This window comes from Nannobrachium achirus (assembly GCF_963921795.1).
Source record: "Nannobrachium achirus genome assembly, chromosome: 4".
In the NCBI taxonomy this organism is placed as follows: Eukaryota; Metazoa; Chordata; class Actinopteri; order Myctophiformes; family Myctophidae; genus Nannobrachium; species Nannobrachium achirus.
This window is the reverse complement of record NC_137813.1, coordinates 48,007,903-48,073,689: the sequence shown is the minus strand read 5'-3', so window position 1 is coordinate 48,073,689 and position 65,787 is coordinate 48,007,903. Positions and strand designations below refer to the sequence as shown.

At 43.9% G+C, this 65,787-nt stretch overlaps 2 protein-coding genes across 2 annotated transcripts; both read left to right on the top strand.

Moving 5' to 3' along the window:
- The first annotated feature begins 5,493 nt into the window (after positions 1-5,493).
- Positions 5,494-33,070, top strand: LOC308284423 (cdc42 effector protein 4-like). The gene is made up of 2 exons (XM_080725030.1): positions 5,494-5,759; positions 29,620-33,070. The coding sequence occupies exon 2, from the start codon at positions 29,759-29,761 to the stop codon at positions 30,818-30,820; it is 1,062 nt and encodes a 353-aa protein (XP_080581156.1). The 5' UTR covers positions 5,494-5,759; positions 29,620-29,758; the 3' UTR covers positions 30,821-33,070.
- A 10,336-nt stretch (positions 33,071-43,406) lies between these two features.
- Positions 43,407-44,072, top strand: LOC308283499 (small ribosomal subunit protein mS34-like; the record flags this gene model as incomplete). The annotated part of the gene is made up of 1 exon (XM_080723940.1): positions 43,407-44,072. One exon carries the CDS (start codon positions 43,407-43,409, stop codon positions 44,070-44,072), a length of 666 nt encoding a protein of 221 aa, XP_080580066.1.
- Positions 44,073-65,787: the final 21,715 nt, after the last annotated feature.

The following is a 65,787-nucleotide window of genomic DNA, read 5'->3' as shown; positions in this document are numbered from 1 at the left end:
CTTCGCTCGTGAAATAGAAATGTCGGCTCTCCACGTGTGAGACCCGGGTTCGAATCCCGAATAAATACATCCTACGGATTGCAGCTTTAAACGTTATTTACAGTATTTCACGCCAGGACTAAAGCACAATCCTTTGTTCACATAATAACACGGCGTCCTCACAGCTGCACCAAGCATTATCTTGTATGTGTCTGATAAAGAAGTGCATGAAATGGGGGCAGTTATTAAACAGGTGACAAACACTAAATCAAGAGATATATTACCAAATGCAAGGTGGCCTTTTTTGGTAATATGCGACGATATAGGCATGTTATCAGTTTACAACTGTAGACTGCACTGCCACTTGTACGGTTACAGCATCAATGTTGACTCACCAATGACCTCGTTGTGTGTTTCCCGTCAGACCAGAGGCGTCAATTGGGTATGGCAAGGTATGGCAGCTGCCATACCTTACAGGGGGGAAAATGTACTTCTTAAAATAAATTCATCATGCCTGTTTCTAAGGTATGGAAGCATGAATGCTGTCTTGCACGCACGCGCCTTCGTGCGTGTGCAAGATACCAGTCATGTTGCCATACCTTAGCTTTTGCTGAACTGACGCCACTGCGTCAGACACTATTGTCTAATAGCATGCTGGATTCCTGGTTTCAGCAAATATTAAAGAATGTGAAGGAAATAAACTACCAAGAATCCGTTGTAACACGGTACATTTATCAATCCAAAATAGGAACATTGAGATGGTGTATCTTGAAAGTTGGTCTGTTCATGCGAATAGAGAACAGGCCCTCGGTAAGGATGCATGGGTTAAAGTTGACCAAGTGGAGACTTTGTATATATCACCAATATGAGTTGTGTGTGGAATGCTTCACCAAGGACCCATGTGTGCCATTTCATGTATACTGTAAACCACTGGTTCTCAACATCGAGCCGAGGGCCACCAGGGACGTTTTGCAGGTCTGTAACTCTGGGAGTGTACAAAATGTAACCAAGTGGACCCGCAAGGGTCCTCTGAGTTAAATTAACTGAGTTCAGACATTTGATGTCTGTCTCGATGAAGGTCAAACGACCAAAACGTCAACTTAATAAAGAGCAATGTTTTTTTTTTGCAAGTTCCAGACAGTGTGCGGGACCTCTTTCTTTGATTTTATTATCAGAGATCCCATTCTGAAAATGTGCACTTTTTGTCCTATACGCACCTGTCACCAACCCTTTGAGGTGTGCATCGGCCTTCTTATAAGAATCTAAATGAACGCTGTTCCATTTTGTACACTCAGAGTTACAGAACTGTAAGGGTCCATTGGGACCCCTGGTGGTCCCCACAGAGCAGACATTGAGAAACGGTGCTGTAAACCACTATATGCTATACAGTAAAAATGGTCATGTTATACAGCACAACATGGCACTGATATAACGCCACTGAGCCCACTTGGAGTTGCCTGCTTCATGCAGTACATACATGTACTATTCTCATCTCCAGTTGTTTTACAACACTCTTCTTCAACATGCTTGTGTGTTGCGCCAGACATGCAAATGCCAATACTTTTGCGTAAAAAAATGATCTGATTTGAATACATTACTTTGTGAAAGTTGAAGGACAGGACACAGCTGTGTGGGACCTAGGCCTATAATGGATAGATCCACACTGCCAATCTACTAGGTCCAGAGAAATCACCTGTCCTATTTCCACTGTAGATATCACTGTTCACATCCTGACCTGAAGCAAACATTAAGAAACTGGCACTACTTCAAAATAAATTATTTTATTTTCTAATGGGTTTTCTTCATGCTTCAACACCAGAACACTTTTTTAAGGATATTAAAGGAACATTTCCGCTGATAATGTCTTAAGCAGGCACATTTTGGAGTATCCACAGCCCTTCTCTGGGACACGGAGCGAGAAGATTGAAATGGTACGGTCCGACAGTGAGAAACAAAGTGAGAAAGATCACAGATATATGAAGATATGATTTTGATTGATATTTAATTGATCATGAAAAAAAGAAAAAACCACATCACATGTAACGTGCACCAGACCCACCATAATCAAAACGATAACTCAAAAAAGGTTACAGCTTGTTTCCATTGCCGCCTTTAGTATGAGGTGTGTATGATGATGTCATAGTAGTGTGGTGCATTTGGATGCATGAAATGTATTCTGTGTAGTTCTGTGAACATGTCTCTGAGTGAATGTGTGGGTGTACCTGCCACTCAAAGTGTATGTGGGGAGGAGATACCTCAGATACATCATCAGTTCTAGAAAACCAACCACGGTATATACATAATATATATCTTCAAAAATACTATAGTATTATAGTAGTATACTATAGTATTTTCACAAAAAAAACATCACATCATTGGTTCCCTATACATTGTAAATTGTATATAGAAGCAGCTTCTAGTGCTGCTGAACCAGCTCGTTAAGGTGGACTTAAAAGTGACATTCAAAAGAGAAGTGTTCCTTATTCTTTGTAAGTAGTAAACAATGGCAAATAATTCTTAGGATATAGCTTATTTGTGATCTTAGAGCACAGAAATGCCCTGTTTCTTAATAATAATAATAACTAGAGAGATTAAAATGGTATGCAGAAGCACATAGTAAAATCCTCAGTGAGACAAAATGTAACCAAATGGACCCAGCAAAGATCCATTTTGGTTATTGTGTAGACTCTTAACATTATGTAACATTAAAAAAAAAATAGAAAACACTGAGGATTTAACTTTTCTCCTTTTGTAGGGAAGAAGTCAAGCCGATCCTGAGCAATCACTTAAAAATGTGGAGGAGGGTAGGAGAATAATCCTGGCTAATCTCCTTATTCCAGGCCGGAAAACATTGCTCTCAAGGTGACGGAAAGTGGGATGGAAGGAGACGGACAGAGTTCTAATTGTCATGCTGCTGTTGGGAGAATGAGAATGGGTGCAGGCAGTTTAGTTGCAGAAACTTTGCCAGACAGATAATGCAGTGTTGGAACAAGATTGCCATTTATTGTCTAAACAAAAAAGGCAGTGAAGTTGAGATTCTCATTAAAATCCTACTCACAAACACACAGCTCTCTCTCTCTCTCTCATCAGCCAGCTGGAGAGACTGCTGGGAACACGGCCAAAGGCATAGAATTGACTTTGGAATATGCAATATAGTAAAAACTATATATATAGGCTACAGTCCTTTGAGTTTCTAATTGCATTACGAGAGGACTGAGATTGCTTTTTATTGCATGCGGCTCGGGAAGAAAGGAGACAGATTGTTGCAGCAGTTGTTGTCATTTACAAAACCCCTTGTGAGACATAAACAATGTTCACTATTTATTATTTCCTACAATATATGGTAAGTACCATGCTTGATGAAAATAATGCTTGCAAGTGAAGTGCAATTCACTCCATCAATTAAATAGCCTACTGTGAGAGGCTACACTTGCCACAGAACGACTTGTGATATATACTATATAACTTTACTTCACCTCCACAGAGCTTGGGGAGAGGGACATAAAAAACAAAAGATTAGGTGTGTATTCTGGCCATGTTACTTTGCCCTTTGATAATGGTCAACCATTCACACATTCCATTCTCCTGAGATCAGCGAGGCCGCACGACTTTGAGGTGAAGAAGTACCTATAGTCTGGTGCCATTTTTTCCACTAGATAGTTATATTTTGTCCAAACATAACTATTTAGATTAATATAGGCTGTGGGTTCAAATCAGGGGCGAGGCCAGAACAGAGAAATAGGGTGGGCCTGGCAACTCCAGGGTGGGCCCAGCTTGGGAGGACTATTGTGCCCGACATTTTTTTTCTGTAAATTATAATGTTTTTTTGGGGTTAAAACGGGTGTGGGTGGCAGCAGCAATGAACAATAATTAATAGGCTAATACAATACATCGAGTTCCCAGCTGCACTTCATCCCAACAACACATTTCCAAATATAAACTAACACTCCCCCTCCAAACACACAGTAGCCAACTGCTGCTAGATGCATCATCCGAGCGACAGTTGTAAAGTAGCCTACTGTTCATTTATTCATAATAAGCTAGACGATGATCACACAAATGGCCAAAATCGATGGGTGGGCCAGCTTTCTACATGGGTGGGCCTGGGAACACCCAGGCCCATTGTACATAAAAACGCCCCTGGTTCAAACAAATGGTTGAATATGCCCATAACTAGGTCCTCGGAATATAACAAAATATAATTGTGTGCATTGTTGTTGAGCTTCATATATAGACCTATATGACTTGTCTTATAGCCTAATAATGTTGTACTGCTGTTATTAATTCTACACAGAACTTTTTGACAACTGACTGACTGTTAAAGCTGATTGTAATTGGGACCCCATACTGAGAGTAGAGGGGCCTCGGCAGTGGTGCACTTAAGTACAATTTTGAGTTATTTTTACTTTACTTGAGTATTTCCAATTTCGAATACTTTTACTTTTACTCCACTACATCTCGGATCCAAATATTGTACTTTTACTCCACTACATTTATTTGAAAACTTTTGTTACTATAGTTACTTTGTAGATTTTAAATATTATTACAAAACATACATTGACCACTTCACTATCGGCTATTTGAAAATAGCAGATCTACAAGCTCACAATGCATTGCGATGAGACACGTTGTGAGCTTGCAGATCTGATATTTTCAAATCATTTTTATACATTTTGAAAACATGAAATCGAAGATTTGTCCTTCACGAGTACTTTTACTTTTGGCACTTTGACATCATCATCATACACAGAAGTTATGCGGGACGCCTACTGAGTGGTAAAAAAAATACTTTCTGGCCTTGACAGACCATACATCCAAACAGAAAAGTCCTATCTGATTGCATTAATGTTTAATGCAATCAATATTAAACAGCGTTAAACTCACTTTACCACTCACTTTGCAACTCGATTTGCCATTCGCTTTATGCATGCACCGCTTACCCTTAAGTAAATTCTGAATACCAAACTTCTACTTACTTAACAAAGTATTTCTGCATTGTTGTATAATTGATACTTTTACTTAAAGGCCCGCCGACATGCCCCGATATTCTAATAGTATGATACAGTAGGTCACGTGGTCTCTCTGAAAACGGTCTGAAATAGTCTGAAACTCATGTCACAGCGTAATCTGCCCCTCGCCCCCTAACAACAGCTGACCAGTACAGTAAGTAGTCTAAGTATAGTCAATTAATTTGATTGGCTTATAATTGCGCATTCCCACAATGACATTGTAACTAATATTTTAAGATGACTTTTTAAAATGACAGTAGCCCTTTAGGTGACAGTACCCCTTTAACTAACAAATGTGAGTACTTTTTACACCATAATATAAACTGACTTGACCGTTAAAGCTGATTGTAATTGGGAGCCCATACTGAAAGAGTCGAGGGGCCCTCAGTCAGTGTGTGTGAGTCTAGCCTTTATCTATGCCTTTAAGAGGCCGTGGAGGGGGCGTGTTCAAAGGCGCGATTGAAGTGGCGAGGCAGTTCAGTTGAACTGAGTTATTGTGAGTGAACAGCAGCATCGCCACGGAGGAGAGGATGCGGAGAGACACACTGCAACTGTAGCCGTTCTGTGAAAGCGCATCTTTTATTCGCGAGTGCAGAACCGAGGCCACCTTTTTGTGATTGGAACTTATGTTATTCATCCGTCCATCAATACGTCCGCGCCTCCGCGCTTTGATGAACGCATCCTCATTGTTGTGAACCTGGGGAAGCCACACTACTCCTTGCCCCTTTAAAGTGGAACACCTCCCCCCGGCTTCTGTGAATGGGATACACGGTGAGTTATTATAACACTGGTTTCATAGTGGATTACTTCACACTATCGCTAATCAAGCACGTTGTCCTCAACCAACTTCTGCCTCAAACGTTCTCCTTGAAATTCTGCCTCTGTTGGAGTGATTTTGGACGCCCATGCATGATGCGATGCACGCACGGCAGCTGACGCTTTTGTGATGATCTGTGCTACTTATTGTTCCTCTGTCTCTGGCACTGACCCACCCAGGTCTGCATGCACGGGGCATTATAATGGAGAAATGGCATAATCAAATCTTTCGATAATAACGTGGCTATAGCATTGAACGGGGTGCTAGGAATTTTGCATTGATACTCAATTACTGTATATTATATTATGGGAATTAATAGAATGCTGGCCTGTCTGCATTCTGCAAAAAGCTATTAGCCAAAAGTCGCACCTCACCTTCAGTGTTGGTTGGCAGGCAGCAGAGCTTACTGTGTGTGAGGTTTGTAGCTGGTCTTATTCCAGCTAAACTTGTGCTCAATGTGTGCTAATCTGTATACAATTTCTTGTAACAATTCTTCTAGCTGTGTAAAACTGTCAAGTTAAACTCCAGTCATTTTGGTAAGGTACATTCCACTCCGGATGTGGTCTGCTCACTGTGACGTTAGTTTATGTTTATGGGATGTGAGGCCACTTAAAATTCTCTCTAACTTTCTCAATAATCTCTTCTCTCCCTCTCTCCCTCTCTCTCTCTCTCTCTCTCTCTCTCTCTCTCTCTCTCTCTCTCTCTCTCTCTCTCTCTCTCTGCTCTCACTGTCTTTCTAAATAGTGATGTGTTTAGTTTAGAGAGACAGTGATAATCACTCCTCAACACTGGTTATAGAACACATTTTCTCTATTTTAACACAAACTCCTCTGGGCAAGTGTCCACTGGTGCTTGTGTGCTGACTGGCCCCTGCATGACTGTGTGTCCCGTTTGTCCAGTTCATTAACCCCCAGTTCCCAGAGCCTGTTGGCTTGGCAACACTGTTCATTTTGCTTGGCATCGGTGTCACCATGGCATCTGAGGATGAGCTCATTGACTGACTGAGGCATTATGGGCACCGGGTTTGTCTGTGGGCCCCCCCACCAGGCCAGTCCCCTGCTACTCTTGATAGGAGCTCATCAGGCAGTTGTTGACAGAACCGGATATTGGAATCTGTTATCAGTGGTCTGTCTTTTTCTGAAGAGAGTGAATTACCTGTCTTTGTATTCAGGTGTCTAAAATGCGACCTGTGACCTGTGTCTTATCTGTGAGTGACACTCACAGAGCTTTACGAGATGTCAAGCCGTCATACCTAAGAGGTTTGAGCTGACCTGCTGTCAGCCAATTGATTTTAGGAAGATTTAGGGCGGCCTAGTGTGTCTCTTTGCTAAAAGTCTTTCTAAAACACAGATGACACAGTTTAAAGGCCCATTCCCACTGGACCAGATAACAAAAAATCTCTTTCTCCAGATATTTTTCCATTCAAAGTGGATGGTAGATACAGATAAAAAAAAATATCTACCACAGATATTTGCCACAGATACTTTTATCTGTGGCAAATATTTTTTTTATCTGTATCTACCATCCACTTTGAATGGAAAAATATCTGGAGAAAGAGATTTTTTTGGGAATGGGCCTTAACTCTGACAGTGTACAAATGGAACCAAGTGGACCCTAATGGGTCCATTTGTACACTGTCAGAGTTAAGGGGAGACCTTGAAATGTCAAAGTTTGAGAAACACTGGTTTAACCAGTCTACACGGGTTATATTCGCTTCACCTTCACTTCACCTGTCTTCTTAGATTACAAACTATCTAATGGGCTGCCTGCAAGAGATATTTCTTGTCCGCCTGAAGGTAAAGACATCTTTGTTTCCCCCCTCTGTTTCTCTGCATTTGAAATTGTGCCAAGTACTCTTGTGTGCAGCAGCAACCTACTTGGAGGTCAGTCGAGGGCCAGAAAGTGAATGTTTTTGGTTGCAGTTGGGCTTTTATTTTAGGGATAATCAGTGTCTTTCCATCCCTCTTGCCACTTTAGTGTGCTATTTGTGGTTGTTGTGTGTGTACGGTCATTCATCCATGTTTGAACATGTCCATGAGTTGTATGCTCACATAGGACACAGTGTGTGTTCCTTCCAGCCCCTCACATTCCAGGAAATTCCGATATCTATAAACTGTTATTATTTTTTTCCACCGTGGAATGTGTCTGAGGACAGTGACAGTGAATGCTAGATGACATGTTCACTGGAAGAATGTGCATAATAAACATATTTACTGCTCAAAGCCTGCAAATAGTAGTGTAAAAATCCCTTCCCGTGGCAATTTGCTAGTCATGTGAAAAAAGCACTCTCTCTCTGTGAGCTTAGCTGGTTAGTTTACGTATTAGTGGCCAACCTTTGAGCTGCTGCTCATTAGTTCAATACCGCAAAACTTTATATAACCCCCTGTGTTGTCCCAACATTGAATTCCAAGGGTGTCTCGTATGTCAGTGTGTGTGAATGCTGTGTTTGTTCCTGGGCTCTTTGTGTGCTGGCATTGTTTTCGAGTCTAAACCAACGTGCTGCATTGCACCCTGTCCCGAGCATGCTGGGATTTGTACCACGGGCTGCAGGAAATGTTTATTCAGCAGCATTGCCCTCCCATTTTCCCTGTCACTTGGTTTCCGAATATGCAGATGGAGCTGATATCGGCCCAGCTCTGGGCAGTGAAAGAACCACGCAATTTAGAACATTTTAGCAACACAAAGTTAAATGGTCTGAAATGACAGTCTGATCTACGCCTCCTTTTATAGAATCTGGAAAAGTACTGCAAGTCCCCTTTTTGCACTCCCAAGTATCCTGTTGTGTTTACTTTGGATTAAGCTGACAATTGCATGCCTGAATGAAGTAGACACAGATATCGTCACTGTCAGGCAGAAACCTTGTATCTCCAAGTTTCAAGTTTGTTACGTTTTTTCACCAAGTAAAGCCCTGCTTCATCATACAAGGCTGTCGCACAAAAGTAGTGAAAACAGCCGATCTGCAAGCACACAACGCCTCGCGGTGAGAGGCGTTGTGTGCTTGTAGATCGGCAGTTTTCACTAGTCTAAATCATTTTAAAAACGATAAATACAAAACAAACAGTTTTGGACATACAAGGTTTTCACCCGACAACGACGATATGTTAGATAGGCTTCATTTCAACGTGAGTTTGTTGGACTTCAGCTGCTAGCCTGCTACTGTACTATGCAGTAAAATCAAGACTTAACAAAGACTGTTAATTTAACTCTTAAAGTGTAACACGTGTAAATTTGTACACTTTTACAGTTAAATTAACACTCTGGACTCGTTTTTATTTGACAAACAAGTCCTGGACTGTTTGGTGGTTGTCCAGAGTGATGGGCCTGTCGTCTCCTCTCTATCCTTTCAGCGTGTGTTGATGCCTCTGCTTCTTCTCATGTGTTCCAGGACTATAATTATGGCACTCTCCAGCGCTTTAAAGCAAGTTTCTGTGGATCGTATAATTTACCACATTCTTTCCGTTGAGGAACGCGGGGACAGGTTTCCTCCAGAGCATTTTTTTTAAAGCGCAAACTCAATCTATTGCTGTGGTGGTTTGAGTTCCTAGAAGACACCTGGACACACTTCTCTAAACAGACTGCCCAGGGTGTGAGCATCAGCAGGCGCACCTGGGCTTGGGGCCATGACGAACTCGCACGGGGATTTTACCATCTCGACAGTGACTCAACGATGGGCTACCTGTGTGTGGGTGCGGGGGGCTCACTTCGTGTTCACATTTTGGAGATGTTGTAGATCAGGGGTCTTCAACATTTTCAGGCCAAGGAGGACCACTTAGTTGAGAGAGAGATGAAGCAGGGACCCCCACAACCTGTTCATAGATTCCATATAGTTTCATTGTTTGACAGAACAATCTTTTGGATTCATGTCAATTTGTGTTTTCAGATTTTTAACCACTTGAACCGTCAATTCTTAATAAACTTGACCCTTTCACTCTGTACTTAGTCTGCTCTTTTTCCCCTCTACTCCAAAGCTCTTTGCCAAAAATAGCCGATCTACAAGCTCACAACACTTCGCAGCGTGAGGCGCTGTAAGCTTGTAGATCTGCTATTTTTGGCTAAAGTTCCCAGAATATGGACGGCATTGGACGCTAGGGTTCAAGTGGTTAATTTAAAAAGGAGAAAAAAAAGGTTTCTATCACAAAGATTTGGAGGACCCCCTGTAGTAACTCTGGGGACACCCTAGGGGTCCCGGCACCCCTGTTGAAGACCCTGTTGTAGATTATAGTCTGCAAGTTCCAACTGTTGAATGAAATAAACTTGGAATATCAGTATCAGAACCATTTCAGATGGTGCATCCCTGTTTGATTACTAAACTTCATATTCAATTAATAATTTAGTCCCTGCACTGATCCACAGCAGATGTACCTGATGTTGAAAACACAGTCGGCGCAGTGGCCCGTCTCTGTGCATTATTAAAACTGTGCTGTTGATGGAGATATGAGCTGTTTGTTTGGTTAGCCCATGTAATGCAGTATGATGGGGAGTTGTTTATGTTGTGAATGGCCAGGAAGGGCAGGCGGGGTAGATTCCAGAGAGATGGGTGCAGTGGCGTCAGTTCAGTAAAAGCTAGGGTATGGCAAAGATGGGTGTCCTCGTGGAAAACAGGCATTACATTTTGGATAACACGGTTCTATTGTGAAAATAGCAGATCTACTGCGAGGCGTTGTGAGCATGTAGATCAGCTATTTTCACAATGTCTGAAAAAAAAACGACTTTTGTCAATCACAAGTGTGGAGAATATAATTATATAATACCTTGTTAAAGTGACCATTATGTTAAATGTTGCATTTGTAGTTATTTTACTGTAATTTAACAACATAATACCCAGCGCAGATAGACAAAGAGACATTCATGGATTTATATTTAAAAGTAACTTTTATTTTCCCCCCTGGACCCAGGGTATGGCAGCTGCATACCCCTGCCATACCCAATTGACGCCCCTGGATGGGTGGGTTCAGCAGTTCACGCCTGCCCCTGCCCTTCCTGTGGTCATGCTGTCCCCAACACGCAGACACACTTCTTACACACAGCACGCCCAGGTCAATTACGTTTATGGCGGCTGCATGCATGTACACGCACGTTCATGACGCGCATGCAAGCAATACGCTAAATTGCCCAAATTGGGTGGCCGGCGTCTCATGTGAGGGGCGATTAGGCACATTCTTGTAGCACTGGGTGCCTGCATGCATGGCCGAAGAGAGAGCTTGGATCGTTTTCTCTGAACATTTCGGACCAATTAGCTCAGCTAGTGACCTGGAGGTGGCCTCTCGACCTTGCGCGTCCGAGCAGAAATGTCTGAAAACACTGGATTTCACCTGATCTGACCCTCTGTAGATGTCCAAGTGTAATACTAAGTAGCTGCTCTGGTATTATGTTTCTCAGCGTTGACCTCGACTGTGCTAATTTAGCTGTTGGTGTGCTAAACCCCTCTATATATACCAGGGTAGTGCGGCGTGCCTCCTTGTGACCTCTCCTGTTTACATTTAGATCCCGACGTCTTCCATAGTGTTGGGGCTGTGTGGTAGAAGTTTCCATTTGAATGTCGCTGCGGAGTCACACGGACTGGCATTTAGACAGTACGTTTGTAGAATTCGTTGTGATAAAGAATAAAGATCGTGTCACATAGGGGCCTTTTCCATCAAAAGAACCTTGGTTCCAGAACCAGTGCCGGTTCAACTTTCTTGGAACCTTGGTTCGTTCTTGCGAACCGGCTTGCGTTTCCACCAGATTGAACCATGATTGAACCAGAGGAACCAAGGATTCTGTGGTTTCCGTTCAGAACCAACTTTTACAGTTCTGAACCAACTCTGGTTCTTGGTGGAAAAGCACACCTCTGGTTCATCCCATAGGCGGGAGAAAGAACCAGAACCGGTTCTTTTCCGGCGGAAAAGGCCCCTATAGTGTCGAGCAGAATGGAGAAAGTTTGTTTCTGATAGGCATTATTCTTCAGTAGATATGTGATTGTTTTATGATCTCCACACACAGAATGCTTGACCTGGCATACACCTGGTATGTTTGATTAGAACGGCACACAGTTCAGTGAGAACAGTACAGCAGCCAGGTCATTGATCGGTGTCCCAAAGGTCATTGGCTGCTATTCTGGCTCAACTGGCAGTACTGAATATTGTTCCGTCCACTCCCCTTTTTTACTTTACAATGTTTTCCCTCTTTTATTAACGGCCTGATTTTACTATTAAAGGTACGTTAAGTGATATTTTTTGGTGAAAACAAAAAGTATTTTTGTTAAATGGCGAAGGCACTATATTCTGATAGTAATCATTGTTACTTTGCTATAGTGTTTGTTCAGTAACAGGGGTCTCTTAAGCTCTCTCATAAGCAGAAAATACTTTTTCAGGTGGGTTGCACATTTTCAGCCAGTCAGGAGGAGGGTACCCATTTATCAGCTTACAATGTATAGTGTTAATTGTGTCATCACTTCCAAATTAATTTGTGTATCCTGTCTGCGTTCTCTCTCCTGATTGGATGAAATTGGTATCCTGAGCCGAAAGTGTGTTTTCTGTTTACTAAAGAGATGGGGAGACAAGGAGACTCTTGTTACTGAACTAACACTATATAGTATATACCAATGAGTACTATCAGAATATAGAGCTATTTAACACATATTTTTCTCGGATCCCCTCCCCCCTTTGCCACTTGCAGGCGAGGAAACCACTGTACATCTGATTTTTTGTTGTGTAAGACCAAACTGTTATAACCACATGATGGTGTTAAATCTTTCCCTCCCTGTACAATAAAATGGAAAAGATGAAAGACACAGAAAAGATGTTGTTGTGTCCAGGGGCAGTGGAGGCTGTAAACATGAGAGGGAGAGAGAGTCATGTTGTCTCCTCTGGTATGAAAGGTCAGCTGTACGCATCTAGCTGACTAGCTTCAGGCCTGTTCTCTGACTGATCTCATCTCATTGGCTGTCGGTGTCTTTTGAAAGCTCCTCTCTGTGTTCAGTGTGCCCTAGTCTACAGAGGAGCCGGCTAATGGAAGTGCATGCGATAGCTGGGCTGTTGTTGTTTATTACGGTGGCGGCGGTACAGACTAATCATTTGATAATGTAGTTTGAAATGCTGTCCCCCCATGGATAATTACTGTAGATTGACTTACCCACGTCTCGAGTTATAACTCAGTAGAGCAGAAGTTAATTTTCCAGCGTCACTCAGGCCTGACCATACATAAACCTGAATGAATGACTTGAATGAATGAGTTTGTTCTCTCAGTTCGAGCTCCTTACCATTATCTACTTAACCTTCTATACCTGACCTGAGGTGTCGCTGCTTGTTGTACTTTTGATTGAATACTTTATTAACATGATTATTAACAGTATATGTAGGTAGTACAGTCAAAGTAACAAAAACTATGTTTTGCAAAGGACACAACAAAGTCAGAAAACTTGTGGAAATGGACGTGTCTTATTTGGGGAGTTCCTTATAAACAAAGTAATCCTTTGATTGCATGACCTCGTAAGAACTTTCATTGCATAACCTACGATTCAAAAGTTATAGGCCAAAACATGAATAGGGCTGTTATAGCGCCACAATGAGGCAGAATTGAAAAATGACATTTCTTCCCAGGGCCAAATGGGAATGTGTGTGTGTGTGTTTCACGACAATCAGACACTGCCTTCATGATTTGAGGCATTTTGTCCAAAACCGACCACTCCTGCAAAGCCAATCAATCGGGACGGAACATGAAAAACAAGACAGATCCGTCCTGATCACATGACTATAGAAAATCATGTGCATGATCTTTGGACAAAAAGTATGAGTAATATATTTTGCAAAAATTGGCCTCCTAGTGGCGTTATATCAGGCTTATGGGAAAAATGTGGGCGCAGAGGTTCTGCTCTGGCATTCGCACGGACAAACACACACACACAGATGGACAGGAGCGTTTTTATTATGTCGCACGTACAGCTCGCCCTCCCGTCCTGTGTATGAACGAAAGCGTGAACATAACAGTTTAAGGAAATGCATGAATCATTCACTATTCATTCTTGTGATTCGTTCTTATGAACGGATCACTCATGAATGACGCGTCACTATTTGCAAGGTTGTAGTTCTGCTATTTTATTTTCGTCAAATTTTCGCTTATGACTTGCCCAGAATAGGGACACACAAGGCTTCATTCATGTTTAAAGCTACAGCCCTTAAGCTAAGTCTACTGTCTCCTGTCCCAACTGGGAGCGATAACTGCAACGTCTGGACGTTAAGTAACTTAACTGGCAAAGAAGTCATGGTTAATTGAGTTTCATTCGTGAGTAAATGACTGACTATAGTCAGATTTTAAACAGACTATTTTCAGCTCTGGACTTCTCGAATCTATCCGCTTTAACCTTTAACGTGGCCTTCACATGAAAAGGTTTGAGAACCACTGACATAGTAGTCTCTCAAGAACAGACTAACTGAGCTCCAGTTAAGTGAAAAGGACCTTTTCTTTGTCGATGGCTAGCCAGATTGCTGACATAGAAACAAAGGGTTTAAAAAAAAAAAAAAACCTTAGAAGGATTCAAAAGACACTTATAGAATCGTGTCAAAATTCAAATTTTCACGATTTTTCTAAAATAGCAGATCTACAAGCTCGCAGCGCGGCACTCGGTGCCGCGCTGTGAGCTTGTATATCTGCTATTTTTCAATAGTTAAAGCATAAAATACTGATACACAAAATGTGTACCCGTTCTAAATGGGTTAAAATGCATTAGTATGCACTATGCAATGATAACATAACTGGGACAATGATGATGATTATAAATTATAAATGTTATTTAGTTTCAAGTCTCTGCGACTAGATGTGCATGCCATGCACTGAAATAAATGGAATTCATTCAACGGCTTCCTCGTAAATCAAACCAAACCTTGCAGGGTATATATATGCTTTGGGAAACGGTCAGCACAGTAATGTGGTTTAATAAATCTAAACATGCCAGAAGGTCTCCTTTTTTTGTTAAGGTATTTAATTTAGCAGAGGTGCTCCAAATACCTACTTTGCTTTGATCACGAGGCTCTCCATTCAAGCTCAAGCCGTGTTCCCAGCGGGTGAGGTGTGACACACCTATAGCATGGCAGCAGATGACCTCACACTGACTCGCCATGTATGAGCACAGACAGCAGCGACACTGTTAATGTGGCGTTCACAGCAGGATGGCTACGCAATACACACACACACACACACCGGGATGAGGTGTGAGAAGGGGGCGGGGTCAACAAGTTCAGTTTACACACCGTCGGTTTGTCAGGATGAGGGTATTTTTCCCATCGTATCATTAACCACATGAACCCTAGCGTGCCTATTCTGGGCCGAACAATCTGCAAAGATAGCAAGTTCACAAGCTGAAGAGATTTGGGGGAAGGGGGCAGACCAAACATTAAGCCCTTGGGGACCCCCGTCAGCTAGGTCAGTGGTTTTCAAACTTTTTTTTCCTTTTTTTCTCGGGTCACCCCTGCAAATAACCTTTTCATCCAAGGCACCCCTGAATGATACTTTATAGAAACTTCATATTTATGTCATTACAGTATGGCGTGTAAATATGTAAATCTTTCCCCCTAAGATAAAGTAAGTCACAAGGAAAACTCCATTTCCATTAGGACTTTCTACTTGACGTTTTACCCCAGCATCCCTATTGTGAGAGGAAAACATTCGCCAAAAATAGCCGATCTACAAGCTTGCAGATCTGCTATTTTTGTGGAAGAGATTTGATGTAGACTGAAAAAATCAAACCTCGTTCGAAGTGGAGCGGTGAATCTGAACAGCTATACCCTGTGTGTGTGTGTGTGTGTGTGTGTGTGTGTGTGTTGCGTGCGCGTGTGAGTGAGTGGTGAGTGTGCCTGGCCTGCACAAACAGCGCCCCTCCTTTAACTAGTGTGTTGTGTGTGGCCACTCAAGGTATTGCCAGGCTACGGACGGACACGGCCAGCCAGCCACCCACATACCCACGGACATACCTGTCTATTGGGAGCGCTTTCACCGCTCCAAAAAGGACGCACCAAGTGCAGTGCAACAGGTTTTACAAAGTCAAATATTATCCTACAAGTATTCCGAGGCACCCTGGGACCCAAGAAAAACCCTGAGCTAGGTATAAAGGGTAATTCTATCTTGTCAGAGAACTGTGGAGTGCCCCTGGAATCAGATCAGAATCTGACGAATCTTTTTATATTCTAAATTAGCCATTTTAGCAGAGGCGTAATCCAAGTATTGTTTGACGTATCAGTATGCTATATTTGTAAGTGCTTTATTATGCTAAATTTCCCTACTCGTTGCCGTATATTTATCTCAGAGCGCAGTGTTTGCATCCGCTCTGTTGTTCCCTGTCTGTGTGATTGAGAGATAATGTGATTTCCACTGCTTGTCCTTGGGCTGTTCTTCTCTAAATGAGATGTTCAGCCCTGCTAAGTGACTTGGATGGCAGATAGCTATCTACCAGAGGCCATTTGTCTGCTTAATTACTGTGCACGTGTGACTGTGTGTTTGTCTGTGTGATCTCTGAACAACAGTGTGTGTGTGTCTTGTACCATCAGCGTAACATGTTTATAAATAGATTTTCCAGCAAAGAACAAGGTAATTCCCAACCCTTTTCTTTTGTAATGTTGTCATCGCCACGACCCACGTCCTAAATCCTATAACCTTACAAGGTTATAGAGAACCTCGGGGGACCAGAGACGTGTGTATCAAAGCAACATCCCGCTTCCAGCAGTGGAAGCTTGTGATTGGCTGAACCGGAGGTAGGGAGCGCTCTGTTGTGTTTGCCTGTACCGCGCGGAGGTGCCGAGAGCTTGTGTATAGGTTATAGGTAATATAATAGGCCTACATGATGCGATGTTTCATAACATATAACACAATAAATAACCATAACACATTATAAACATTCTATATTTATAAGGTCAAGTATTCTACTTAATAATTGGGACTGACAAGAACCATCATCATAGTTATAATAGACCTACATTTACAGTAGTTTAGGCATTTTTGTTTGATAAGGTTGTGGGCAGAACAATTTGTCGTTGTTTATTTGACTATTTTTGAGCGGTGGTTACACCGTCTCCTATACGTGGCAGTGTGTGTATGCGTGTGTGTGTGTGTGTGTGCGTGTGTGTGTGTGCGTGTGTGTCTGTATGTAGCCTGCAGGCCTGCAGTACCTTTTATGACCACACATGTTAAGGGAGGGGCACTGTTGTTCAGGCCAGGCCAGACCAGGCACACACACACACACGCACGCACACACACACACACACACACACACACACACACACACACACACACACACACACACACACACACACACACACACACACACACACACACACACACACACACAGGGGGGAAGGGGGGGGGGGGGCGGGGTAAACCACCGCTCAGTTCACACGGGTGTGATTTTACTTTAATTATAATTAAAGACACTTCATAGTGAATTAGTGATTATAATAAATAGCCTATGTCACAATTGTTGTTATAGCTAGATCAGATTGTGTTTATAATATAACGCCGGCGCGCCTCCGTCATCTCCGCCGAAAACAAGCGCTCCGCCCTTGTTCCATTGTTGGAACCGGGATGTTGTTTTGTTACACGCACCAGAGACGAAGGGAGATGCCAGAAAAGTGGCCGCCATCTTGGTTTTTAGAGGCTTTGCAGGGAACATTTGGGTCTTAAGTGGCCCTCCCCTCCCCCGTCTCTCTCTCTCTCTCTCCCTTCTTCCTCCCTCAGGTCATTCTTCATTTAGGTCAGCGGCTCCAAATAGGACAGACTCTGCCACTGCAGTGGACCACTGTCGCCGGGACAAAGGACCAGACAGCAGAGCAATTGATCATCAAGGAAGTAGCCTTAATGGCAGTGCTCAATTAGGGGAATGGTCCATTCGTCATCCTCGAGGTGTGTGTGTGCGCGTGAGATCATTAACTGGCCATGTGTAAGCATTAAGCATGGCGAGGAGGAAGTGGAAAAAGGTGTGCCAATTAAAAGGGTCATTATTTCCTTTTTGGATGTTAATTGGGGTTGTTCGTCTTTGTCATAATAATCATAGTCTTCTGAAGTTGGGTTTTAGATATCGTCGTTGTCGCGTAGAAACCTTGTATCTCCCAAGTTTCAAATTTGTACGTTCTTTCACAAAGTAAAGCCCTGCTTCACCATACAAGGCCATCGCACAAAAGTAGTGGTGCGAGGCGTTGTGTGCTTGTAGATCATCTGTTTTCACTAGTTTAAATCATTTTTAAAATGATAAATGCAAAACCAACCGTTTTGGACATGTAAGGTTTTCACCTGACACCGACGATATCGAGTTGTGAAAACGCGAACCGGCATGCCGTTTAATTTTCAACGTACGACTCTCATCCCAGCGTTTGTTTCCTTTGGGACGGCTGTTCGTCTGAGGAATTCCCTTCTGAGTTAACGAAATTCCTCTCCAGTAGTGAAGGCATTTAGGTCCTGGTCTAGCGGTTATTGTGGGATGTCTTTCCACTTGGTGGAAGTAAAAGAAGCCAATGCAGATTTTCGCTCCCTTCCTGGGAGTGTTTTCTCTGGGGTTTGCCTCCCAAGGTTTTGGGTGTGTATCTGCTCCCCATAAAGTTTGCCCATAAACATATAGCAGTTGAGTCAGATTTAGTCTAGGGCTATATATATTGATAATGGCGTAACGTGATCTAAAAACAGAACTAACATTATGTTCCCAGGGCATGAAATACATTTGGGAAAACAGGCTGGAATGCTGTTCTCCTAACCAGATGTCAGGGGTGTGTAGCAGTATTAGCCATGATGTGTGGAATGGCTCCAAGTCTGTGGTATGGCACTGTGTGTGTGTGTGTGTGTGTGTGTGTGTGTGTGTGTATGTATATGCATGTGCACATACTCCGTTTGCACTAAGGTTGAGAAATACCACATCTATTTTCAAAGATGGTCAGTTGTGACGCCTGACACCCTGCATGAATCATTCAGTACTAAAACTGCGTCTTCGGTTGTGAGAGCTTCTCCACTTTCTCCCGTCTTTTGACCCCCATCCATCCACCCGTCCTTAGGCTTGTCACAATTATTACATAGTTTCCATGTTGGAAAAATGTGAAGAATAGCAGAAATAGCAGCTATTTCCGCTATTTTCAAGAAAAGTATGACATTATGAAATATGTCAGTAATCTGCCCTTTGCAGTTTGATTATGAAGCTTAAATGGCAGACAGAAATTAAGCTTGTATTCATATGTTCCAGTTTTCAATGCCAAAAACAAATGTGTAATCGTGACAGCTCTACTTTCTGTCTGACTGTCTGTCTGTCTGTCCCTCCCAGCGTGCTGCGTTGCAGGCAGGCTGACATGGATGTTGTTGTGAGAGCCCTGTTTATAAAGTCATCCCCCCGTGGTGACCCTGTGGTTCCCACGCTAACTGCTGCCTTCTCAGGCCCGCTGTCCGCTTTCTGCATGCATTGCACACATGCAGACACACACGGCACACACACACTGCTATAAATATGTCCACGTTTTGCATTGCACACATGCAGACAGATACAGCACACACACACACACACTGATGCTATAAATATAAGTGTTATGGTGTTTGATAAAAGCATAATGCCTAATTTATTTATAACGATGTGCCAATGATGACATCTTGACAAGCAGATCTAACAAGCTCACGATGCTAGTAGAATAGAGCAGCACATTTTGGTACAGGACACCGATGGGCCCATCACAATTATTACACAATAATCGCCTAGTTGCAATTATTAGATTGCTTAATCGTCATAATCGCTTGTTGAAAAATGTTCATGCTTTTTCAAATATTTTCAAAAGCTAGCGGAAATGGCTGCTTTGCAAGCTTACAACGGTTCGCAACACGTACGCTTGTAGATGTAGACTTAGATTTCCGCTAGTTTTAGTTTGTTTTGAAAGAATTATTACGTTATTAAATGTCATTATGTAATTTCTTTGTATATTTTGGTTATTTGTCATATCTGCTCTGTGTAAGTTTTGTTTACAAAGCCTAAAAGTCAAACGGAAATGTAATGTTTATTCATAATGTTCCAATGTTGACTGCCAAAAACACAATTAAATCGTCAATCACAATTATTTGTGTGACAATTAATCGCCAAGTAAAATGTCATGACCGTGACGACCCTAGATGCAGTCGCACGACTAAGCAGTGGTGTAAAGTAACTAAGTACATTTACTTAAGTACTGTACTTAAGTACAATGTTGTGGTATTTGTACTTGAGTATTATCAATTTCCAATACTTCTACTCCACTACATCTCAGATGCAAATATTGTACTTTTACTCCACTACATTTATTTGAAAACTTTAGTTACTAGTTACTTTGCAGGTATAAATTATACGATTATAAAACATACATAAACCAGCCCTATTTTATACCTAGGATATTTGAAAATAGCCGATCTACAAGCTCACAACGCGCTGCGATGAGACACGTTGTGATCTTGTAGATCTGGTATTTTCAAACATATTGTACTTTAACTTTTGGTACTTTAAGTACTTTTTGATGCCAATACTTTCCTACTTTTATTCAAGTACATTTTGAATACTGGACTTTTACTTGCAACAGAGTACATCTACGCTGCAGTATTGATACTTTTACTTACGTAAAGAATGTGTGTACTTTTTCCACCACTGCGACTACTAAGTACTACCATGTACAGTAAATCAGGCTGAAAGGAGCTGTGGTTGCAGCAGTTTCCTGGTTCTGGTTTGTTGCTGAACTAAAAGAACAAAGCAGTCTGGTCTGTTGCAAAATGTCTGCATCCTTGTACCACAGCTGAGTCCCACTAAGCTTTTATTTTGTCATGTTAAAACCCATTTAGAACGGGTACACAGTATTGTGTATCATTATTTTATGCTTTAACTTTTGAAAAATAGCAGATATACAAGCTCACAGCGCGGCACCGAGTGCTGCGCTGCGAGCTTGTAGATCTGCTATTTTTGAAAAATCTTGAAAATTAGAATTTTGACCCGATTCTATAAGTGTCTTTTGAATCCTCCAGGTTTTTTGAAAAACCTGTGTTTCTATGTCAGCAATCTGTCTTAGCCATTGTCAAAGAAAAGGTCCTTTTCACTTAACTGGAGCTCAGTTAGTCTGTTCTTGAGAGACTACTATGTCATTGGTTCTCAAACATTTTCATGTGAAGGACCCCCAAAATGATATTTATTTGGCCCAAGTTCCAGGGACCCCCCAGTAGCAAAATTTGAGTTACAAACGTTGGCTTCGAAAATAAATATATTCAAAGATTTGCACATTTTCACAACTTTTTCAAAAATAGCAGATCTACAAACTCTGTGAGCTTGTATATCTGCTATTTCTCACTGGTTAAAGCATTCAATAATTCTAGACCAAAATGGGTTAAATTCTTGTACTTTTCTTTTTATACCAGTGATTGTTTCCTGGCGCTCTGGGGTTGGAATGAAGGAGGCGGGATATGATCCTCTCCCCCTCTTAAATGCGACGTTCTCTTTTCTTTCTTTTTTCCCTTTATTTTTCTTTGTGCCACCCAGAATCAACACATTTTTTTGTCTACGGCTGTGATTTTCTTTTTTTCTGCCTCGTTATTTCCAATAAAAACCTAGGAGCGGATCCTGTAGCCTACAACAATAAACATGTCACTGTGGTACAAACATCCTGGCCTGTAAGGGAAAGGGAGGTCATGGAAATGTTTTCACACTAGACACAGAGCAAAGCAACATTCTCTGTGTTCATTTAACCCGTGTATGTCCACATTTCTGACACTAATAAGAGCTCTAAATGATCACAGAGGATTTTTGTTTTGTACTATGACCCGAGGCGAAATCAACCAGCATTTGTAGATTCATTTTTACTTCCTTCGGTTGGAACTGCCAGGCCAGGGGGCCTCGAGGAAGAACAAAGAGGAGATGTATGGATGTAGTGAAAGGACATGATGTTAGTTGGTGTGAGAGAATAGGATGCAGAGGACAGGGTGAGATGGATGCAGAGCAGGGGTCTTCAACATTTTCAGGCCAAGGACCCCTTAGTTGAGAGAGACATGAAGCAGGGACCCCCACAACCTTCTCATATACCGGTAGTTTCATTGTTTGACAGCGTATCGGTGTATTTTGGATTCATGTCAATTTGTGTTTTCAGATATTTAACCACTTGAACCGTCAATACTTAATAAACTTGATCTTTAACTCTGTACTTAGTCTGCTCTTTTCCCCCTCTCCACCAAACCTCTTTGCCGAAAATAGCCGATCTACAAGCACGCCTCGCGCTGCGAGGCGTTGTGAGCTTGTAGATCTGCTATTTTTGGCTCAAGTTCTCAGAATATGGACGCTAGGGTTCAAGTGGTTAATATAAAAAAAATATAGAGAATACGTTTCTATCACACAAAGATTTTGAGGACCCCCTCTAGTAACTCTGAGGACCCCCTGTTGAAGACCCCTGATGCAGAGGACAGGGTGAGACGGAGGCAGATGATTCGCTGTGGTGACCTGAAGAGAACGGCCCGAAAGAAAATAGATTTGATATTCTTTTACTATATTGGATGCAAAGACTTCAAGACCACAACGTTAATGACATGAAGGTAACGATAGACGTAATGATGTCTGCACGTTAGCGTTTCAGTTGAAACAATGATCCTTGCAATAAACTGTAGGAGCAAACAGTGTATGAAATCTATATAATTACTTGCGCAAGCAGAGCGCGCAAGTACTGTAATCTGCTGGGTATGTATGTATGTATGTATGTCGGTCAGTGTCTCCTCTTGTTGAAGGTCGTAGCCCAATCACGGACCAGCATCTCTTTTTGCAACGTCATCATTAACAGCCAATGAGGGAGCATTCCTGGTGATGCCACTGGTGATGTCAGCAGAGTTTGGTATATCCACAACTTTCCAACATCCCATCGCGCATTGCGCAGAAGGCGAGCAGCATTTCCGGCGTCGCAGCCGAGTGTGATCTACAAACTCACAACGGTTGCATCTGCGACGCGACGTGAGCTTGTATGTCTGCTGTTAACCGGAAGTGTCAGGTAGGCCATCATGTATGGCCTACTTGTGCACAAGACGCATGTTGGCACCTCGACAGACAAGAGTGCATTTCTAGTTTTACCTCTTATGTTTGTCCTGCACCTGAATATCAGAGTGAATATGCATGTGCTACGATTCCTACCTACACCATAGGCTTTTATTTTAAAGTGGGTAAAAAAAATGGGCATAATTTTCAAAAAATGCTTGAAAAATACGAAATGGTGAAAATGGCTGCTCTACAAGCTCACAGCGCATCCCACCACTACATATTTATTGTGAGGTTATTTTCCGCAAGGTTATATCCCGCTATTTCCGCCATTTCTGTTTTCGCAATAGAGGACGGAGGCCTGTTTTGGGGTCCTGGGCATGGAAATGTTTCCTGAAGAGAATTATCCTACCCACAACATAGTAGCACAATTAGACACATTTTTTCAAATGAATGATGGAAAAGTGAGTGCGAGGATGGATAAAACAGAAAACGTTTCTCCGGCTGCTCTGGAAAGTGAGTGTGTACAGGGGCGTCACATGGGGGGGGAGTGGGACTGATTTACTAGGGCCCAAGGGCCTTAATTATTTTATACTTTAGCTATTGAAAAATAGCAGATATACAAGCTCACAGATATACAGCTCTCAGCGAAAATGTGTGCAAATCTTTGAATATATATGTATTCTTTAAGCGGACATTTGTAACTAAAATTTTGCTTCTGGGGGGGGGGGCTGGAACGAAATATTTTGAGATGGTGGTCCGTGGACAAATACATATCATTTTGGGTGTCCTTCACATGAAAAAGTTTGAGCACCACTGAGCACTGACATAGAAACATAGGTTTTTCAAAGACTTTTACGTGATTTTTCAAAAATAGCAGATCTGTGCCGTGCTGCGAGCTTGTACATCTGCTATTTTTCAATAGTTAAAGCACAAAATAATGCCTAATAACGCGTTCCCAGTCTAAATGGGTTAAACCCACCCATGCACCCCCCTATGAAGAACCTTCATGGGGGGCCCGCAGTGAATCCTTGTACCCAGGGCCCAGAATTTGGTACGACACCCCTGTGTGTGTGTGTGTGTGTGTGTGTGTGTGTACGTGTGTGTTGCATGATGAGACGACTGCTTGCCTGAAGCCTGATGCCTTCTGCAGCCTCCGGGCAGGAAACGCTGTCTGACTGCTGCTCGCTAGCGGCAGTTTGTTGCCACGGCAACCAAGACGAGGTAAGAGCACTGACAGGAAGTGTAGTAGAGGCTCAGCTGGGGTGTGTGTGTGTGTTGGGGGGAGGCGGTAGACAGAAGAGTGACTTTATAAATATCTTATGAGGTCTTGCCTGGGAGCAATGTGAAGTACAGGTCGAGTGGTGCACGTGCGTAAACAAAGGACTTGGACCGGGGTGTGTGTGGCAAAGGGCGCGATAAGCATTTCTCTCAAGCTGTGTGTGTGTATGTGTGTGTCTTTTTTTTCCCCCCTGTCGGTTCAGTGCTGCACTTAATTCGCAATGAGGCTGTGCTCACCGGACTGAAAGTCCTCAGTTCCAATTTAACTCTGAGTTTGTGCAAATTTAACCAAATGGTTATATGTATGTTTACTGTACACTCTTGAGTTACAAATAGATAAATGGGTTTTATTGTCTTTTTAATGTTCTCTTTTACATGTTTTTAACGAACGACATTGCCTTCTTGTGTACCTCATACATCACTACACTGGAATTGTATCTGCATATTTACATTGCATTTTGTGTGTGTGCGCGCACACACACACACACACACACACACACACACACAAAATGTGTGCTCGTGTGTGCGTGTGCAGGCTGGTCCAATATGCCAGCTCAACAAGACGGGAAACACAAGTTAAAATGTACTCATTCAAAAAAACAGGACTGTGCAGAATACAACAGTGCGCATTGATAATGTGCCAATATCTAAAGTGCCCATAAGCTGCGCAAATATAATTCAATTTACAGGGGTTAAATCACATGTGCAAACATGTAACAGAAGTCCCCTCTGTGTGTGTGTGTGTGTGTGTGTGTGTGTGTGTGTGTGTGTGTGTGTGTGTGTGTGTGTGTGTGTGTGTGTGTGTGTGTGTGTGTGTGTGTGTGTGTGTGTGTGTGTGTGTGTGTGTGTGTGTGTGTGTGTGTGTGTGTGTGTGTGTGTGTGTGTGTGTGTGTGTGTGTGTGTTGCAGTGCACACAGTGCTTCTAGCCCCGAGGTTGTGCTAGCAGCAGCATCTAGCTAGCAGCCCTGGATAGAGGTGTTAGCAGTTGTGGGAAAAAGCACTAATCTGTAAAAGTATCAATAATGCAGTATAGAAATACTCTGTTACAAGTGAAAGTCTGGAAAAGTACAAAAGTGTTGGCATCAAAATGCACTTAAAGTACAAAATGTTTGAAAATAGCAGAGCTACAAGTGATGCGACGCATTGTGAGCTTGTAGATGGGCTGTTTTCAAATAGCCTAGGTATAAAATAGGGCTAAACTGGATTAATGTATGTTTTATAATATAATCATCATATCTGCAAAGTAACTAGTAAATAAAGTGTTCAAATAATTGTAGTGGAGTAAAAGGACAATATTTTGATCTGAGATGTAGTAGAAGTAAAAGTACTGGAAACTGGAAATGCTCAAATACAAGTACAGATACCTCAAAATTGTACGTAAGTCCAGTACTTAAAGGACGACTTCACCACTTTTCAACCTATCTTCATATAATCGATCCTCACTCCTCGCTAATGTTCATGATAAAATAACACATTCTTGGTCTGTATCTCATAGGAGGGCTTTAGGCAGTTCAGAAACCTGTCTACCCGTGACATCATCGATGGGGAATCCAAGCTAATAGAAACTGCAGGCTTTCTATTCCTGAAAAGTTACAATGCTATAATGAAATCCATTGTTCTCGCGATAATAAAAATCTAAATATTTTTTGAAAAACACATTGTTAAAGAAAATCCGCCTAATGATGATGTCACTGGTAAACGTGTTTTGGAACTTTCTTTTAAATGTTTTTGTAAGGTTTTATAGCCATAAATCATAAATCATGCTCTAATTTACATATGGGGGATATTTTCCACAATAATAACATATGTACATGTTCTAGACATTCTAATGATCACCAAAAAAGAGAGTGAGAAAGTGAGATGTTGTTCGTCCATACTATGGACTCCAGAGATCTTGAAGTTGTGTGAATGTCAGCGTCTGGGGGGTATTTTTATGCAAATATCGTGGCCAATGGCATTGTAATACTAAACAATAGGATCCAATTGTGATCTTTAGGTGGTAGGGGGAGCAAAAATTAAACCATTTAAACCTTTTTTTTTTATAAAATACAATTCAGTCCGGTAACTCACGATATATTGAACAATGTTTATTATTAATGAGTATTTGGCGTTTGCCTCTGCTAAATTTTCTCCCTGCTCAGCAGCAAGCAGCACAGAGGAACATCATCATTAACCATAATGAGCAGGGAGATATATAGATATATAAACAACCCCCCCATGGGGAACAGAATTAGCAGAGCCTACTGGTGATGCTGGGGAGGCGTTGGGGGCAAGCAAACACAAGCAACAGTCCGGGCAAGAGCAGCAGGGAGAATGACAGACTGGGCGGGCTTAAGTAGTCGGCAAATGATCAGATGACTGCCACGTTGGCCAATGACGTAGGGTCTGGCATAATAGTGTGTATTAGTGTCCTTATACAACTGCAATGCAATGTACCCCCTCGAGTATACCTGCCTGAACTAACTTCGCAGGCTACATATCATATGTTGTAATATTGCAACAGTGGGTCTTCCAGGGTTAAGTAAATCTACTTGGTTACTTCACACCACTGGGGTGTGAGCTGTCTGGACTGCAGGGTTCCAGTGATGCAGTAAATGCAGCATCATCATCAGCTGCTACTCTGTCCTTGCTGGAGGAGAGGCTGGTGCTGAGTCATCTGTCTTCTGTCCGTGTCCCAGTTCCACCGAGGCGTGACCTCCAAAACCTGCGGCCAGGAAAGAGATGTAGGCTGGACTATACATACAGTAGTCCCTGCAGCAGAAAGCTCGTATCTCCCAAGTTTCAAATCGGTTCGCTTTTTCGTAAAGTAAAAGCCCTGCTTCTTCATACAAGACTGTCGCACTGCACTAGTGAAAACAGCTGATCTACAAGCACACAACGCCTTGCGGTGCGAGGCGTTGTGTGCTTGTAGATCGGCTATTTTCACTAGTTTAAATCATTTTTTAAATGATACAAAAGGAATGGCTTTGGACGATGGACATACAAGGTTTCCACCCGACAACGATGACATGGTATATTCACTAGACACAGTTATTGCTTCTCTGCTCTGGTTACGTAATATAACCTTTTTTTTTTCTTCTTCTTCTTCTTTTTGGACTGGACTTGGTGTTTCTAAAGCCTGATTTATACTCTGAAAATAGCCGATGTACAAGCTCACAGTGCATCGAGGGAGCAAGGCAAGACCCAAATTCAGAGTGAACATTTTAACTCAAATCTTTGCTTCTGGGGGTCCCCAGGCCAGAACAAAATATTTGAGATGGGGGTCCGCAGCCAAATGCATATCATTTTGACATGACATACAAATGTCACACTGTATGGTTGTTTTGTTGTTTTTTGGGTTGTCCTGGGTGACCTGTTGTTGTCGTATTGTTTTGTGTGCAATAAGGCTGAGAGTGCTCTTGGCACAAGCATTTCATTGTTTGTCTGTACTTGTATGGATACGCATTTGACTAATAAACCGAACCTGAACCTGAACCTGTCTTCTAAATCCTGACAGTTTTCTGAAAAACGTAATATTGCTATATCAGTGGTTCTCAAACTTTGTCGTGATGTCAAGGACCCCAAAATGATATGTACTTGGCCCCCATCTCAAAATATTTTGTTCCAGGGACCCCCAGAATCAAAGATTTGAGTTAAAATTTTTGATTTTGGGGTCTTGCCTCGTGCTAGATGCAGAATAGATACACGCACACGTCGTTAGCTTGTAGATTTGCTATTTTCAGCGAGCGACACGGTCATACAACGGAGCGTGAATTAGGAATTATTTATGCCGTGCAGTCAAGAGTTGAGATTTGCAGCAGAAAGCCACTGGCAGCACTCTGCTATTTCCTCTGCGTTTCATGTTGGGTCTGTGGTTTGGTGTTTTGGCTCAATTATAATGCAGCTTAAACCAGCAGCCATGTGGTGCTTCCCTCTTCCCTGTGATTTCTTTCCTTTTTTTTTTTCAGTGATGGAAGGACAACCAAATACATTTACTCAAGTACTGGACTTAAATGGCTATAATTTTGATGTACTTTTACTGTACTTGAGTATTTCTATTTTTCGATACGTTCTACAATATCTCAGGGGCAAATATTGTACTTTTTACTCCACTACTACAGGTATTTTACAGCTTTAGTTACTTTGCAGATTTAGATTATTATTGCAAAACATATATTAACCACTTAAGACCTATGTTATAGCTTTTCAGAAATGGGTGGTCTGTCTATACACTCAATTGCTGTGCATCACAACACTTTGTAATCTCGTAGAAAGGTTTGAGAAATGTAGAAAAAATGTGAGTACTTAACTAATTGGTACATGCAAATAATTTTGTACCTTTTTACTCAAGGTAAATGTTATACAGGCCTCTTACTTTCACTGTTTTACTATTGTGGTGTTGCTACTTTTACTTAAGTACTTCTTCCACCACAGTTCTTTTTCCTCCAATGCAGTTTTGAGCTTGTCACATCGCATCAGAGATGGCGGATGGCTTTGCCATTACAGCGTTGCATAATTGATGACTTCAGCTCACGCAATTAGCGGAACAGTTAAGATTCTGAGAAGGGCTTCGTGGAAGTAAACAGGCGCTCGTATTGCAGTATGGAAGTTGGACAGTAGATGGATGCGCTGGCTAAAACTCAAGGACTCCATGTCCCTGAGGGACGTTTTATCTCTGTATTGATTTAATCCATTCAGAACGGGTACACATTTTGTGTATCATTATTTTATGCTTTAACTATTGAAAAATAGCTGATATACAAGCTCACAGCGCGGCACCGAGTGCCGCGCTGCGAGCTTGTAGATCTGCTATTTTTGAAAAATCGTGACATTTTGAATTTTGACACGATTCTAGAAGTGTCTTTTGAATCCTTCTAAGATTTTTTGAAAACCCTATGTTTCTATGTCAGCAATCTGGCCAGCCATCGTCAAAGAAAAGGTCATTTTCACTTAAATGGAGCTCGGTTAGTCTGTTCTTGAGAGACTACTTATGTCAGTGGTTCTCAAACCTTTTCATGTGAAGGACCCCCAAACTGATATTTATTTGGCCACGGACCCCCATTTCAAAATATCTAGTTCCAGGGACCACCCAGAAGCAAAATTTGAGTTACAAACGTTTGCTTTAAAAATACATATATTCAAAGATTTGCACACATTTTCACAACTTTTTCAAAAATAGCAGATATACAAGCTCACAGCGCGGCACTCGGTGCCGCGCTGCGAGCTTGTATATCTGCTATTTTTCAATAGCTAAAGCATTCAATAATTCTAGGCCTAAATGGGTTAAGTTTCTTTAGTTGTGTGTTTGACGCTGTAATGTGCAAGGTCTCCCTTGCCCGGGGACGAGGCAGGCAGGCTGCTCCATTTCCTCTGTGGAGTGTTTTGACTGCTGTACTGAAAGTAAATGGGTCGCACAGATAGACGCTTTGTTGTCGTTTGTTGTGCACTTTTCATTTTTCTGAACTCCTGCACCGTGCCCGGTCTTCATCTTTTCAGTCACGGGGTGAATCAGCAAGCACATGTAAATTTGATACACTGTGAACTGCTTCTGTATAATTGCCTCGTCATCTGATATCAGTTTCTCTTCTCTTCGACAGGCTGCCTGGAAGTGAGTATCAGGGCCGTTGTCTCCGGGGACTGGAGCAAGGATACTGAGGGGTCGGGAGCCGTTCCCTTGTGCTGTCCGGCTGGATCTCAGATTCTTTCCGTGAGTACAGTGACAACGCATCAGCAGCCATGCCCATCCTAAAGCAGCTGGTCTCCGGGTCGCAGACCAAGCGCCGCTCGCGCATGGACCTCACCCGCGAGATGATCAGCGCTCCGCTGGGGGACTTCCGCCACACCATGCACGTGGGCCGCAGCGGCGACGCCTTCGGCGACACCTCCTTCCTCAGCACACGCTCCGGCGAGCCCCCCCGCGAGTCCCCGTCCTTTCCGCGCTCGCCGCGGCCCGGCCTGCTGTCCCGCACCTTCAGGAGCAGCAAGCGCTCCCAGTCGGTCACCAGGGTGGACGAGGAGCCGCTGGCGGGCCCCGGCGGGCCGCTGGCCCACGTCAAGAACGCCATGTCGCTGCCGTTCCTCAACGACGAGGACCGCAGCGACGGCGCGGTGACCAGGAGCCTGTCGTCCAGCCCGCTGAAGCTGCACACGGAGCCGGAAGGGAGGCCGTCGAACGGCGCGGCGGCCGCACATTACCTGGAGCTGCACGAGAGGAGCTTCGGGGAGCTGACGGAGCTCCCGGAGAGCGTGCCTTTTTACAGCCGCGGCATGAAGCACGCCGAGTCGGTCATGTCGTTCCACATCGACCTGGGACCCTCCATGCTGGGCGACATCCTGGGCGTGATGGAGAAGGAGGACGACGATCTGGGCTACGAGGAGGGCAAGGGCAGCGAGGGCCACGGCTCCCCGCTCCCCAGCACCCACGGAGACGAAGCGGACGGCGCGGAGGTCGGCGGAGACGACGACGACGGCGACGAACAGGAGGACAACGACGAACACAAGGAGGAGGACGGAGAGCAGACGGAGGCCTCCGTGCGTCCTGCCAGCTCCGTGGACGCAGAACCCGAGGACGGAGGCCCCTACACCCCAGAATACACCCCAGAGACGCGGCCCAAGCACCTGCAGCATCTGGACAGCTGCTCCGTGTCCAGCTCCGGTTCTGCCGCCCTGGAGGAGAAGCCGAGCAGCCAGACCGGAGCCGGAGACACGGACAGCGCCACCTTCAGCGCCCCTCCGGAGGAAGACAGCAACTTTTCCTCCTTCATGGAGGACGAGGAGGACGACGAGATTCGCGTGTGAGATTTTGTCCGAGCTACCTGGGGGGAAAAGAATAAACGGGACAGAGACGTTTAAGAACAGAGTTAATGCGGAGCTGGCGGCTCCTCTGATGTTGTTTGGATATATTGTACGTGTCGGAGCAGAAATAATCGGCCGCGTCCCGCGGGGAAGGGGGCGGCGTGGAGGATCTGAACTGTTTTGCGAGCGCTTTTCATCCGGGCAGGAAAAGAGAGATGCTGTGACTACTTGAGCTTCTACATTTTCACACTACGTTCTGTTATGTCGGACGGTCTGTCCCTTTGAATACCTTGACTGAACCAACTTGGAGAAGCTGTCGTTTATGAAATATGGAAACATTCCACAAGTGATGAGGGTTGAGGGGGAAAAAAGATTTTTGTAAGGAAGAGACACATTTCTTAACTTTTAACATGTACTGCTCACCTCATGCCTTCTGTCTCCCTTCTCTCACCTCATGCCTACTGCCTCCCTTCTCTTGATCTGACTCCCAAGTTCTCAGCTCTGAACTCACTTTCCCCCCGCCGCTTTTCTTCTTGCTGCGACGCGGCATCTTTAGGCTTGAACTGAACCGAACAGGAAGTTGGGACTTTAACGGATGTCTTGTCAGAACAAACTGGGTCGAGTGTCTTCTTTTTTAAACCAGCCTTACTTAAAGAGTCCCAGACATTCGCTGTCACGCACATAACATGATTTCTCCTCTTGACACAAACTCTGTGGGAGTGTGTGTGCCACTACTCAACCGATACCACTTCCTGCCATTAAAGCTGGACCGTGGAGCACAGGCCAAGATGTGTGTGTGCCTCTGTTTACTTCACTGTGAGGGTTTAGCACATCTCGGACTAATGCTCTGTGTAAATTAGAGTGGCAGGGTCATAAAGGTAATGGAGATGCATTGGCCTGCGGTAAAACTATAAACCGTGGGGTTTTCTGCCAAGGAGCCAGAGAGGAATAGCGTAGAGTATACCAAACTGTGTAGAGTGGCAGGCTGTAGTCAGTGGCTCGAGTTGTATGAAAATGTGTAGTACAGTTCCTCTCTGTCATCGCGAAGATATAATTTACAATGTCAAGATTTACGTCAATTAAGGTATATTGCCTTTGCTAATCTTTTGTTTTTTTGCAATAACGTTGGAACTGAGAAGCGTGACAAGCGTCTGGTAATCACTTCCTTCCTTGTTTGCAAAAGATGAACTCATCGCCATAACTGCAGTGATGCAACTGAACTGTGTACAGTGTAAAAGTGGCTAGAATACAGTTCAATCAATCAATCTGTCAATCAAACTTTATTTATGTAGCATATCAAGTGCAACTCAATGCCCATCGCAGAACGTAATTGCAAAGAATTAAAAAAGGAAAGAATCGAAAGATTAACTAATAATAATAATAATAAGTTCTCATCGCTACATGTGAGGAGGATAGCTTTAGAATGAATAATAATACGTTCTGATTGAGGATAGCTTTAGAATTTTGTCAGACCGTAACGGTTCAGCTGCAAGCAGTTAAACCAGACTCTAATATTCAGTGTGTGTCTAATGTCTTATGTCGATGTCTTGCTTTTTTATCGTCCTATCTTTTGATTGGTTTATGTTTGTCTGTTTGGAAAGAAAAGCAATGTTTTGAAAAAAAAGGGATGCATTTGCATTGATGATTGATGTTCAAAAACAAATGCTTGGTGGTGCTGAGGTGGAGTTTTATAGATCAGAGCTTGTTGATACGAGAGAATGACGGACGTGCCAAATAATAATTCCCAGCTACAAAGAAATGGATTTATAGCGCTCAGCATTATAGGAGCCTGTCAAATCCTGGTCACTCTCCCCTTGCTATGATTTATCATTGTTGAAATAGCATTAAAACTGCCTCTCAGGTTGAAAAAACGCCATGCAAGTTACATTGATATATTGTTTTAAGACTCCTGTCGCCTCTTGTTGAAAGAACAATGAATTTCACTGACAGGATATTTATATCCCAAGTGTTTGAAACACTAAATAGTTCTTTAGGCTATACGTTGTGCTGCTCAACATGTTTCGGCAGCCAAATATTCACCGAAAGGCCTTCCCATGGTTCAGTGATTTGCGGTTACATGTGAATGGGAAGTTGTGGTGTGTGCAGCAGTTCCTGTTGTCCTTTCCCTGTATGATGCTGTGTATATTCTGCCTTAGCATTTCGTATATTTGAGTAAGAATAATGTATATTTACATCCTTTTCCCTTATTATCCAAAAATAACTATTTTTCAATAAAAGAGACGCTGAACATGATCTGTATGCTACTCCCTAGTGATCTTTTGTTAGTCTCATTTCATCAGTACTTCCTATTGAGTAATGTTTTGGTACACTCAATGTTTTTCAGGACCCCTTAGCTGAGAGACAGATGAAGTAGGGATGCTCACCATTACATAATGTACAAAATTGCTTATTCATAGATTTCATAGACTTTTAACAGCACTAACATCAGTGTTGTATTCTAAATAATATGTATTTTCAGACATATAACCACTTAAACCCTCAGTCAACGTAACCTTTTACCAAAATAGCCGATCTACAAGTTCACCCCCAGGATAAGGTTGCTAGGGTTCAAGTGATTAATGCAAAAATGAAGGAAGTCACGCCCCCCCCCTGCAGTAACTCAAAGGACCCCCTGTTGAAGAACCACTATAGGAAGTACTGTACAACTCGATCCACCCGCGTTGACAAAGGCATCCGTGAAGTGAAATTCCTCCTGTGCCCGCCCTGCCTGCCTCCCCTGCTAAGGCTCAGAGGAAGGAAGGAAGGAAGCAATTGAGGTCATTTGAAAGCATATCTGAGATATATTCCCTCCACGCACGGTTTTTGAATGAAGCGATGACTCATGAGGAGAAAAAAAACAAAAAAGGCGTACGATATTATATCCATAATTTTCCCTGTTTCAGCAAAAATCGAGTTTGGGGATGGGGTTTGACTGTCATTGGTGTTGTCCTGTCTCAGACCTCATCCCCCCCCCCCCCCCCCCCCCCGTTGCCCCCCACCCATCATCATGGAGCAGCTGTGACTGGTCTCCATCAGCATCACCCTCGGGGGACAGTTGGGGGTGAGTGGATGGGTGGGTGGATGGGTGGGGGAGTCCTGGAAGGGAGATGGGAATGTCTTTGTCTGGCCTGGCTGGCCGACCTGGATCACGGATGACTGGGTTGATAAAACACTGGAGGGATGGGATGTCGACAGTGCTCATTAGAGCAGTGTTTCTCAACCACTGTGCCTGGGGACCTTTGGTGTGCTCCTGAGAAGGGTCAAGTGTGCCCATTGAAACTGCTCGAAAGCCAGTATTGTATTTATCATTTTAAAAAATGATTTGAACTAGTGAAAACAGACTATCTACAAGCACACAGTGTGCTTGTAGATCTGCTGTTTTCACTACTGTTGTGCGACAGCCTTGTATGATGAAGCAGGGCTTTACTTTGCGAAGAAACGCACAAATTTGAAACTTGGAGATACAAGGTTTCTTCCCGACACTGCCGACAGTGACGATATTTACAACCCCCCTGTATTATGTTGGTGTGCCCATGGATTCTTGGGACATGAAAAGTGTGCCCATGCAGAAAAAAGGTTGAGAAACACTGCATTCGAGGATGGAAGGCCCCAGGGAGGAGCCCGTTGCTGTCATCATGGCATGGCCCGGCGTGCCCTCTTATCTCCACGCTCCTGGAGTATGAGAACAGATAAGCCTCCTTTATGCTCAGTCACCGTTCTTCTAATACACCGATGTTAGGGAGACAACGGGCGGGCTCGCTGTAAGGCCTAATGTATATATTATTTATACACAGTATATCGTTGTCGTCGAGTGGAAACTTTGTATGTCCAATACCGTTCATTTAGTATTTATCATTGTAAAAAGGATTTAAGATACTGAAAATAGCTGATCTGAGGAGTTGTGTGCTTGTAGATCTGCTGTTTTCACTAGTCTTGTGCGACAGCCTTGTGTGATAAAGCAGGACTCTACGAAAAAAAAACGTACACATTTGAGACTTGGAGATACGAGGTTTCTGCCGGACAGTGACAATATACCCCCCCCCCCCCCCCCCCAAAAAAAAAAACAGCAGATCCGGGTCTTGTGAACTTGTGGATCTGCTCTAGTTGTTTGTGAGCATGACACCGTTACAGTGTACTGTGTATTGTAAGTGTACTGTAAATGAGGCTTAAACAATTATTTATTTTCTATCAATTACACACCCCATGAAGCCTTGAATTCATGGAGATTTTCAGTTTTTGTCGCATTCCTAAGCCAATAATTTGGTAGGGCTGAGTATCATATTGACCGATGACCCGGTCATCAAATTATTGTCTTAGGAATGCGACGAAAACAACAATAGATTCTCCCTGAATTCAAGGCTTCAATGGGGTGTGTAAATATGTAATTTTTTGGGGTGAACTACTCCTTTTAATTTGTTGTTTGCATATGGATAAGCATAAATCCAAGTTATCCAACATCTTCCGTTCTCATTCTCTCATAAACACTCAATGGGGTAGGCTACAAAGTAAGGGCAGAGTTCGCTGCCCCCAATTTTGTTCACCCACCCTGCTGTGGGCTTAAAGGGGAAGACCACCCATTTTCAATATTGAAATATGTCATTAATATACCTTAGAGGAGTTGTGTGGAAGTAGAAAAAAAGTTCCCCCCTTCTGTGTTGCCTAGAATTGGAGGATTGATTTTGGGGTTTGTATTGTAAAGTACAATGTGTGATGTCATCAAGTTGTACTACAATACAAACCCCCAAATCAATCCTCCAGTTCTAGGCAACACAGAAGGGGGGTAACTTTTTTTCTATTTCCACACAAATGCTCTAAGAAGGTATATTAATGACACAGTTCAATATTGAAAATGGGTGGTCTTCCCCTTTAAGGTCTGTTAGACTGGACCTTCCACATTAAAGCTGCATGTAATCCCAGAACGGCATGCCTCTTTTGTACTGATCCCTCATTCTCCCCTTTTCCTAAGGCTTTTGTTTCATCACACTATTCTGACACAGAGGAGAGCCCAGTCTTGTTGGCTAGAAAAACAAGCCATTATCCTTGTATCTTGAGTGAAAAAAAAAACATTTATATTGATTGCTGTGATCAATGGAGACAGTGGCGCTATTGATCCTAATTTTGTCTGTCTGCATAAACCATTAAGTCTTTTATGGACTGCTTGGTTGGTTGGGCAAAGCACTTGTGTAATTACCAGCTTTGCCTTTGTTTTAAACGGTCTCTCTCTCTGTATTACCACTGCATGTCAAAGTTGCACTCACTCTTGTTTGACTGGTATATACTGCCATCTAGTGGAGGTATGGAGATATCATCTGGCGATGGGTGTGTCTGCCTGTTGATGCATAAGCCAGTGGTTCTCAAACTTTTCAAAAGGACCTCCAAATTGACACTTATCAGCCTGCAGATCCCAATTTAATGGCATTTCTATCTCTGAGACCCTAATTTATGTTGTAAAATCAATGTTGATTTAACTCTGAGAGTGTACAAATGGACCCGTCCATTTGGTTTCATGTGTTCACACCCATAAGGGTCCAATTGGTTCCTAACTATAATTTACCTGGGGGTCCCCTGGAACTCCCTCAAGGACCCCTGGGGGGTCTCCGAAACCCCACTTTGAGAACCAATGGCATAAGCTCTCTGCGTTTTGAATTAAATTCATATTCACCAACCAGGAATAGTGATGTAAACCAAACCATCCTGGTGTGATTTGCTATTTCGTCTGCTATTTATGTTCAACACACAGCACCTAGTTCTGTCAGTGACTAGAATCGAATTGAATTGACTAGAACCAATTAAAAGCAAATGTTCTCCAGCGGAGAATAAAAACAATGCATTGGCTGGCATTGGCATAAACAAGGTCTGTCAAATGAGATTATTTGGATGTTTGGGGTTAAGAAGTGGTCAGGCTGGGAACTCTACTCCCATGTGAGGTTCTCCCACACACAGGGGCGTCACAAGGGGTAGGAAAGTGGGACTGAGTTACCAGGGCCCAAGGTGGAGGGGCCCTATATAGTAACTTTAGCTATTGAAAAATAGCAGATATACAAGCTCACAGCGCGGCACCGAGTGCCGCGCTGCGAGCTTGTAGATCTGCTATTTTTGAAAAGTCGTAAAAATGTGCGCAAATCTTTGAATATGTATTCTTTAAGCGAACATTTGCAACTCAAATTTTGCTTCCGGGGAGGAGTCCCTGGAACTAAATATTTTGAGATGGGGGGTCTAGCTGTGGCCAAATACATATCATCTTGGGGGTCCTTCACATGAAAACGTTTGAGCACCACTGACATAGAAACATACGTTTCTTGCACACATTTTCACGATTTTAAAAAAATAGCAGATCTACGAGCTCGCAGCACGGCACCGCGCTGTGAGCTTGTATATCTGCTATTTTTCAATAGTTAACATTCATGGGGGGCCCGCAGTGAATCCTTGTACCCAGCCAGGGCCCAGAATTTGGTGTGACGCCCCTGCCCACACACATGAACATTTGAGACTCTGGAAGTGCAGAATGTACATCCCTTCCCCCCACTGAAATCCGAGTCTGGCTTGCAGCTGTGTTTCACTCTCAAACACTATGGATGTTTTAGGGTTCTCATCTGATCCCAGTGGCTGTCAAATGTCATTTCCCCTCGGATTTCAAACTCTTTTTGAAAAAAAACTTTTCTTTGCTTTTCTGCGACTGGGCCGACGGGAGGCGCTCGGCGCCTTCGGGTTTCTTTTTTTGTTAACTGCACCGCAAGTCTCTTTTGCATGCACCCATAGGCTTTTCCGCCAAATTCCATGGGCAGACTTGCAATTCTTCAGGAGGTCGACGACGGCATGCAGAAATCTGGAAAGCATTAAACAACCTGCTGGTGGGGAACTAGAGGAAGGAGAGAGGGAGGGAACGAGAGACGTAGAGAGGGGAAGTAAAAGAAGGAAAAAAAAAAGAAAAGGGGGGATGGGGAAGATGAGGAACAGAATCCATAATTGTTCATCAGCCGCCTTTTGCCTGGCTATGCTCCATCTCCCCTCCCACACACACGCACGCACGCACGCACGCACGCACACACACACACACACACACACACACACACACACACACACACACACACACTGGTGTAAGATTGCACACCCCACCCCCTATTCTCCCACCCCTCCAATTCTCGAACCACTCCCCAGAAGTCACCCCAACCCAGGCGGCCCCAGCATTTTCCCTTTGTGTTTGCAGACGTATTTTGCTAGTACTTTTTTTTTCTTCTTTTTTTTAATGGGTCATAAACAAACAGGCGTTTCTGCAATTTAAAGTTTTGCACTGAAGGAGAGGGAGAGGGGGTGTGGCATGTAGTTTTCTGTGTGTGTGCGTGCGTGTGCGTGTGCGTGTGTGCGCGCGCACAGACGCATGAGTTATAAGACTGTTTGTTGGCATAGAGTTGGAACGCGACTGCCATGGACAACAGCCCGAAGTGTGTGTGTGTGTGTGTGTGTGTGTGTGTGTGTGTGTGTGTGTGTGTGTGTGTGTGTGTGTGTGTGTGTGTGTGTGTGTGTGTGTGTGTGTGTGTGTGTGTGCGCGCTTGTGGCTGCGTGCGAGTGAGAACAACTGGACACGGTCCAGACATCTTTTCCCATGCTCTGACACACACACACACACACACACACACACACACACACACACACACACACACACACACACACAACCAAATGTATGCACACAGTATGCCCATCAGATCAGCGAGCATGTGTGTATTCTGTTTTCTAACAGGATAAGTGTTGGGGAGTGATATGTTTAGAAGAGAGAGAGAGAGAGAGGGGGGGGGGGGAGAGGCAGAAAGAGAGAGAGAAATCAGAAAAGGAAAGAATGAAGGACAACAGAAATGTGCTTGCATGGAAAAACAGTTACACTCAGGGACGTGCTGGCCATTGGGAAAAGCGGGAAAACTCCCGAACGGCCGGTTCATTCCCGGCCGGTCCAGGCTGGCCATTAGGCCAAAATGGCCTTCATTCCATTTTGGGGGCTGTGCGGCCAACAAAGTAAATCGTCACTGTCAGGCAGAAACCTTGTATCTCCAAGTTTCAAATGTATAATTTTCTTCGCAAAGCAAAGCCCTGCTTCATCATACAAGGCCGTTGCACAAAAGTAGTGAAAACAGCAGATCTACAAGCACACAACGCCTCGCAGCGCGAGGCGTTGTGTGCTTGTAGATCGGCTGTTTTCACTAGTTTAAATCATTTTTAAAATGATAAATACAAAACAAACGGTTTTGGACATATAAGGTTTACACCCGACAACGACGAAAAAAGAAAAAATGAGGGCCTCTCCAACTCTTTTTCCCGGGCTGAATCAGGGGCCCAGCACGTCCCTGGTTACACTAATGCCACGGAATCAAATCGGTGACTTAACTCTGTTCATTTCTGCTCAGTGTCGTGTGGTTCAACAGCTGTTTTAGTCTTCTTTCATTATCTGCTTGAGTTGTTTGTTTGTTCTGCATTATTAAATGACTAGTCAGCATGCTGAGAACATACGTATTGCCTTTGCAATAAAAAAAGCACCTCTGCCGGGCCGTCGCTCATCGTGCTTGGGTTTTTTGGTATTGATTAAACCTCGACTCGTATCGGTGGAGTAATTTCTCTTTGCCCTCTTCAAGCGGTCCCACAATGGGACCTGGTTCAGTCTCCAAAAGGTTGAAATAGCAAAACGAAACGAAAGACAATCAAACATATTATAAAAACTTTTTTTTTCTTTCTCCACCCTCCTTTATTATGTCCTCAAATGTAGGCCAAAGTATTCCTCGAGGACCCCCTTGATACAGCACAGCGGATATTGGTGTTAACAGGAGCGGGGGAATATAAACATTCCAGTACCCAATGTTGACCCCCCGACCCCTGAACCTTGGATCTGTGTGTGGATGGCAGCAGGAGACCACACACACACATATGGTCGGGGGGGGGGAGGTACGGAACGGATTGGAAGCCTCTGGGTGTCCTCACTTTAAAAGACTTCAGATGCCTGCACGGACGACTGTGAAAAATCGCCCCCTTCCCCTTCCTCTGAGCAGCAACCATTTAACCAGTGAAAAATAGCAGATATACAAGCTCACAGCGCGGCACCGAGTGCCGCGCTGCGAGCTTGTAGATCTGCTATTTTTGAGAAAAAAAAAGTCATGAAAATGTGTGCAAATCTTTTAATATATGTATTTTCAAAGCGAACGTTTGTAACTCAAATTTTGCTTCTGTGGGGGGTGGCGGGGGAACAAAATATTTTGAGATGGGGGTCCGTGTGGCCAAATACATATCATTTTGGGGGTCCTTCACATGAAAAGGTTTGAGCACCACTGACATAGTAGTCTCTCAAGAACAGACTAACTGAGCTCCAGTTCAAGTGAAAAGGACCTTTTCTTTGACGATGGCCGGCCAGATTGCTGACATAGAAACGCAGGTTTTTAAAAAAAACCTTAGAAGGATTCAAAAGACACTTATAGAATTGGGTCAAAATTCCAATTTTTCACGTTTTTTCAAAAATAGCCGATCTACAAGCTCGCAGCGCGGCACTCGGTGCCGCGCTGTGAGCTTGTATATCTGCTATTTTTCAATAGTTAAAGCATAAAATAATGATGCACAAAATGTGTACCCTGTTCTGAATGGGTTAAGAGTTTTCCCTCTTTAGGGACAACTGTTGTTTGTGCAGGTAACTCACATTCTTCTCAGATGGAAAAGTTGCTCCTAGGGAAGAATCGGCCTTCTCTCTCAGTCCCTCTTCTCCAGTCAATTGTGCAACCGGCAGTTTCCTTCATAAATCTGGAGATTGTGTCATAACTTCTTTTGGGCTCTGCCCAAACTTACCGTCTTTAAAGTGTGTGTGTTTTTTTTTTTCTTCTTTTCCATCTAGCGCCTGCCAGGATTGCAGAATCAGCCCCGGATCACTGCAGGAGTGAAAGCAGAGAACCAACAGACGTTCCCTCTTTTTACTATGAATGAACAAACTGCGGGACGTAGTCACTACTCTTTGCTCCGTTTTAGATGGCATTGTATTCAATGAAAACAAGGCAATCTGCACATATATATACATCCAGGAGGATTTTTGTTTTTTAATTCAGCACCACCGCGATCCGCCTGCGTGCGTGCACAGCCCTTCAAAATTTGAATTTGCAGACGACTCATTTTTGCCACACAATCAGAGAAACAATGATTCATCGCCTCGATTTTTCCATTCTCTTTCCCTCTCTGTCTGTGTAATGCCTGCCCTTGCCCTGTCTTACTCAGCTGACGAGAAGAGCAGTTACTGCAGCCATGTGTGATCCCAGGAGGTCTGGCCTGGCCTGCACTGAGCCATGACCACATACTGTAGAAGAAGGGGGCCGGGAAGCTGGAAGCGCCTCTGCCTGCTTCTGCCAGAGGAGAGGCTCTGCTCCTCCCCTTCCATGGACTGGATGTCACGGAAGAACAGAGCAAAGGTAAAGAAGAGAAGAACCCACGTCCATATATACCGGCGCTTCTCTAACTTTTCCATGTCGAGGACCCCCAAATTGGCACTTACTAGCCCAGCGTTTCTCAGACTTTCAAATTTCAAGGTCTTCCCTTAACTCTGACAGTGTACAAATGGAACCAAATGAACCCCTTAGGGTTAATTTGTAACCATGGGTTCATTTGGTTCCATGTGTACACTGTCAGAGTTACAGACTTGTATGGGTCGATTTAGACCCCCTTAATTAGAGGAACCCACAGAGTCTCTGGAATCCACTTTGAGAAACACTGTACTAGCCCACGGACCCCATTTGAAAAGATATGCCAGGGACCCCCATAAGAGAAGATTTTTACAGCTCTAGCAGTGATTCCCAACCATTTTTTTAACTTCAAGGGCCCCCAGTTTGACATGCATTTTAGGCTATGGAGACCCATTTAATGGTATTTTAATCTCTGAGAACCCAATCTATTAATGTAAACTCAAAGTTAATTTGGGTCCATTTGGTTCCATTTGTACACTCTCGGAGTTACATACCCATATGTAACTCCAAACCAAATGGTCCCTCCATTTGGTTCCTAACTATCATTTAGCTGGGGACCCCCTGGAATTCCTTCAAGGACCCCTGGGGGTCCCCGGACCCCACTTTGAGAACCAATGATATAAATATACAATTGAGTTCTATTAGATTTGTAAACATACCTCTCAAACGAACTAATCCTCTCATCGTTGCTTGGTGTGAACCATATCCACAAGATGGAAAACTAAGAGATTCATCTGGGAGCTAATCTGGAGGTGAGGTGGTATTGGTGGTATTGATATAACCAATATTTTACTTTCTTTCTGGTTATTGTGTACATATGTCAGTCATACCACCTAACGTAATCATGCCAGGGAAGTGTCGACACATAGGGAATTGCGTTGTTAGGCTCTGACTTTTTGCCTGTGGAGCATGGGGGAATGCTTGTTTATATTCAGACATTATGAATTCAAAATGTTCAAGTAAATCAATCGCATTTGTTCCGTATGAGCAACTAAGCAACCTTTTCCAGGCACTTGATCCTCATTCTTCCTGGCTGCAGTCATAACTGTTTGTTTTCCCACATCGCGCGTTTGGTCCAAACGGTCCAGTAGGTGTACATCATAGACCACATGAGAATATGTCCATATATGGGCTTTCCCCATAGACCACATGAGACTGACACAATATGTCATGCATTCCCAGATGATGCCCTGTTAGGGCAACCACACTAATACAATCCCTTTTATGCCCATATATGGAGATCCCTGATGTCATCAACATTAAGCCTCATGTGGTCTATGGCGCCAGACATCTGTGATGTCAGATGGCCATATATGGACATATTGTGTCAGTCTCATGTGGTCTATGATGTCAGACATCTATGAGGTGTGACAGACAGACAGAGTTTGCAAGTTTTCATACTAAGTTTACCAGTAAGACGCCTAAGGGTGAAAGGCGACCTCACCCTAAAGGGAGGTCGCGCCATCTGTCTTGGCCATGAATCCCTTTTATGTCCATATATGGAGATCCCTGCTCCGAGTATCTGACATCACAGAATCCCTTTTATGCCCAATTGCCCATATATAGAGATCCCTGGTCTGAGTATCTGACATCACTGTGATGTCACCTGTGATGTCACAGTGATGTGTCAGGGGAGCCACAGTGTCAGGCGTTACAGGCAGACAGAGATACGGTCAAGCTGTGACGTTTCACATACTAAACTGCGACCTACGGTCGCAATCAGACAGGTCACCATCAAACCTGGAGCTCCATATATGGGGCTGACTGGATCATCACTGACAATATATCCATATATGGAGCTGACCAACACCGACATCATCAACTCTACGTCACCAATACATCCACATCTGATATCTCGTCTCCAAGGCAAAATATATCTGACTCGTTCTGACATCACCATGATGACTCCACCAGCTCGGCAGAAGGGTAAGAGACCAATCTCTCCTTGTAGCACAGATTAAACCAACGCTCCTCAGGACCTCCAACAGGACTCTCAGCACGAGAGACAGGACACAGGACACTGGACGACAACAGGACACAGGACATGAACCAGACCTCTTCAGGAGTCTACTTTCACAACCATACATAGACCTTCAGACACACAGCAAACGATGGTGAAAAAGAAGCGCATCCGCGCGATAGCGGAGATGGCCGCCAAGGTGCGGGCGTATCGCGAGCTGAAGAACAAGACGCGGGACTCCCAGAAGTACGCCCTGGACTACGACACCATGAGACGTCCTCTCACGGGGAAGATGCTTCCTGTGATGGCCTGGGAGGATGTGCGGCGGGAGAACCGCCTCTTCTCGCTTCTCGCAGGTCTTAGGCTCTTTGGAGTGGGTCGCCTCTTCACGCGCAAGTCCTGGCTGGCAGACCACGCGGAGCCCAGCTACTGGAAGATCACCAGAGTCAAGGTGGACTACACTGCGGAGAACATGGACCATGGCAGAGCATGGGGAATCCTCACCTATAAAGGAAAACGGGAGGGCGAGGTCAAAGAGGTGGACAAGGTCATGTACCACGACTGGCGCCTGGTGCCCAAACACGAGGAGCAGCGACTCGCCGACTTTGAGCCCCTCCCTGAGCCGCCCGTGCGCTACGTCCCCTACCCTCCCCTGCTCCGCGTCATGCTGCTGGCCATGGTGCCGCACCGAGGCGCCAGCGGGGCCGGGCCCCCCGAGGAGCCCGCCCTGCCGCTAAGGAGGGGCGTCCTGCTCAGCAAAGAATATTTCCAAAGACAGGAGGAGCAAGAGAGGCAGGAGGAGGGAACCGCCGTGTGACGGGAGCAGCAAAACGTCCGTGTTGTTTTCATGTCAAGGACCCCCAAAATGGCTGCCAACCGCCCCCTCCCCCCTGTCCTTCAGGGGTTGAGAAACCGTTATTAGAACACGAAGGGTTCCCGAAAGGTTCCCAGTTCGAATCCGGGCTCCCCCTGAGTTAATGTTAATGTTAATAGTCCTTGAGCAAGACTCTGAACCCCTAATTGCTCCCTGAGTAGGTTGGTGCCTTGCATGGTTTCCCCCGCCACTGGTGTATGAATGTGTGTGTGAATGGGTGAATGTAATGCACAATCTATGTAAAGCGCCTTGGATAAAAGCGCTATATAAATGCACCATTTATCATTTACCCTTATACCCTATATTGTATTCAAAGGTTTGCGCACATTTTGTCACACTTGCAAATTAATTCCATCCTTGTCCCTTTTGTACCCATATATGGAGATCCCTGATGTCATCAATATTAAGATCATGTCTTGGAATGCCCATATGTGGACATACTGTGTCAGTCTCATGTGGTCTATGACATCGGACATGATTTCAGTCATCTCCATGTTTGGTAATATTTCTGCCTTTTCCCATTCAAGTCAATGGAGTCAAGTACAGTACTGTAGTCTGGTTGCCCTGTTAGTGCAACTACTCTAAATAACTTATTGTAAGCAACCAGGTCTATGAAAACAAGCCCAAAAGAAGTCTAGGCTACATTAGCACTTTAAACCTACAGTATATGCATCTAATATTTGAAAATAGCAGATCTACGTACAAGCTCACAATTTGTCGCACCGCCCAAAAAAGTGAACAAATCCTGGAACAGGGGTTACAAAACACTTTAAGGTGGAGTGGTCCGTGGACAAATGCATTAATTTGGGGGTCTTTGATTTGAAAATAACCACTGGTTTAAACAACATTAGGAAACAAACCCAAGTAATCAACTACATTTTAGAAACGAGACAAAAAAAAAAACACAACTACCAATATTTACAAGCAAATCTATAGAAAAACAAGCCCAAAGTCGCTTATAATCGGGCATACTACTTTCCGTCATTTGTAACTCTTGATTGCTTACTAAATGGATAATAATAATAATGCACATTTTATATTACAATATAGTTCACCTTGCACCCTGATGTAGGTTCCTCCCAAACACAACCATTCTTAAATAAACAATTAATACACTAGAACCGAGTGCCTTTCGTTGTCTTTGAATATTCAGTTTGTTGCAAATGGTGTGGGCCCTATGACGATTAAATAATCTTTAATTGATAAAAGTACCGTGTGACCTTCAGTCCTTCAGCTGTCCTCAATCACCACGCCTCAAGTCAAGAAGAAATAAAGAGACCTTTGAATGAAGCTTATTGCTGGGGGATCAACCTAAAATCAGTGGGCCTCGCCCTAGAGCACCATTATACTGTCAATGTCGGGCAGAAACCTCTTATCTCCAAGTTTCAAGTTTGTACGTTTTTTTCACCAAGTAAAGCCCTGCTGCATCATACAAGGCTGTCGCACAAAAGTAGTGAAAACAGCCGATCTACAAGCACACAACGCCTCGCACCGCGAGGCGTTGTGTGCTTGTAGATCTGCTATTTTCACTAGTTTAGTTCATTTTTAAGATGATAAATACAAAACGAACGGTCTTGGACATGGGGAAATCTCGCTTTTTCGACGTGTCAAATGTTCGACGGCCCTTAACTTCGACGCGCCGATAGTTCGACTTAGGGTTCGCGAGATTTCGGCGCCGCTGTTTCGACGGCACGTTTTTTCGAAAAAACTGACGCCGGTCTTTCGACAGGGCGGCACGGTCTTTCGACTGGCCGGCACGGTCTTTCGACAAGGCTGCACGTATTTCGACAAAAAAAGAAAAAAAAAAAGTCTCTCTCACACACACGCTCACCGCTCCTAACCCAGCCTTACCTCCCCCGACCCTCCCTCCCTCCCCCCCTCTCTCTCTCTCTCTCTCTCTCTCTCTCTCTCTCTCTCTCTCTCTCTCTCTCTCTCTCTCTCTCTCTCTCTCTCTCTCAACATTACCTGAGGACGTGGGATAAAGTAATCTTTACGGGATAAGCAGGGCCGTGCTTAGGGCCTAGGAGGACCCAGGCAAACCCCAGTTTGAGGCCCCTGGGTCGGGACCCATGTGTGTGTGGGTTGCGGACCAATTTCTAGGAGTCGCAAGTAAATGCCTGTTTACATTTGGTTTCCTTTTAATTATTGTCTCCACCAGCCGAAGGCTGAGGGAGAGTATGTTTTCCCCTCCGTCCGTCCGTCCGTCCGTCCGTCCGTCCGTGCGTCCGTCCGTGCGTCCGTGCGTCCTCGCAGTTTGTGAACAGCTAATCTCAGTCACCGTTGGCCCGATCGCTGCCAAACTGAGCACACACACTCCCTGGATGCCAATCTAGAACCTCTGCCCCACATTTTTCAAATCAGCCTCATGGTGGCGCTATAACAGGCCGATTTGTGTGGCCTGGTTGTTACCAGCTAATCTCCGGCGCCGTTGGCCCCATCGCTGCCAAACTGAGCACACACACTCCCTGGATGCTAATTCAGAACCTCTGCCCCACATTTTTTAAATCAGCCTCATGGTGGCGCTATAACAGACCGATTTGTGTGGCCTGGTGGAGACCTGTGCTCGTTTGAAAATATTTTCAACTACCTTAATGATAATAAGAACAAGAATAACTTTTAAGTGCCTGTTTTGCAGTGGTTCTCAACCTTTGTCTCACAATAAATGCATGTAAATGGATGTGTGTCCACAGGCAGCCTGTTAATTATATTTCAATTCATAGCTACTTCAATTATTGCCTTTATGCAGACAAATACATTTACTGCACCCAGCATTTAGCTTGTCAGAGTGGTCTTGTTGGAGTGCCTCTGTGCGGCTGCAGAGTTCATGTGCAACTCCTTCCAGATAGATTGATTGATTGATTGATTGATTGAAGACTATTAAAAGTACAGTTTCATGACAGTACAGTTCACTGGTACAAGTCAACTAAAAGGAGATCCTAGTAACCTTTTCGGCTTATTTACACAGGAAACCTTTATGTATCTCATATAACCTTGAATGACGGACGGATAGAACTCCATCATTTGCAAAAGGGGGACCCTGCGATTTTCACTTGCAGGGGGGGCCTGCGATTTTCAGGGACTATAGTCGATTAAATGGTTAATCGGTTATTCAATGAATTTATACATGCATATCAATACCTATTAGATATGTCACAGCAGGGCAGGTATGCATATCAATAGACCATTGTCTGAACCTGTTAACTCATGTAATGTATGTGGGTGGGTGACGTGACGTAACGTTTTCGCTGTCCTCGGTGTCAAACATGTATAAATAAAAAATATATTTGTCAAAAACCTTCTGAATATTGTGCAGGACATTAAGCTTTATGTGAACTTACTCAAGATTAAAACATTTCATTCCTCATTTCTTCAGAATCTTCAACCAAACATGGCAAAACTCATATGGTGTGACTGTCCTGACCTTGTTTCTCAAAGTGGGAACTTGAATAAAACTAAGAAAAAGAATTGCTAAAAATAATTTGAAAATGAATTTAGGCTAAAAAAAATGTCTATTTTGAGCCTATATCTTTTCAAAGTCAAAGCATAATGTTTTCAGTCATTTCTGATCAAAAACATTTTGTCCCCCAACCCAAAATCATTTGGTGTGACACTAGTTTGGAAAAATTAAACAGGCAATTATTTGGACACCTATTGGCTAGAGAGGTCCTTCTTCTGTAAGGCTATTCAGCACTCCCAGCACAACTGCAAGACAGGTGTCTGAGGTGAGTTATGATTTTAACATTTTCATGAAATGCCATCTTGTTGAAACGTTCACAAACTCACCATTCTGGATGTCTTTTGGTGTGACACCTTTTCTTTAAAAAAAGCTTAAGTTATTTGAAGTTTTGGTCATATTTCCATGTAGATCTAGGCTGCTTTGTTATAGCTAGCATGCTGTTAGCATGCTAATGTGTACATAGTAGCCTCAAGGTAAACCTAAATGCAGAAAACAGTAATATGGTGTGACACTTAATCATATGGTGTGACAGGTCTGCTTGTCACGCCATATGACTTGATTGTCACACCATATGATTTATACTGTATTTAACTACAGATATAACAATAAATAACAAAGTTCCATGTTTCTTTTGTACATTTAAACATTTGTTTTAAACATTTTTACATAAAATGTAATTTAGCTTCATTCAGTGATACTTCAAATTCATCAGACAGAGCAGAAACCCCTTCACAGAAACCTTAACATATTGTTTCAATCTAAACAATATTTTCTCTTTGTCTTAAACTATACATTCCATTTTCTTTTGTCAGCTGGAAAATGACAAGTGCTGAGAGAACGAGAAAGTACAGGGAGAAACTAAACAATGACCCAGCAAGGAGAGAGGAGCCAAAGGGGCGAGACTGCATTTTCTAAGAAGAGCAGGAGGTTGTCTGTGGCATAGCAGAACCACAACAAGGCAGCCGGTTTGCTACCCTCACCAAATACGACTGGCTGATGTACAATACAGTCTAAATGTATAATCTAATCTGATCTAATACTTTTGTACTTTCACTCACTGGACTGGACAGTGGACAGTGTTAAGGTAGGACCCGAGACAAAACTAGCGAAAATAGCTGATCTACAAGCGCTCAACACGTTGTGCTTGTAGATCAGCTATTTTTGGAGTTGCGCAACCCAGCACTCTTTAGCTAGTGGAGATGTGGTGTAATGTCATGATTCCTAATTACATTTGTTCAACACAAAATGCTGTGTTCAAGTTCAGGAGACTTCGGAAAAAAGCAATTTACCTGAATGCTGAGTTCTGTTTCCACTAATTGGTGTTAATAAAATGTTGCCTTGGCTCCAAGTGTGGCTATGCGCCTTATTGTCTCTTTAGGATCCTTCTGCCGTGGGCCGGCAGAAGACTTAGGTGTGTGTAGCATTCCTGTGCACATCCTCATCATCCATCTACTACTACAATTCTTTCTTATCCCATGTTAAAGCCCTACAATAATATCCTGTTCAGAAATATTAAGGCCATGTTATCCTGGGTAATTGTTTAATCAATCAGTAAAGTTCAGTACTCACTAATAGGTAGGTTAAACACAGTTTGTTTTGACACATGAAGATATGATCATACGGTGTGACACTGAATGATTTGGTGTGACATTCCAAATAGTGAAAAATCATACCTTTATTAATGATTAAACCAAAAAAATGTTTATGCATTACATAGAGAATATTATCAGGAAGAGTCACAAATATTTGTGTAATTTTAGAGAAAGTTTTGACAGAATACATTTAAAATATGTTGTAAGATCATGAACATGGGCCTCACACAGAGTGTCGATTATGAAAAAAACATACAGATATAATTAATTTTCAAAAAACTATAGTGGATCACTGGTTAGTTATGATAAAGGACTTTGATAAAGTGAGTAACTTAAGAAAGATGTACTCCATTTTCATTTTATGAACAATTATTTTCATGTCACACCATATGACGATTTTAGGCACAAGTACAACAAACTGCTGAATAAAGTCTGATTCCAATAAAATATCTAAAAACAGAATGTATTTCCATAAGGTTGAGAGTGAGTAGAACAAAAGTAAATAACTTTTATGCCTGCAATTTAAAGTTTTTTTAAAAACACATTTTTTGGGGCGTCACGTCACTGACCCACAAGTGCCGGCCACTTGACATCATTCAAATCCCCCCCCCCCCCCCCCCCCCAAACACTGAATTACCAATGCAACTACTAGGTAGTCGATGGTTCCACAAGGTGCCCTTTTTTTCACTTGAGTACCCCCCCCTTCAAAATGTCTCTGCACGCCCCTGCCTCTTAAAGTGATCCCTGACAAGTAAGCCATGTAGGCCTTAATATGTTATAATAACCCTCTTTAACCAAAATATACCATTTAAAACACTTACAATATATTCCTTTGAGAGAAAAAAAGTTATATTTTCAACCCATGGGGGGAGCCATTGCACTGTTCGTCGCATGCAGTGATGACGTAGAAGATACATTTTGGCTGGTCGGGCCCAGTAGGATGTTTTGCCGGGTTAGTAAAGTGTTTAATTCAACATCTAAAACTTGTTTACACCGCCATTTTAAATTGGCCCGTCCAGCCAAAATGTATCTTCTACGACCGTCATCACTACAATAATTGAGGTGTTTTTAATTATACATTGTAGTTATAGAGGACAATTATAATGTATTAAGGCATATTTGTCGTATTAGTCAGGGATCACTTTAAAGAGGGTTATTATAACATATTAAGGCCTACATGGCTTACTAGTCAGGGATCACTTTAAAGATGTATGTGACATCACAGAACACACATGAAGGAACTGCTTGGGTGATTAGGGCCATTGTTATCTGGTCTGCACCTTTGAGAGCCAAGCTCTTTTCAGATTCTAATGAGCTAATATGTCCAAAGCAATTGTTTCATGTTAACCCTCACTTCAACTGTTCTCTGTTCAACAGCTCAACGGGGGCCCATGCCCAATGCCCATGTTGGTTAAAAAAATTATAATAATCTCATGAGGCCCCCAGCCTGTGTGGGGCTGCCTATTTTGCCTGTATGGACTGCACGGCCCTGTTTAAGAGTAGCCTAATGAATGGCCACAGTCAGTGCGCAGCAGGCTCCTGCACCAATCACTTAACTTACTTGTTAAAAGCAACATATTATTAAGACATGACAGTAATATGGGTGCCCCATATAGCCCCATATAAACGTAAAATATACTCTCCTCCCTAGCTGTGGGCATATGCCATAGGCCTATATGCACATATTATGAACCTGCCGGTCTGTGTCCAATAGAAAGCTGCAGAGCATGGAGTTTTTTTTAAACAAGTACATGGTTACATGCGCAAAAATAACAGATTTACAAGCTATCAACACCGTCGGATATACAGGATGTTAGCTTGCAGATATGTTATTTTAAGCATGTGCCACCGCGCACACAGAGAGAGAGAGAGAGAGAGGAGAGAGAGAAAGCGAGGAGGCGAGAGACAGACAGACAGAGGATGCGCGAACACCCTGTGATAAGTTCTGTCGGGACAGTCTAGAGCATATTAAATAGGTTATTATAGGCCTAATCGGCGATCACTCACGTACTCCAGCTAATAAATCCACGGGGCTTCTAAATGGAGACCCTGCCTACAGTTCATGTTCATAGCCTTTTTACAAAATAATTCCCAATTTGGCATTGATTATATAGGCTACTTTCAGAGCGTTTGGTGTGTGTGTGTGTGTGTGTGTGTGTGTGTGTGTGTGTGTGTGTGTGTGTGTGTGTGTGTGTGTGTGTGTGTGTGTGTGTGTGTGTGTGTGCGCATTGCAACCCGGTCTCCACAGAAAATTGTGGTTTGTCTGTGCGTATGTGTGAGTGAGTGAGTGAGTGAGTGAGGGAGGGAGGGAGGGAGAGAGAGAGACGAGAGAGAAAGAAAGAGAGGGAGAGAGACAGAGACAGACAGACGGACAGACGGACGGACGGACGGACGGACGGATAAAACACAGTAGGCCTATCGTAGATAGGCAGAACAACAAATAGCCTAGAAACGATAGAAGGGTCGGGGGAGGGGAAGGCTGGGTTAGGAGCGGAGAGAGGGCGAGATCATTTAGCGACCTACAACCGGGTTGCTCGCTCCTACTGGAGGCTGGAGCGTTGGCACCATGAGTCTGTCGGGGGGAGCGTGTCGCTGAGAGACTTGTTTTTTCATTGTCGAAATACCGTGCTGCCTTGTCGAACTGTTGTTGTGTCGGACAGTTGTCGTGTCGAAACATTGCCGTCCTTTTTTTCGAAAAAGGGTGCCGTCGAAACAGCGGCGCCGAAATCTCGCGATCCCTAAGTCGAACTATCGGCGCGTCGAAATTGCGGGCCGTCGAAATAGCGACACGCTCCCCTTGGACATACAAGGTCTCCACCCGACAACGACAATATGTTATATCACACACTGAATCTCCATCCTTGCCAACATAGACTTGGCGCCCTCCCAGCCGTGGCCATATGTTCATACAATACCCTCCTTGTCTGGCAGACACTGCATGCCCACTGTGGAGACTCCAACAACGGTCTGAAGCTGACCAGGAAGTGAGAGATCACAAAGGGTCACTTCCTATAGGCTAGTGTTAAACTATGACCTCCCAGTGTCTCTTCATCTTAATCTTCCCTGCCTGCCTTCCGCCACAATGACTAATACCAGTCCCATTCACTCAACAGCAGGAGTTGAGAACAAGTTGAAGGACAGTATTACATTCTCAGAAAGTGATCAATGTGTGTGGAATTAGAGCTGAAATGCTATAACCACGGAGTGGTTGCTTCTATTTGTTTTATATTTCCCATTCACAGGCTTTTCTTCTCGCATTAGCCTCTTATCGTACAAGGACGGCATACCGCTGAAACATTTCATTTTGCACCGAGGGTAAAAAAATGCAGCATTTCACATTCTCCTTTCTGCTTTTGATTAAAAAGCCTACGTGAGCGGAGTTCTGAACTGTGACATTGTTTTGCTTCTTTTTTCTTTTTCTTTTTCAATGCGAGTTTCAAAGAGGGACAGCTGCTTATGCAACTGAGAGCTCTGCGGCGGTGACGTCATCCGCAAAATACTTCCGAGTCTGTGGCTAAATTAAAGGGTATTTAAACTCCTCAGCCCCTCCACTCACCTCTTACTTCAGACTTGGACCACGACGAGCAGAAGCCTGAGCTCTGGCCACCGTGGCATTCCTCCACTGGCTTTTTATGAGGCACACAGCGTCCCCACTGTCCTAACAGGGCAGACCCCTGTGATTTCATAGTGCACGCACCCAGCTAATATCAGCACTGTCTGCGCCCAGCCAGTCACACAAGCTTTTCCATTACAGCACATCACTCTTCCTGTTTTTACGCCCGAACCTTCTGGATCACGAGCGGAAACACTGTGACAGGCGTGAAGGCTACTTTCCCCCTTCTCACATCTCGGCTTTGTCATGAGGATCTCGACAGTATCTTATAATATATCTTACAGTATGTAATAATAATAATAACACTACAGAGTTATTTATTTTACTTTTCAGTGCAGCGAGTATACTGTATGTCAAGGGTCTTCAACAGGGGATCCGGGACCCCTAGGGGGTCCTCAAAGTTATTACAGGGGTTCCTCCAAATCTTTGTGGGATAGAAAACATTTTTTCTCCTTTTTTATATTAACCATATTAACCCTAGCGTTATATTCTGAGAACTTTATCCAAAAATAGGCGAGGCGTTTTGGCAAAGAGGTTTGGTGTAGAGGGGAAAAAGAGCAGACTAAGTACAGAGTGAAAGTTTATTAAGTTTTGACGGTTCAAGTGGTTAAATATCTGAAAACAGAAATTGACATGAATCCAGAATACACTGGTGGTCGTGCTGCCAAACGATGAAACTATATGGAATCTATGAAAAGGTTGTGGGGGGGTCCCTGCTTCATCTCTCTCTCAACTAAGGGGTCCTTGGCCTGAAAACATTGAAGACTCCCTGCACTCGAGAGTTATTTCTTTTAGTTGTCAGTGCAGTGAATATACTGTACGTGGAGAGACACTACCATACTGGGTGTTGGTCCGCCTTTTAAGAAATTCCACCATCCCAGTTCTGCTCCCCTCCCTCTGGCTGGGTTTCCCCCAGGGCTCTAGCTGGAGAGCAGAAGTGGGGAAAAGCCTGTCCTCCGTCCAGACTCTGATTGTCCTCCACCTCCGCAACCATGGGACCTGTTAAGGTTTACACTGCAGCAAATCACAGCTGGCCCGGGCCACATGCAGATGTAAGGGGCGTGTGTGTGTGTGTGTGTGTGTGTGTGTGTGTGTGTGTGTGTGTGTGTGTGTGTGTGTGTGTGTGTGTGTGTGTGTGTGTGTGTGCGTGTGTACGTGTGTGCGTGTGTGTTTGAGTTTGCGCACGCACGTCTGTCTTCGCTTTTTGTTCATTTCATTGTGTCCTGTTATGCATAAATGAATTATGTAGCAGGCGGTATACTTCGTTAGAACAGTTCAGTTGCTCTAGTTTTCGGGGCATGTCATTAATATTCATCAAGCCACGCTGGCTGAGAGAGATGTCCCACATATGATGTCACTCACTCCCAGTTTGAAAGGTTTAACTCGTACAAATTGTGGCGAGAGTTAATAGTGAGTCAGAGTTAATATGAAGTGTGTGCGCGCGTGTGTGTGTGTGCGCGCGCGCGTGTGTGTGTGTGTGTGTGTGTGTGTGTGTGTGTGTGTGTTTTACTTCAGAAGTTCATAGTGATTTGACTTAACTGGCTTAAGTTAACGTTTATGCTTCATCAAAGTCAAATTGAAGTCAATTTAAAAAAAGGCTCTTTAAAGAGAACGCTGTCTCATATTACAGTCCTAATCTCTGACAATACATGTGTGAACAAAACAATGCTCTTCTCCATTGCATCAGAATTGTTACCAGGAAGAAGAAAATGATTTAACCTCAACAACAGCACTGTGAAATCACTTGATCTCTTCATCAACCCTAAAATACACACTCACACATCTGCAACAAGGCATTTTTCTTTCTGCCACGGGGGAGACTTAAACAAGAGATTTGAATCTTTCTGCAGTGTTTATTTTAAAGATAAACATTCGAGTGTCGGGCCGTTTTACATGAGAGAAAAGGCGTGTCGAGGCTCCAAACGTGCGAGATGCAGCTGAGCGTGAGCTTGCCAGTGTGTCAGACGATTGCCTTTTGGCAGTGCGTGCAGCATGGTAAAACCTAGTTAAAGCCCACCCCACCCTCTCCATCTGTAGCTGCTTATTCTGACTGACAAGTCGCTGGGACGCTCAAAGAGGCCGAGAAGAAGAACGCTGAAACCACACTGAACCGAATGAGGCAGTGCCTCGTTCACGCCACAGGCACCAGTGAGACATGTCATGTCGACGCCGACGGTGTGTAAACCTTAAAAGTTTATGAATGACAGCTGAGGTTGTGTGTGCGCAGGGGCACCACAAGGGGAGTTACTATAGGGCCCAAGGTGGAGGGGCCTTCATTATTTTATACATTAGCTATTTAGAAATAGCAGACAAGTACAAGCTCAAAGCGCGTCACCGAGGCGAAATGTGCGCAAATCTTTGAATATATGTATTTTTTTTAGAAGGATTTGAAATATTCAAAGACTTGCACACATTTTCACGTTTTTTTCAAAAATAGCAGATCTACAAGCTCGCAGCACGGCACTCGGTGCCGCGCTGTGAGCTTGTATACCTGCTATTTTTCAATAGTTAAAGCACGAAATAATGAATTCCCAGTGAAATCTAAATGGGTTAAACCCCCTCCCCCTATGAAGAACATTCATGGGGGGACCCGCAGTGAATCCTTGTACCCAAAAATTACTTTTTGTCTTAAACAACGTGCATTAAAAGTGAGATAAAAGGGGTGGGAGAAAAAAAAAAAAATAGAAAAGGAATGCTTAAATAATCACCCCAAAAAATCTGTATTCCCTATACTCTTCCTGCAGGCTCCTCCAGCTGTGCTGCAGCTCAGGGCCAGCCAGGAAGTGCGGCTGTGGGAGTGTGAGGGGTGGAGGCGCAGGGTGAGGTCACTGTGCTGCTGGCCCCCAGGGATGGGAGGAGGATATCTGGGGGGATGAGGAGGAGGAGAAGCGTTCAACCCACTGCTGCTGCAGCTCCAGCCATCAGTCGTCCCATTCTCCAACCAGGGATGGAGACGATATGAAAACGTCACGTCACGATTATTGTGACGAAATAAATCGCGATTTACGATGTCATCGCCATAATCAGAATCCATTATCCTGGGGTGGAACGTTTGCCAAAAAATAGCAGATCTATGTGAGCTTGTAGATCAGCTATTTTTTGGCAAAGACATTTGATAGAGAGTGAAAAAAAGACTGTATCGAGTACGTATATTATAAGTACCTTTTACCAATTATAGAGGGTTTAAGTGGTACCGGATATGCAGCTCGGCAAATAAAAGGTGAATTGATCCCAGTGCGTGATGGAGGACGATATCACGATAAATTAAAGGACTAGGTCACCTCTGGGACAACCAGATCTTATGTTATTGTTGTGTGGGACACGATCAACACAATCCTGAATTATGTTTTGTGTTCAATCTGTGTTTTAGATATGTTAGTATTTCAGCATGCTACAACTGGTCATATGATGCATTTTGCATCATATGACCAGTTGTAGCATGCTGAAATCGGCTGAAATACTAAAATATCTAAAAAAACAGATTGAACAAAAAAAATAACTCAGGATTGTGTTGATCGTGTCCCACACAACAATAAAATAAGATCTGGTTGTCCCAGAGGTGACCTGGTCCTTTAAATCTCCACGATACGATTATCGTGAGTGGTTTTTTTTTTATCACGATGAACGATAATATCGCTTATCGTCCCATCCCTATTCTCAACACCGGCCCTTTCATCTCCCTCATATCAGTTCTAAATCTTTGTCAAGGAGCCCAAAATTGATTATGTATTTGGCCACGGGACCCCCATCTTAGATTTGTTAACATTTTTCCAAACTTTCAAGAAATGGCAGATCTACGAGCTCAACAACGTGCAGCTTGCCAGCCCTATTTAGCTGGGGGGTAAATGAGGTTAACGTGGCTAAACCTGTTTTTGATATTGGCTTCTTTTAGCTGGGGGGATCCCCTGGAACCCCTTCAAGGACCCCACTTTGAGAACCACTGGCTGGCTTATGAAGTGCGTTCAACTCCCCCCCCCCCCCCACCCCGCCCGCCAGCACAAAGTTCTGCATGTACAGTACTGTATGTCTTGGACCAGGGACGTGCAGAGATGTGTTAGAGAGGCAGGGGCTGACATTTCTAAAAGGGCCTTTTGGTGGAAATATCGAAAATAGCTGACCTCCAAGCTCACAACGCGTCGCAGTGCGACGCGTTGTGAGCTTGGAGGTCGGCTATTTTCAATGCTTGATTTCTACACAGAGAGGGCAAATATTTCAACATGAGATAAGATGCTGCGTTAAATTCGTTTGGACAAGGCAATTCTCTTGAATGCTGCCTTCAGTATATGGCATTGAAAGAGGACATTTGGATTTCTTTCACCAGAGTAAAAACGGCGTTCATGGTCTGGAGAAAGGGCACTTTTTACGACGGGTAAAAGGGCAGGGGCTCAAGCCCCCCTTTGCCTGTCTTGGACATTCAACTCACACACTGGACCCTTTTTTGTATTAAATGATATCAGGCATTGCCCCCCCCCCCCCCCCCTCCCTCGCTTATATTATGTGCACACTCACGCACACACACACACACAGACACACACACAGTCATGGAGTGAGTGTGAGTCATACAGGCAGCAGTTTCCTCGGGGCATATATTTTGAGAGAGCGCCGTGTGAGTGCCTGGCCCTGCATGCCTCAGATGCCTTGGGTGTGACCAGTGTGGCCTGCGAGTGTTATGGTCCCACCAGCTGCCTGTCCTCTGCTAGTACTACCCCCTGCCCCCCATCACTCCTCACTGCTGGCTGGGGGAGGAGGAGAGAGCCAGCCAGCAGCCAGACGCGCCACACTCGCAACTCCCAAGTACTGATTTATTATATGCCGTCGTTCGGTGGCGCACACTCACTGGGCGTCCCCACAGCATGGGAAAGGTCGAGTCAATGGAAAGAAATGGTGATGGGATTTCTTAGACCAGAGTTAGCTTGATGTATAATTTATTTGGTCACCCCAAAATAACTGATTTCCAGACGTGGTGGGTCGTAGATACGGGACAGTTTTACGGACCCGTCACCGCTGATTTTCCAAGTCTTCTTCCCCAGGTTTCCAGTCATCCCTTGTGCAACAATTAAATACTATAGTCAGTCTGGTGATTCTCAGGACCTGGCGAACTGTGACCACTCCCTCCCGAGTCCCTCCCTCCCACCTCCCACCGCCATGTGTGTCGTCTTGAGTTGTCTTTTTCTTTTCTTTTCTTTTTTACACAGACCGGCTGATCTACGAACCCAACCATGGTCACTGCAACACTCTCCTTGGGAAACCCCCGCATATCTGAATATCGTCGTTGTCGGGTGGAAACCTCGTATCTCCAAGTTTCAAATGTGTATGTTCTTTCGCAAAGTAAAGCTCTGCTTCACCATACAAGGCCGTCGCACAAAAGTAGTGAAAACAGCAGATCTACAAGCACACAACGCCTCGCGGTGCGAGGCGTTGTGTGCTTGTAGATCGGCTGTTTTCACTAGTTCAATTCATTTATAAAATGATAAATGCAAAACGAACGGTTTTGGACATACAAGGTTTTCACGCGACAACGACGATATGCATTATGGGATTGTCAAACTGAAGCCACATTGTGTTTGTTTTTGTGTTTGTTTTTGTGTGTGAGTGTGTGTGTGCGTGCGTGCGTGCGTGCGTGCGTGTGTGTGACAAGAAGAGAAGCAGACAGTGTGCGTTAGTGGGAAGTCATATTCTTCTATGAGAGCATACACATTATGTGTGTAATGTCTCTGTAATGTGTTCTGAGTCTATGCTTGTGAATGGTTTCCTAAATGCAGTCTACACATGTTTGCATTTGGGGGTTACAGTGCTGGACGTGTGGTTATTAAGCCCCACTAGAATGACATTAAGACTCGCATGAGCCTGACTCTTTTAACAAGGTTGAAGCCGAACTGTAATAAGCACTCAGGTAATTGTTTTGAAAAGGGTAACTTTATAATGGAAAAATAGAAGAGCAAAAAAAGAAAACAAGCCCTGTTTCCAATTACGTCTTGTTCTATCCCAACCCCCCACGAAAATCACGGGTCCAGAATCAAAGCAACCATATTATATTTTTTCTTCTCTTGAGTTCACTTCTGGCCTACATATGGCCAAGCAAAATGGGTTTTAATGTAATTTTTCCGTTTGCACAGGCTAAACCTCGCCTTTTGGTTTTGGAAGATGGCTAAGGCAGTATTTACAGATTCTCACTCCTCCAAGCGTTCTCTCTCCATTCAAGAAACCCCCAGAGGGAATTGGAGAGCAGGCGCATGTGCAACAACATTATTTTCTTTTGCTTTCTTTTTCTTACAAAACTGTACTTTAGCATTTTAACCGCACCCAAAATGTTGTCATGAGAGGGGCGAAGCTCATTACTTAAACTGAAAGAACTCAGCTGAACACATGTTTTAAAGCATACTCACAAGGGTGGGGGGGGGGGGGTGGGGGGGACAGGCCAAGGTCTCATCTGGAATGCATAAAGCATAACAATACATCCCAACATCTCTCATCACGTTGGATCAAGAGAGACGCTGGGGCTGGGCTGGGAATGGGAGGGATCTGCTATGTTCCTATAATGTTACTCAAAACCTTTTCGTATAATGTTAGCTGTGTAGTATTGTCGCTGTTTGCACACGGGGGCGTCACAAGGGGGTGGAAAGTGGGACTGAGTTACTAGGGCCCAAGGTGGAGGGGCCTTAATTATTTTATACTTTTAACTATTGAAAAATCTAGATCTGCTATTTTTGAAAAAGTTGTGAAAATGTGTGCAACTGCAAATCTTTGAATATATGTAATTTTTAAGCGAGCATTTCTAACTCAAATTTTGCTTTTGGGGGGTCCCTGGAACTAAATATTTTGAGATGGGAGTCTGTGGCCAAATACGTATCATTTTGGGGGTCCTTCAACTGAATAAGTTTGAGCACCACTGACAAAGAAAATCATGATTTTTCAAAAATAACAAGCTCGCTGTGAACTTGTATATCTGCTATTTTTCAATAGTTAAAGCACAAAATAATGCGTCCACAGTCTAAATGGGCTAAAGCCCCTCCCCCTATGAAGAACATTCATGGGGGGCCCGCAGTGAATCCTTGTACCCAGGGCCCAGAATTTGGTGCGACACCCCCCGTTTGTACACATGTGATAACTGCGTACAATAGAATGCTGAACTCAATAAGTGTGTGTTGTGTACTGGTCCTCTGGACCAGCTTGAAACCGCAGTCGTGTCTGCTCCCAGTGCCACTGATTGCGAGTCTCACTTTCCATCGCCACAATAAACAAGAAAGGGGCCAGGGTCTATCTATCACCCTGTAGGACGCCCATGAGTATCTCAAACTCTTTAGTCCATGTTGGTTCCCAAACACTGGGTCAGGAGCCATTTGTGGGTCGCGGACACATTTTTATGGGTCCCTTATTCTTTTGTTTCCTACATTTTGTTTTTATAGGGGAAGACATGTCATAAATATACCTTAGTTAGAGGAGTTGTGTGGAAATTGGGGTTTGTATTGTAAAGTACAACTTGATGACATCACAAGTTGTACTTTACAATACAAACCCCCAAATCAATCCTCCAGTTCTAGGCAACACAGAAGGGGCGGAACTTTTTTTCTATTTCCACACAACTCCTCTAGGGTATATTTATGACATAGTTCAATATTGAAAATCGGTGGTCTTCCCCTTTAATTATTATTCTTTCAAAACATTTTCAAAAAAAACATTCCCCCAAAAAGCAATGATTCTTTTAAGTAATTTCATTAATAAATAAAAGAAAACTCTAGGAAATTCCATCATTCTCACTAGTTTGGGTCCCGGGCAAACGTCTAATTTCTCTTTTGGGTCACGGGCTGAACGTTTTGGGAACCACTGCTAGTCTCACCATATAGGTCAGAACCTTGGCTGGAGTCCAACTATAGCTTGCCGCTATCATCTGCACCATTTTCTCAGGAATAAATACGCCACATTTGCACACGTGTCAAATGTGTCCCATTTAACCCACCCTAACTATTAGGAGTGGGTGCCATTAATAAAACGCCTGGGGAGAAGTCTTGCTCAGGGACCCTTTGAACAGACTGGGTGGACCAGGAGCCCAGCCGACCAACCTCAAGATGTCAGTGAAACTATAAAGCTACTTAGTCCCTGCCACTCTCAAAGCCCATATTTGGAGGATTTTATTTGTCGTTAACTTGTGTCGGTTTGGTCATGTCCATCATTTAGGCCTGTGGTTCTCAACCTGTGGGTCGGGACCCCCAGGGGGGTCCCCAAATTATTTCGGGGGGTCCCCAGATGATCAACTTAATGTGCAACATTGTTTTCTCTCTCAACAGTAAACAACCCCAACATAAAGTTTAAGTTTATAGAGGGTTTATGCATTCTAAAGTGACAATTTAAGGACTTTTTAATACCTCTAAAATGACAAATTAAACATTGGCCAAATTGTCACATATTTGAGAAAGAAATTGTAAAAATAGCTGATCTACATGCTCACAATGCCTCGCAACGCGAGGCATTGTGAGCATGTAGATCTGCTATTTTCACAATAGAACTGTGTTATAGAAAATGTTATGCCTCAACTCATAGTGCTCGTCAGTGTGGGGGGTCCCCAGTCCCCAGTCGCGGCCTGAAAAGGTTGAGAACCACTGATTTAGGCAAATGTATCATAGATAGAGATCTAGGATACATAGCTTATGGCGGAAGTTACCTGCGGACAACCCCAGTCCTATTGCATATGTTTTCACTGCTGCATATGCATGAGTTCCTTCTTCCACCACCCCTGCGTTCTCTCCTCTCTGCCTCTGAGAGAAGCTGTCAGTGGGTCCGTGTGGTCGCTGTCTGAGTGGTTGCTCTGGGCCAGCGTCCAGACCAGTGCAGACGGATGAGGACATACAGCACAGTGCATCAGTGTTTTGACTCCGGGCCAGGCCCTCAGGGGTGTCACAACAAGGGGGAGGAAAGTGGGACTGAGTTACTAGGGCCCAAGGTGGAGGGGCCCCCTTGTAACTTTAGCTATTGAAAAATAGCAGATATACAAGCTCACAGCGCGGCACCGAGTGCCGCGCTGCGAGCTTGTAGATCTGCTATTTTTGAAAAGTCGTGAAAATGTGTGCAAATCTTTGAATATGTATTATATAGTAAATGGTAAATGGTGCATTTATATAGCGCTTTTATCCAAGGCGCTTTACATAGATTGTGCATTACATTCACCCATTCACACACACATTCATACACCGGTGGCGGAGGAAACCATGCAAGGCACCAACCTACTCACCGGGAGCAATTAGGGTTTCAGAGTCTTGCTCAAGGACCCTTCGACATTAACTCAGGGGGAGCCCGGATTCGAACTGGGAACCCTTCGGGAACCCTTCGTGCTCTATTATCGGTTTCTCTACCCCTGAGCTATGCCGCCCCCTATAGTGAACATTTGTAACTCAAATTTTGCTTCCGGGGAGGGGTCCCTGGAACTAAATATTTTGAGGTGGGGGTCTAGCTGTGGCCAAATACATATCATCTTGGGGGTCCCTCATATGAAAACGTTTGAGCACCACTGACATGGAAACATAGGTTTCTTGCACACATTTTCACGATTTTTAAAAAATAGCAGATCTACAAGCTCGCAGCGCGGCACTCGGTGCCGCGCTGTGAGCTTGTATATCTGCTATTTTTCAATAGTTAACATTTATGGGGGGCCCGCAGTGAATCCCTGTACCCAGGGCCCTAGAACTTGGTGTGACGCCCCTGCAGGCCCTAGCTATTTGAACACACAAGGCTGTATTGGCCTGGCCACCACACACAGTCAGCAGGGTAGCTCCCCTGACCCCAATCCCAACCCCAGTTGGGGTAGCCATCTTCCAGTGCGAACGCTAACAGGAAAACTAAACTGCGCGAAGAGGAGGACTAAGGGGTTTCCATCTTCCTCTCGGTGTTGAGTATCAAGCGGTCAAGCTAAACAGTGACCCCCCGATCTAGGGAGAGATAAAGCTAGGGAATGCCGAAGGATGATGTTACTCTCCACGCTTCAGCTCTTCCTTCCTTCCTTCCGCACTGCCCTGCACAAGACAACGGCCCCTAAGATAACTACGGGATGATTGATCTATAATATCCAATGACCCTACCTTCCAGCTGTTTCACGTGAACACGTAATTTCATTCAAGTGTGACCAGGAGCAGGTGGCGTCACAAGGAGGGGAAAAGTGGGACTGAGTTACTAGGGCCCAAGGTGGAGGGGCCTTAATTATTTTATACTTTAGCTATTGAAAAAATAGCAGATATACAAGCTCACAGCGCGGCACCGAGTGCCGTGCTGCGAGCTTGTAGATCTGCTATTTTTTGAAAAGTCGTGAAAATGTGTGCAAATCTTTGAATTCATGTATTTATTTAAGCAAACATCTGTAACTCAAATGTTGCTTCTGGGGGGGGGGGGGGGGGGGGAGAAGGGGGGGGGGGGGGGTTCCTGGAACTAAATATTTTAAGATGGGGGTCCGTGGCCAAATACATATCATTTTGGGGGTTCTTCACATGAAAGGTTTTAGCACCACTGACATACTGACATAGAAACATAGGTTTTTCAAAAAACCCATTTGAAATATTCAAAGACTTAAAATAGCAGATCTACAGCTCGCTGTGAGCTTGTATATCTGCGATTTTTCAATAATTAAAGCACAAAATAATGCGTTCCCAATCCCCCCCCATGAAGAACATTCATGGGTGGCCCGCAGTGAATTTGGTGCGAATTTGCTGCGACACCCCTGACCAGGTGCAGGGCCCTCCTGATGACCTGGGGATGCCCATCATCACTGCTAGATGTGTTCATCTGTTTGCATGCTTAGGGTTACGTAGTCGTAGCGCTTGACTTGTAAAGTAAATGACTTTGGTAAGAGGTGTTTTATGTTGGCCTCTTGTGACCTTTGACCCTCGGAGGAGTTCGGTTTATGGCAAATTAATGTGTTTGCTAATAGTAACGGTCTGTGATGATCAGCTCATTCTCCCCCATGGTAGTCCCGGTTCACAGCAGTTACAAGGTGTTGGCAACACTTAGAGAATGTTTGCTGGCACAACACGTCTCTTGGCAGAAATCCTTGGCTGCTTGTGAAGGAAGCATAGCGCAGTTACCTGTCAAAACAGCATAGAGATACACTTCTTGGAACAGACAGAGAAGTAACAGGAATGAGGATAAATGGATACGGACATTGTAAAATCCTCAACTCCGAAAGATAATTGAACTCTTTTTACACAGTACGACGAAGATTATGTTTTTCTACGGGTGGCTCTGCCGGAGCGTCTGGAGCTAATCTTGCAAACCGTTGGACCAATCAGCACCACATTTCTTGTGCACACAAGAAATGAGGTGCACACATGAAATATTTAATACTTCTATAATGGAAGTCAATGGGAACTGGTGGGGCTGAGAGCTTGCTTTTGGAGTCATACAGATTTGGAGTCATACATGATAGATATGTCATAGACGACTGACATCAGTGAAGTCTGAGATACACATTAAGCCACGCCATTCCCATTTTCTTTTTACTTCAGATTTGTATTGTGATCTTGTAGATTTGCTCTTTTTGCCATGAACATTTCTGAAACCTTCACCTATAATGACATGCCCAAAATACGTTGATGTATTTGCAACAATGAACCTCGGAGTCTGCTTTGGCTGCTCAGTTCCTCCAGGCACTCCAAGAAGCACTTCGGCAGTTCAGATTTATGCCCATAGATAACACCGTCTAACATAGAACCCAGCAAATCGGGTTCTTTCATAACTCCTTTTTGTTTTATTGCTTCATTCCAATCCCCGCCCTGAGGCCAGCATCACCCAGATTCTATGCAACAGTTTGCATCGCTGCTTTTGCCTCTTTTGCATGTTTGCGCTGATGACATCGCCTCCAACAGGAAGCCACGGACTAATGATTAGCACATGTTTAGAATCACTGGGGTGCCGCGATCTGGAGTTCGTCATAGAGTATGTCTGTGATTTATTTGGTTGTTGTTGCTGCTCAGGGAGGGGCAGGCCCAAGTCTGGGGGGAAAGGAGTGCAGCCCTCTCCCCTCTCAAATATCTGAGCCTTCTTTATCAGATTTAAGATCCATGCCAATGGAGGTCTTCAGTTTGGTCACAGTCCATTTTGGAGCGGCATGTGTTTAAATTGGGGGAGCAAGGACAGACCATGTACAGCACAGCTCTCTTCATGGGAATCCACTCTATACAGTACATGTGTGCAGAGATGTACATTTTTCTCTTCACTCGGAGCAGTCTGTTCTTTGGCCCGCTGACAGTACTGTGCAATCTTCTGAAAGTATCTCACAGAAAGAACAGAAATGTAAAACGCCAGTGTTTTGTTTTGTCTTTTCACACGAGCCAGTCAGTCTGCATCTGTGTGAAGTGCAGTAGCACAAGAAAACAAAGCTTGCTGCTCCACACATTTACCATAGAAAAACACAAAGACCTGAGTTTTGACCTGAGGGTTGTGCACTACCCGCATGCATTTCAAATATCGGTGTCATTGTGTTCAAGGGTGTTTTAACATCCCCTTGCCAGACTGTAGCAATAGTAAGGGCTGGGTCATGAGAGGGCCCCTCCCCTGTTCCTCCCAGGCCCCTTCTGCCTGCGCTGTGGGCTGTTATCTGATAGTCACTAAGTGGCGAAACACAAACACTCAGGACAGCATGGTAAGGCCATTTCAACCCCCATGCATCAGGCGTGCGGAAGGAACATGGGTATCCTGGAAAGTTGAGAAAAGTAAAGTGGGGAAAAAGGCAATGGAAAAAAGTCTCCTAGCAGTTTGAATGGTGCGCTTGATAGTGTGTTATGAAGCAAGCCACAAACGAAATGGACCAAACAATGCCAGCCACGCCATTTTACTGTAAGGCTACTCTCCCTCAATATTTCCAAGGGGAGCTCCAGGTTTCGGGGGCCCAGCGATATCCAGTTGAGTTGGATGACATAATGCTTCTTTTCTGGACTCGCCTAAGGGGCGTAGTAAATGGCTTCTAGTGACACAACAAGGCTGACTTCAGCACTTGAGTGTTTCCTCTTGTTTTGG

Excerpts from the sequence above, each read along its gene's own strand:
- LOC308284423 (XM_080725030.1), top strand. The coding sequence starts at position 29,759 with ATGCCCATCCTAAAGCAGCTGGTCTCCGGGTCGCAGACCAAGCGCCGC.